Below are 68715 nucleotides of genomic sequence, written 5' to 3'. Positions count from 1 at the left end.
TCAGTCGTTTCTTCTTGAAGACCAGAGGTATGGACATCCTGACAGATTTCAGGTGCATGCTTATCAAATGCTTCTCCCTCTTCCATTTGGATTTTTGCTTCGTGTAGTGCAGTTTGCTAGGACATAAGAGCAGAGAAAATTTTGACATAAGATTAGTTATTACTCATGAAGGGAAAAAAGCTGTTGTCTATATCCCAAGGTAATTAATTTAACTGTAGTTTGACTAAAAGTGTTCTCTTCTGCCCTTTGATAACCAAGAAAATTTACCCATGGGTGATGGTTAAATATCTGATTACCTACAGTGAAGACTTGAAGTGTGAACACTACAAGTCAACCTAGAAATGGTTAGCAAGCAACTTCATCTTGGATATTATTGATTTATAACAAAAGCATAATATGAGTCAGGGAACACAATACCTGAAGGGAGTTGCATTGATACAATACTCAACTCCCTCAATACATCTTCCAGGAAATGCAGAGAAGCTGAATGGCATAATTGTTAGAAAGGTGTTTAGAATCTATTGAGGATTGATGCAATTAGTGAATGTTTATTGCAGTATTTTTTATTAGGAAGACACACCTGCTTTTGATCACCTAAAGTTTCACTCTGCACAGGCTCTGCCTGAGGTTTTATTTCATAAGAAAATTTTTGACCCTTCCTCTTGAAATCAAGAAAATGTAACAGTGCCTCCTCATGAATCACCCTGTGTTTCTTGTCCCAAGAAAAAATAAACCTCTTGGTTCCATCCATGAATTCTTCTTTGCACTGAGAAGAAACCTTTCTTCGAGCCCAGCGAGACAGGAGAGATCCATCTTCCTCAGAGGTATTTCTGTAGTTGTCATCTCCACCAATAACAACAATTACTCTTTCATCTGAGGTCATAACAAGTGTGAATAAACAATAGGATTAGTCTAGTGGTGAGGATTTTCATTATCCTTCATGAGTCTCAGCAAGGAACAAACCACCCATAATTTTGAGTGGCTTAAACCTGTTTCTAAATGGCTGGCCTAACTGCTGTCCTTTCCTATCCATGTCAAAAGAACGGAGTCTTCACGCAAAGCGAATCAAAAAAGGTTATCTGCATGCACATAAAAGAAAAAATAATCACGCCCTCCATCATGAAAGAAGTCTATACCAAGAAATCAAACAAAATTGGTGAGTTAGAAAAGCAAAACAAAACAAACAGAGAGTTTGGTTGACACATACTTCCAAATGCCCCAATAAGACATTAAATCAAGGCTTCACTTTGTCTGAATATTTTCCTCATTTTATATAAAATTTCACACCTTTGGATAAAGGTGTAAAAGAATTATGAGGTTTGAAAGAATGATGAGGTGCTTGGAAAGAATGACTTAGTGACTTGTGACAAACTGATAAATTTTCCTTCTAAATTGTCTTTTATTACTTTGAAAAAAGTGAAGGAGAAAAAGTCAGTTTGTGCTTTATTCCACCTGCCTCTTCAACTTTCCAAAAGACACGAAAGACAAAAACGAAACAAGTAATAACGCAACAAAAACAATAATAAGCCAGCTAATTCACCGACTTCAGCTTAGAGAAGTTTCATCTTGGTATTCATTCCGTTACACCAGATTGAGCTCGCGCTGTCACGCACGGTTTGTTCACGAATTGCTTTGTTAACAGTAGTGAAGTAGGCACAAATCTCACCCTTGCTTATTTGTCCCAAAATCTGTACTAATACTGCAACGTTCTTTTTTCCGTTTCATCTGAGTAAGATGAAACTTGAAAATCGCCTGAAGATTTGAATTTAATTCTAATGAAGCACGATCAAAATTTCAACACTTACCTGTTGCCCTTAGTAATGCTCTGTACAGCTTTGCGTAACCAACTCTAGCGTTCTCCTCGTTAATCGATAGCCTTGATTCGTTTGCATTGACAGCAAAAATTGCATAATCCATCCTTCGTTTGTCACTGGTCTTGTTTTCAATAGTCTTAGTCAACTCAGACATATGGTGGAGGCGAAAATATTCCTTCTTCGACTGTATATCGATCCCCGTCGTTTTCGTTTTAATGACGTCCAATAATTTCACAACAACATCTAAATCGTACGTGTTGTCGCAGTTGAAGAGATGAAAGCATTTTGTACTGTTCATCTTTCTTTGCAATTAGATCTTTTCACTGCTACTTTTGAGACAATGTTTTCCTGCTCAGTCTGTTTCCTAGAAATGCGCAGGCTTGGTGACGGCGAAAATTTCCGATAACAATTTGCATAATGTGAGCGAGTATACTTCAGTCACGCAAGTCACCACTATTTCAATTCGAAGCGCATCGATTCCTCTATAGGGTAATTACTGTCAACAATTATGACTGTAAAGTAAAAATTTAAAAATTCTACACCAGTTTCATGTAGCATCTTCGTTGCATTTCAAGGGACAGCTGTCCAAAGGATTGAATGTAAATTGGGTTTTCTCGGAAATCTTTAGGTGAGGTCACATGATACGTCGGTCAAAGCCGTGTTATGATTGAGTAAAGGTGTAAAGTGTCGTAGCAACGATATCGCTTTCCGAAACAGAATTGTAACGATAGCTGGTTTGGTTAGGATCTGCTTATTCCTTGAAAACAAGTCATGGAGTCGTTAGAAGATGAGATTTCTACGCTGCGTAGCCGAGTACTTGATTACAACATCGGAAAGAACGAGACTTTCCCTGATGCCCTGGAGGGCGAAATGGAAGGATGCTTTATAAACATTGTGTTCTTTGGAATGTTTGGCTCCGGAAAATCCGCTTTGATTAATTCTATTCACAAAGCTTTAGATCTCGATGAAGAGCCAGCCATAATTCAAACTACCGGTAAGGATGGAACGAAGACTTTGGAGAGTTTTGTTCTTCCGGGAATTCCAGTAAAACTTTATGACACGCGTGGATTTTTCGCGATGGATATTAAAGAAGAGGGTAGGTTCTGTTTAACTTTAAACTACCTGTTGAAATACTTCGAATGATAAAGTGCGCAACCTCGTGGGCTTATGAAAAACTCTTGTCGAAATTGGAAAATCGTTCGCAAACGAAAAGTTGTCAAACCGGAAGTGGGTGGACTGACGAAATTTGTTTACATTACCTAGTCGCCGTTGTTTGATTAGCTCTCAAATATGTGCTCGCAATTTTAATGAAATTTCATGCTTTATATTAGAAACTATCTTTTAGGGAAGCCTAACTTTATTGTTGCAACCTGTTAATTAAAAAGGCAGCACCCCATATTCAGCCTGACTAAGTAGCAGGCGCAAACTGGTAGGTGAAGGAAAGTTTGTTCCATTGTCTACACAGGAGAGCTGTTTCGTATTCTGTTTGGCATTCATCGACCTGGAGAAGACTTGAGTCGAGATCACATGAGCGCACAACTGGCGGTAGCCGCTGGTCCTGCAGCCTATAAATTAGAAAAACGCCCCCTGGTCGACCAGATGCATGTTGTCTTCTGGGTCTTAAAAGGTGTCGACATCAGATTCGAGGAAGGAAAGTACAGAGAGATCATAAAATTTGTTCAAGAACAGCTACGAAGTGCAAGTGAGTAGATGATGGTTATAATTATAGCATAATTTTTCAGTATCATTATGAAAGGTAAAGCATAAGCAGATATTCTTATCACCTAATGCCTTTACTTGGTTTTCCTTTGGAGGATATTCCTCGAAAAGTAGCTTCCCATTCCTTCCTTCCTCTTATCAGAATGGTAGGTGATTGTTATGTCAAAGGCTTTTGGCAATGCCCACTTCATTTAATGAATGTGCATTACACAATAGGTACTCTTGGATATACAAATATATATATATATATATATATATATATATATTTATATATTTTTTTTACCACCTTAAGGTGTGGATCTTATTCCACATTAAAATATCCAAGCTAGCCGTTGTTGATCAAATTGAGATTTTTAGGAACATCGTACATAGAGTTGTATGTACACTAATTCTGGAGACTAAAATCAGTCAATATGCAAATTGGACGACTGATCAAGGCATGGTGATGTCATTCACTCAACCCAGTTTTATTTCAAGTCTTCTTACCTATCTGGCCTCGACAACGTGTTTAAAAACAACAAAATTTTCCCTCAAAAGCGAGAAAAAGAAGGCTAACTTGTATGCGCATAAAAAGTGATAATCGTGTCCGTCTTTATGACAGAGGTCTGTTCAGATTGTTAAAAGAAAGGTAAGACCCACACTGATTAAGTGGAATGCTCAGCGATGTTCGTAATACGACCAATTCGCCCTCCTTTGCAGTCATAACAGTGTTTACTGTCATAACATTTGACGACGAGATCCAAAAGAGGCCCAACGCTGACGAGGAGAGAGAGAGGTTGACCAGTGAAGCTATTGAAGTCACCGAAGGTGAAAAGAGAAACGTGTTTTTCATCGCCAACCCAGCACGAGGACAAGACCTAGATCCCTTTTACAAGAAACGTGTCATGAAAATGTTGGAACGGGCATTAAAATGCGGTGAGCGGTCAATCAGGATGCGGCAAACTAAAAGAGAGAGCCCTAAGAAGCAGGCACGGAATCCAACGTCGGCAGTTGATGGCCTCAGGTTTCCAGTTCCAGTGGAGAATGACGACGAACCTCCACTCACGGCTTTGACGGATAAGCATAGCTATGATCATTAAGAGTTCGCCAATACAGTGAAAAATGTGTATACATTGTATATTTTGTTGTATGTGTATACATTGTATATTTTTGTTTTCATAGCCATCGGATTCATTTTATCTTTCTCAGTATGTCATTGCATGAAATCTTTGGATCAATATCAGTATCCACCTACCCCTCCCCTAACCCAACATTAACCCAAACTTGTTATCAATTAATTGTTGTTGGGTTAGGGGGGGGGGGGGTAGGTGGGCAGTTTCCCACATAGTGGTATTGATCCAAATCTTTTTGATTATCCAAACGGGACATGCGTATCCCATTTTATAAAACTGTAATCGTGACAAGTAGGTTGAGTAAAGGCAACCAATAAACATAGCAGTAAACATTGGATATTTGACTAACAAATGAAAAAAGCTTCGACTTTGCTCTGTTCTCTTGTAAAGCATTCAGGAAGTGTTTAGAGCACTCAAGAAGAAGGCAAAAGACTCGACTACGTTTCGTGTTTCCCCCAACACCTTTTCCGTGTTCATGCAGGGACGAGATTCATATGGACGTTTCGCGAATGTTGCACAGACAGGTCTGACAACTAATTTTTAAAAGCTGAAAGTGCCACTTTGTTACTAGACTTCCACTTTACGATGCTTTAATTTCCTTTTTTTATTATTACACCTGAGAATATTTCACTGCCATTAATGCTGCAGCTTATGTAGAATAGGTAAATTCGTCAACTCAGAACAAAACATCGAGGCTTAAACTTATCACTACAGCATCATAAATGCCTGCTTGTATGTTGGACTGCGCGCTCATTTTCAAAATGTTTTCATTTTTACGGGGCTGATTACTAACTTTTTCAAACACTAAGCTAGTGTTGTTCAACACATTCAATGTGTATATGAGAGTACTTCTCTCTAAAATTTAGCTCTAATCCAGCGGTAGCAAGAACTAAGGTGATTGTACACAAACATACCCACTGCGCATATGCATGTTTTCATGCAATTACAGATACTCCACATATAATACTTAAATTTTTGCCAACAATTCATTTTAATGACACAGTTGACTAGACCATCACCATCGGCAGTGAACTGCACTTCAGTATCAGGGACCAGCTTCCATTTTTCTTCTAGGTCCAGCACGACCATTTCAGATGGCTGCCATCCTTGTTCCCATTCCACAACGTCGTTCTCTTCGTAAGAGATTTTTCCGTATCTCAGGCGCGTCTTAAGCAACAATGTTCCTTTTGGGTGGTTTACTAAAGCAGGTGTTGTGTCAGCGTCTAAAGAGAGTACAAGATATTAATATAACAGCTAATTATAAATATGAGTGCAGTCAACGCCGCCCGTTAATAGTGGTTCAGTCGTAATCAAACTGTACTTTTAAGAGGTAGTTTAGTGTTAACAACAAAGTTGAAAACGTAATTGACCACCGTAAAGAGTAAAAAAGCTGACGTTTCGAGCGTTAGCCTTTCGTCAGAGCGATTGTACTTTTAAGATTCGTCAGTAGCTCATCCGAGTCAAAACATACAATGTTTTGTTATCCATGTAAAAGTGTTTGAGCTGTCCAATTTATTTATACATTGGTTCTCAGCAAACGTTAAACAGTATCTCGAGAAAGAGAGAGGTAAAGGGATTACTCGAATACAAAAAGAGAAAGAAATTAGTGTGTTTTATTTTGTTGAAATTTGTGATGCATGCTGACCCGATTTGCCCTTCTTCGCGCAGAAAGACGTTTATAATTACATTTCTTAGGCAATATAATTGGTTAATAAAAAAAAAAAACAAACAAAAAAAAAAAACAAGAACCATTAACGGCAGGTCTTACACAATTTGGCTTGTTCAAAAAGAATCAAGTTATAATTAAAGTTTGTAGAGTATAAAATGATTAGTTACCTCCACATTCTTTTGAGCTCTCTTCCCGGTTTGATTCTTCACCTTCATGACTCAGTACATCATTTTTTACAAGCGGAGCAGAGGAGTCTTCCTGCAGAACCTATCCAGAGAAATTATGTAGCATTGACTCGTAAAGAGATATTCTCCCTATTTCTTACAAATGATGAACAAAGGGAAAGGGAGGGATGGGAGCATACTTCAATCAGCCATCCAAAAAACGTGAAAAAGAAAGGCGTTTTGCACCACCATACCTCATGATCCTCTCTTGGGAGGGCTAATGACGGGATTGGCTTTGGTTTTGGTTGATATCGAAACTTCTGTCCTTCCTTTTTTGGATCAAAGAAGTGCAGAAGTGCCTCCTCGTGGATCGTTCGGTGCTTTGAGTTCCAAGACAAAATAAAACTTTTTCTTCCATCAAGGTACTCGTCATCAAACTGCGAGGTCACTTTTCTTCGTGCCCAGCGTGAGATCACACACTGTTCCTGTTCAGTTTCATCTTTGTAATACGTGTCCCCAGCGATGATTATCAACACTTTGTCACCTTTATAATCAAAAAGCAATTATTACTAAATACTACTACTACTACTACTACTAATAATAATAATAATAATAATAACAATGGTGTTATAAAAATACTGTGATAGTGAATGATTTTGACGACGACCATAATGATGACAATGACAATGGTAACGGCATAGGGAAGGGCAGTCGAAAGCGACAGGGACGGAGACAGGTACAGTAACAGCGACAGACTGTGATAGAGACAATAAAAGTGATAGAAACTGTGACAGAGAGAAAGACATTGACAGAGATTGTGAAAGAGACAATGACAGTCAAAATAGCATGGAAGGTGACTGAGACAGTGACATTAATCAAGACAGTGATATCGACAATAGCAATAACAGTGACAGAGTCTTTGACCGTGATGATAACAGTGATGGTGCAAGTGACAGCGGCAGACAGTGACAGGGGGAGTACAAAGACAAAAACAGTAACAGTGACAGTGAAAACTATGGTGACAGAGTGAGTAGAAGTGACAATACCTGTAGCAGTAACAGCGAGAGAAACGTTAAATTTTGGTGACATTAACGGTGACAATGGAAGTGACAGTAAACATAATAGTGACCGTGACCGCGATCTTAATGATGAAAAGGAAAAATATAATTATGTGAGTGTCTTGACTTTTGCAGGTTTGGGCTTGAAAATACCTCTATTAAAATTGGTAAGGACACCGTCCATTTGATTTTGCGCTTGAAATTCAAAACGTTGTCATCGGTTATGTTATTCCTAATTTTCTCGAGACTCTAAATGCCTCATTTACTCAGTTCACCAGAATAACCCTTAAATACAAGATTAAAACTCACACTTTGCGGCAAACCAAGCATCGCCCGACTTGTTAGTCTAAGCTGCGGGACTCTGTTGGAGCCCCTTATCGAAAGTGAAAGTAGCTGAATAATGGTAAAACAATGCGGTAAATCCGACTGGTAAAAGCTTCCATCGATGCTTCATAACAAAGTGCTAATTCAGACTCAACTTACTCTTCTAGGCTTGTTTTATGACACCGAAACAGGTTTATTTACGAAAATACGACTTTTCAAACGCTTCCGCCCTTGAAATACTCACCCGTGGCTGTTGACAATGCTCTATACAACTTGGCGTAACCAATTCCAGCGTTTTCTTCGTTGATCGAAAGCCGAGATTCATTTGCATGGACAGCGAAAACGGCAAAATCAATTTTTAACTGAGGAATCTTGGTGTCGCAAATTTCAGACATGCTTTTCAATCCAAAATATAGCTTTTCAACATCGATCTTCAAGTTGTGCTTCTCTTCCATTTCAAACAGAAGTGCTTCGACTTCTTTTAGCTCACATGTGTTGTCGCAGTTGAACAGGTAACCTCTCATCGATTCTCTTTCCATTTTTTCCAGAGGCTTTTAGAACTCAGAAGCGCTTTAGGAAGGAGTACAGTGTTTCAGAAATTATTGTTAACCGCCGTTCCGTGAACTGCGGAATCGATTGTTGCAGATCGTTTCTTAGAAACGAGATCAATCTTCGCCAATCATGAGCAATAGCTAGTGTTGTTGACGTCGTCACGTAGCTAAAAAAATTCACTTGCCCTTGAAAATGAACTTTGATAACGTGTACTAAAATAAGAAGAGCTGATGATATCTAGCAAAGCTAAGTAAAGTTCAAAATCATCCAAGTCACACTATTATTACAATATCGGGAAAAAAATTTGTATTGATTCATCGTGGTGATCAATACGAAACAAATGTGAAGTACAATCGTCTGTCTCTCAATGTAGTAATTAACATAAGTCACTTCGGAAGTGAAAACAACGACTTTACATAATTTCTGGTCTTTTACAGTCGTATTTCATTATAATTTGCGTGGGAGGAAATAGCTCTTAACATTCCTAGATGTTGCTTGAAGATTTCAGCACGAACCCAAAGCTTTCGAGGGAAACCAAATAAAAATAAACGACTGTCTTCTCAGAAGCGTATCCTCGCGGAAATAAAGCACAAAAAGTAACAATAGATACCGCAAACAGATTTGCTCTGAGACGCTCCAAGATATCAGTATTGTTATATTCCATTCAGTGACAGAAGTCCCAGTCAGTGTCAAATCTTTTCTCAACCTTACTTGGTTTTCCTAATGAGGGGTACCAAATGGCGAGATATTAAATAAAGAAAAAAACCGGAAGTAGCGAAGAAATGAAGAAATTATTGCGTGACAATTCCGAGAAAGGCAAATGAACTTTGTACTAATGAAATGAAAGCTATCCGTCTGTAAACGAAGCTTTGAGGCCAACGAACGAAGACGCATGCATTAAAAGCTCCCTGATAATAAGAATTGTCAAAAAATGGCGAGCCCAGTAAGGTCGATAAAGTTCCACCTTTTTAACTGTGATAACAAGCTGGACTCAATAGAAACCTTGTTGCTCAAAATGGCAGACGATCTTAACCTTAGAATATTGGTGGATAAGCGAAATTTTCACGTTCGTGAAATTTCGGATGTGTGTGAAAACATCATTCCTCAGCTACAAATGGATTATGCCGTCCTTGTTGTCCATGCACTTGAATCTCGTCTCTCTATCAACGAGGACAACGCTGGTATTGGCTACGCGAAGATCTACAGAGCTTTGCTGCGAGCGACTGGTAGGTTGACTGTAAACATTGAAATGATCATTTTAATATTTGTGCTCTTGTAACCTATCGCTGCTTTCTTGAGATGACTTATTTTCACGATGTAAGAAGTTTTCTTTCAAAGGTGATAAATCGTCGTACTTCGAGAAGAAATTCAGATAACAATGGCATAGATGCTTAATGCATATTTACATACTCTCATCTAATTTGGCTTCGAAGGAAAAGGAGGAAAGAACATAACTGGATCCGTTTGTTAATGCCGTTACTAGTGGTAATAATACCAAATGATCCAAGCACAAGATCTGACAATGTCTCATCAATGTGGTCGACTTTTGAAACTTTCCTGATATATATCTACACACAAACGTTAAGGGACTCGTTAAGCCGAATTAAACATCTTAGAGTGCTCTGAATAACAACAATTTTAATTTTGTACAACAAGGCAAAAACATTTTTGGAGAGAATTTTATTCAGCGTAGGTCGAGATGCCTTACTTTCAGATCAGAGTCCATCATGATGGCATGAGAACTTTTGTCTTCTAGAACGCTACGTGCCATTAATACCGTGCAAGCCTCTGACCTGTCTTGTCGTATGATTCGCGAGGGGAACTGTTACGTTACTCCTGTTAGTTGTAAAAAAATATTTTGATTATAATACTTTTCTTTGACCAAAATCAGCTCAACTGAAGCCAGTAATGATAAACTTTCCATTGTCATTCGTATTTTGTCCAGATTTCACTCTTTATTGTCACGAGGATGATATTATTTACGACTTATTCACATACACCGGACTTTGTACTTTTTGGAAAAAGATATCTTTTCAGAAAATCGGTGGTAAAGTACAGCGATTGCTTTCGTTCGTGAATTATCTCTACCGAAATAGACATCACTTAAACAAAATACGTAGTTTTCCAAGCTTTGATTCACTGAGATGTTTGGCACGAAGAAAGATTGAAGCTGAGATGTCAGACATTTTCCAACATGTATGAGTGACGTAATGATATTATTATATCCCTTCTGCGGGGTTTTGGTCTGTTAATGAGCATGATTGACTTACAGTAGACAGAAGCCCTCCTGGAAAAAGCATGAAAAATTCTCCCCGTCAAACTCCCTTTTAAAGAATCGTTTACTTATTCTATATAATAGTTTACTTGTAGTGGAAGTAACCTTGGACTCCAGGCAGCTTCCAAACCCTCTTGCAATTGGTCGAAAATAATAACCATAAATCAAAACGAACATTTTTGAGCGCCTTCATCCCCCCCCCCCCACACACAACGAAGGCCCTTCCTCTTCATTCTGTGGGATAGAAAGGGGCAAGTAAGAAATATGAGGGACACTGAGGACTTTAAAACGAGGAACTTTTTAACTAAGAAGTAAAGCCAATCTCAGTTAAAATATCAGCTATGTAAAGGTGTAATATAATACATTTTGTCTTGTACTTTAAGGAAACAAAGTATTGATCATCATTGGTGGCGATAATGAATACAGGGATCAAAGCGAAGAAGAACAGGTTGTTATCTCACGCTGGGCACGAAGGAAAGTGGCGTCACAGTTTGATGAAGAGTATCTCGATGGAAGAAAAAGCTTCATTTTTTCTTGGAATAAAGCGCATAGAGAAATCCACGAGGAGGCACTAAAGCACTACCTCGACCCTAGTAAGAAAGAACAGAAGTTCCAGTATGTGCCAAAAGCAAAACCAAAAGCAAAACCAAAACTAGAACCAAAAGCAAAACCAAAAGCAAAACCAACACCAACACCAGACGAGGTATGGCTTATTTTTTATTTCCTCTTAATTGAAATCTGCTATTTTTGTCAATGGGGATGAAGTCATTAATGAATTACGCGAACAAATATTTGGACTTTTTGTAAAGGAACAAAGCCATATGCCTGTATCTAGAAATTTGGCAGTGAATGTTATTTTATATTTGTGAACTCGAGCAGACAACTCCTTTCAACTACTCTTAACCTGCTTGATTTATATCGGTTACGCTTCATGTTGACAAGTCCCTCAAAATGGCGGCCAAACTTGGAGATTGCCGAAAATTAGGTAAGTTCACTGAGTTATAAAGTTCTCGTAAAGGTCGGGCCGCAAAGTTTTTTTCTGTAGTTATCTTTTCTATGGCACCTACTTCCTAGCTATGTTAGTTGGATCAGTTAAGAACGCCTCACTTTTTCAAAAATTTACCTTGAATTTGATCGGTTTTGGCGTGTTTGATTTAGGCGAACCGATAAGGTGTCATTCAAGTCTTCCTGTTTCCTTGATTGACACGTGATGTTTACGAAAGTCGCCTCGATAGATTAGATAGAGTTAATATACATGGCTGTGGTATTTGTTTTTTGCTGAGTTCCGTAGTTTTTTGTAAATTGTCCTCTAAAGTTGTATGAAATTAAAGTCTTGAAAAGTGTCACAACAAGCCTTCGCTCGAGTGAAATTTAATTTCCATAAAACTCTGAAAAATAAAGAGATCCGATCAAACTGATTGTGGTTTTAGTATAGGTACATGAATGTCTTACAACACACGAGAAACGAGCGAAATCCGTGTCTCAAGCAAAATCGACCGGACCGCTCTTACAGAGACACTCTCTTAAGCCCCCTCTGGCATTTGCTCCGGTCAGATTCTTTCCCACTAGCTCAAAATTTTTATAAAAGCAGCTGAGCAGGAAACATGCTGCTGAAGTTGGGCTGTTTTTACTCTTGGCTGTGTTTATGTGATCCTCGTATAAGTAGACACCTCTACCTTTTGACAACTCAACCATCTAAAAAGGACACACAAATTTAACCATAAGGTTTTCATAACAATCATGTCCTTTACACTTCTGTCATGTTTTTAATGTTAAAATTGAAGGAAGGCTATGGTGAACATTTGAATTTTGAAAGTGCATGACCACTAAGGCAGTGAAAGCACTTTCAACTGATTCCCTGCACAGAAGTTTTCAGGTAGTCCCTCCTACAATAGCCATGTAAGAAATTATTTAAAACTCTAAACAAACTCAGTCTACATTGCATTTGATGGTCAGATATGCCTCTTAAGCTCAAATTATAAAAAATATATAAATTCAATAACTTAAGCTTTACAGTCTAATTGCCAGGTATTAAGCCTTAAAGCATTTACCTTGAAGCGTGCTGCCACAATCTCAGGGACTTTCCCAGGTCTGGGGAGCTCTTCATAACAACCATTCACTACAACAGATAAATGGATTACATCATAGCTTTAATTACCTAGCTAACATGGGAAGATTAAATATAGCAATCAATCAGTGAGTCAATCTGCTTGACTGTCACCAGTATTTTAATCCATAAGTATGTAAATGTGGAAAAATAATCTTCCCTTCAAAATAATATTCATATCTTAATACAAGCATCACTATTTGAAACACAATAAAATACAATTTGCAAGAGTTGCAGCCTTATTAAAGTGATTTAAAATGGTTTATTCCCTACTTTCAGAGTTATTGTAAAATTATACAAGATAGACTATGATCAACTGGTGTCCGTCTTTCCCCTCACAATTAGTCAATCCAATGAGAAGCAAAAGGAAAAGCAGACAGGAAAATGCCCTGAACTCTCTATCTTATCATTAAATATATGAGTGCTAGTTATGTAAAAAGTGAGATATAATTACCTTGAGCCTTGAGTTGAGAAATTTCTTGATTTTGTGCAGCTATGATTTCCTTATACTCCTCACATTTTTGGCAGCTGTGGTTGAATGTGGACCTTGGCTTTTTTCCACCCACAGTTGGTCTTGGAGGAAGTTTTGGTTGACTCTGGGAGAAACCCCTGGGTCTTTTTCCACCAACTGTTGCTCTTGGGGTTTGTGAAGCTGGTTTGGCAGAGTTGGAAGGGGGAGGAAGAGAGAGGGGGGGATGAAGGTAAGATGAACATTCAGATATAATATCTCTTCCACCAAAATATTCTTCATCATCCATGGGTTCAGCCCTGTCAACATCATACTCCTCTAAATCAGATAAATTGGTAAATGGCTGCTTGCTTTCGACATCCAGATTTCTTGCTAAAGAGTTCATCTCTGCAAGTATGCGGTTATCCCTTTCCATCAAAGCAGCTCTTTCCTTTTCTTTTACAGCCTTTTCCCTTTCCTTGTTTTCCTTAGCCTTTTGTTGTTCTACTCGTTTCTTCTGTCGTTCTGCTTTCTTTCTTGCAATTTCTTCCCTATCCACCATTTCTTTTTGTGTGGATTCTTCACCCTCCTTCTCCTCACCGACATTCTTTCTGTTTTCCTTTGTTTTCTTTCCTATCTTTTTCATTTTCCTTTGTTCTGTTTGTTTGGGGTTTTTCAATTTCTGCATGGCAACTTTTCTTTTCATCACTTCCTCTTTATCATCTGCAAGTTAAAACATCTCCAGCTATCAAAAAGACCAAAAACCCCAGCTATCCATTAACAGTAAAAATAAACTTCAGTTGCAGCAACCAATCACAGCACAAGTTTGCAACAAAGGATTCTACATCTATTTGTGATTTTGTTGCCTCCTCTTTCATCTATTTGAAGCTTGTTTTAAATTATTTTTATAAAATTAAATTATTTTATTAAATCCTATCAACAAAATATACAACTTGCAAGAGGCACACCATGTACCAGTAGTTTGTCACCATGCCTTTTCCATTGATTTGGGATTACAATATCCATTTCTATCCTTAATTACCTCCAGGGCTCGACACTAGCCACACATTGGTAGAAACACACATGGTTTTCAATCTCCACCAGCCAGTCTAGCTAGTAAGCAAACTGAAATTGTTGCAACATCTAAGTTGACACTAACCACTTGGCTAGTAAGTTGAAAAGTTAGGGTCGAGCCCTGACCTTAATCATGACTTTTTCAAAAAGATTTTAAGAAAATGGATTGTATTTAAAGTAGGTAGCACCATTTTCATCAATGTCATGCTTCCATGATGAAAAACCGAGCCATTTCGTAACATTTCAGAGCTAATTCTTTCAGATTTGTATAGAAAAGCAAAATCAAACAACTTAGCTTCCTATCACAAGATGATCAAAACAAAACAAGTGCTTAGACTCACCACTTTCAAAAATTATTGTGCACAAGTAAAAGGTATCCCCATACTGTGCCTCTTTAAGGCCATCTTCCCTTGTTCTAAAGTTGTCGTCAGTTTTGATGTCCAAAATACCGTCATCTACAAACTGAACCAAGTAGTACACTGTACGAGCAGGAAAGAAACATAAATTAAAAGGAAGTTTTACATATTAAAAGGAGAGTTAAATAGTAGGAACTGAAAGTATTATTTCAAATATGTGCTCCTAAATTGTAAAAATATAATGCCCTAATTTTGACATGAAGTCATGTACAAACAAATAGAGAGTTACTGTTTTGTGGTCTCTGGGGTCTCTCAATTTAAATCACCCACGGTGTGCACACGTGGCCTGAATTCGAAAATGAGCGCGAAAGTTATGAATAGACATTTCAAATTGCAAATCAACCACAAGAAAGCTAAATATATTTCATTTTCGCATTCCTAAAACTTATTGTCACCCAGGAGCATTCTCGGAAAAGTTGTAACGGGCCGTTGCCATTTCATTTCCCGGAATTACCACAGTACCCTTGCGAACTGAATTCCCAGTTTTCTGGGAATTCCTAGGAATTCCTAGGAATTCCTAGGAATTCTCAAAAATTCCCAATTATGCAAATGACCCTTGCAAACCGAATTCCCAGTTTTCTGGGAATTTCTGGGAATTCTTAGGAATTCCTAAAAATTCCTGGGAATTCCTAGGAATTCCTAGGAATTCTCAAAAATTCCCAACTATGAAAATTAACTCTGATTTAAAAAGCTTGGAATTACTGGGAATTTCTGGGAAAGGAAGACTCCAGTTTTGTGAGGACTTGGAATCCCTAGGAATTCCTAGGAATTCTCAGCTTTACAAACTACCTATAATTTAAGAAGTGTGGAACTCTTGATAATTTCTGGGAATTGAATTTGAGGCAATTTTGATACCCTGAGGTCCACATAAATTCTAAGAAATTCTCAATACCTTGAATGTGAAGGTTTTAAGAAAAAGAGTAATTTCAGAGGCTTAAAACTTTGGTTCAATAAAAGGTATGCTATACAAAACTTACCAAGAGATATACATACATGTACATGTTTATAACTTAAAGATCATGAAATTTATTACTCAAACTAAGTTTTAGTAAATCTTTACATTAATCTGGATTTTCTCATGAACCAGCTGTCAGTTATGTTAAATGGAAATTGCCAACTTCCACAATAATTAACAATAATTACATTGTTATCTTACTTCCCTAACCTACATTACTGGTTGCCTTTGTTAGAAAACCTTGGAACAGTCAAGCTCAGTTGCCTCAAACGCTGCCAGAGACTTTTTGTTGACAATACTTTTAGTAGAAATTTCATGCCTTAGACAAACAAATTCAACACCTAATTAATCTTTCTTTTTTCATGATTGTTGTTGCTGCTTTTTTTTTTCAGTTTTTTGCTCTATTTTCATGACTAATTGCTGTAATTTGTTTTGCTGTTTTTATTCTTACAAAACATTTTTGTAAGAAAAGGGGAACATTGACTACCTCTGTCTTGTCTGCATGCCAAATGTTTGCAAAGTGTGTGGATGATCCACAAGTATTGGAACTCTTACAAAAATGTTTTGTAAGAGTTCCAATACTTGTGGATCATCCACACACTTTGCAAACATTTGGCATGCAGACAAGACAGAGGTAGTCAATGTTCCCTTAGAGGAAAAACACCTTTTATATGATGTCTTCAATTTACTTTATTTGAAACTCTGATCTGAAAATATTTGTCAACAAGACTTGTTAGTAGTGAGAAGTACCAACCAAATTTCCTTTCATAACTTAATTTCTTAAATGTCCCAATCACTGGATCTCCCAAAAAAATATTACATCTTTTTATTTTTGGTGCAAATTACAAGTCCTTCTTTATATAAAAATGAAAAGTGATAGTCACACTTCGATAATAACAGCTCTTAAGTTTACTTGTTGTTCTTCTCTGTCTGTCAGCTATCAACAAGATTGTTTTATACTTCGGGCAGTGCATAACTATTTGTGGACCAGAGTTCCAACGCAGCTCTGTAATCGCATATAGCTACTCCTGTCTCTTGTACAAATGTTTCTCCTTTGTAAGACGCACTCTACTCTGTTGTCAATACTGCTTTAAGTTCATTGGAAACGACTGACTGAGGAATCGAGATGGCGGTGTTGGAACGTGTTGCTGAACGCTTGCTACGGTCAAGCTTTGTAGATTTAGGTACTGGTACACTGGGATCATCTATGTATCTCTTATACTTCCGAATGTGGTATCCTTCTTTTATAAATATGAGGGTAAAAGACGATTTGTAGTCGCATTCAAAACTGTGATTGGCTTGTGTTATTTCTCACCTTGGCCATTAACACAACTCAAGTGAGTTTCGAGTCTTTGTTTCCTCGACAACTTTCGGCCACAAATCGTGAATTTGTAACACGATCGATTCTTTTCGATTATTTCTACATAGAGTGAGCTCACATCTTTATTTATATCACCAAGCTATCCATCTCCTAGAAGCAGAAAACCGGTCGGAGAAGTCAGAATAAAGTTAGGCGCTTTTCTTAACACTGCAATCGGCAAGCCAGCGGATTCACTTTGCTAGCCAATTACAAGTCCTAAAAGATCCACGTGATCATGCCCGTGATCGGAAACAAAGAAGACTCCATTTGGCGCTCATCTTTGAATGTACTTTGGATCGGTTGATCGCTTTTCTCAACTGTTTTGCTTAATATAACATTTCTAAAGATAGCTTTTATTGTGGTTCAATGGGAAAACGAGAATAGCGTGAGTGTTGTAAAAGAAAAGAAAGTCGTTGGCGCCGTGGAGTTAAAAGAAGGGACAACAGTTAGACATATTGACTGGTACAAACAAGGGTCGAGTGGCCATCTGTAAAGCTACGATTTTGAAAGTTTGTGGTGAGTAAAAATTGCGATATTCGTTACGTGATCAAAATCTTATAAAAGAATAGATGTAGCGGGTTGAATTAAGCTTACATAACGCTCGGCGCAACTGAAACTAGAATAATTCTGAGAATCGAATCGGTCACTTGCATGCCGCAGTTTCTTAAGCTTATGCTTTACAATGAAATAAACCTATCAGTAAGGTTTCAAGATTCCTCTAGTCACGTTTGGGAACATTCAAGATTCATAATAGGAACTGTTATTAAACAAACCTTAGTACATAAAGAAGCCCTCCTTGGTAAAAACAAAATAATGTATTCAGCCCTTTTTTAGTAAAATCCATGAGAGAGATGTACTAACTCCAATATAAAAGTCACTCAATATAACAGAGATTTCTCAATTTGAGAATCCAATGAATGCCCTTTTCCTCATAGCCATCTTAAAAGCCTGGTCTGAGCTTTAAATATACATATTTTAATATATTATTTTTTTTCAAATTCAGATGTCAAGGAATCCAGATACAAAATGGTCAAGGTTCTTGTTGACAACCTCATTCAAGGCCAACTCATTGTGAGCCCAGGAAAAAAATACAAACAGTACAAACAGCAGCTAAGTTTGCAGTTTAGGATAACTTCATTCTAATTTATTGTTACAGTTACAACAAGATTTTAATCAAAAAATCAATTTTATTTGTCTGTAATTAGCCCCTTCACTCCCAAGAGTGCTTGGTTTTCAAATATAACTTAAGATATTGTATTTTATGGAAAAGAATCAACAGATTTTATTCACAATTTGTGTCAAACCAAATTTAATGATTGATTAGAACTATTTTATATGAATAGTTGTAATTGAGGATTAATCCGTATGAAGTTTTCAAGAAAGGAAACATAAATCAAATTCCATCCTAATATTACCACACATTGATGTTAATTAATCAAAAATATTTTACATGTAAGCCTTAACTAAGCTTCTAAATAAATTTCATTGAATACTTGAATTTTAGCTGGGTTTTTTTTAATTTAAAGTATTTATTTTATATTATTAGCCTCAAATTTTTGCTTAAAATTCCCAGTAATTCTTAAACATTCCTAAAAATTCCCAAAAATTCCCAGAAATTCCCAGAAATTCCCAGAAATTCCTAGGAATTTTTTAGATTTACAGCTTTTCAGGGAAAGTCATTGGCTCTCTGAGTTGGAATTCCAAGTCCTGTTGGCTATAAACTTGGAATTTCTGGGAATTTCTGGGAATTTCTGGGAATTTCTAGGAATTTCTAGGTTTTTAGAACCAGAGTTGTTATGGTTGGGAATTCCTAGGAATTCCTAGGAATTCCCAGTCCGAATTTACCGTGAAAATTCACACCTTTATTCCTAGGAATTCCTAGGAATTCCAAAAGCCATTTCGCAAGGGTAAGAGCAAATCGCGAGCATAGGAATACGTGTACACAGTGATCTAAAAGGACGTGTTTGATTAGAAAAAACTTACTGAATCATTCCATGGCGAAAAGCAGGACTCAAACCGTTTATCTTTTTAACTGTGATAAAACGTTTTAACTCGATTCAGTGGAAACGCTTTTACTCGTAATGAACGGTGAATGCAATCTCAATATTGAAAAGTTTCATTTTCGTCTGAATCAAATGGGGGAAATTTGCAAAACCACTATTCCTCGATTGCAAATGGATTTTGCGGTTTTTGTGGTTATGTACATGAATCTCGACTGTCGATCAACGAGGACAACGCCGGAATTGGTTACTCGAAGTTCTACAGAGCTTTGTTAGGCGCCACTGGTGAGTACAACAAGAAATCAGTTTCTTTAGAGAAGAAGATTTATTTGACACTAAAAAATTAATAATTTATTATAGATATGTTTTCGAAAGTTACAAAGAGATGGATTTGATTCGGGTCAGACGACAGCTAGATTTTTAAACATTGCTGAAAGACAATAGCAAACCAACTTTCGCTTTAGGCAATCGGCCGTTGGTCACATGATATTTGCATTCCGTGCACATGTCACGCAAGAGCAAACGGAAGTTTGTCACACTAGAGAGTGTTATCCCCTGGAGTCACTTTTAAGACAAGTAACTAAAGGACATTTGCTATCTTTTTAAAACGATGGTATAAAAAATGCGTTACGCTTGCCTATGGGCGACCGTACCGTAAAAAATCTAACGGTGTTATGGATGCGATTATATTCCATCGGCTCTTGATGAATAATTACGGTATATTATTTACACGAGTGGAGGTCAATCATATTAAGTTGGCAACTTTCTATTGCATAACAGTCAATTTTAAAATTAAACTTTGTCCAAATGTGGTAAGTACTCTGTACTTGTAATTATCAGTTGTCGGAAAAAATTCTTGAATTCATAATTAGGGGATAAAGTGTTAATAGTCATTGGTGGCGATGACGACTAAGAAGATGAAGAGAAAAAGCCAAGTGTGTGATCTCACGTTGGGCGCGTAGAAAAGTAGCTTCGCAGCTCCGTGAGGAGTATCTTGATGGCAGAAAAAGCTTTAAATTCTCATGAAGCGATAGACACCGAGCGATCCACATGGAGGCACTGTTGCATTTTTTGGATACCACCAAGAGTGGGCAGAAGTTTGAATATTTAACAACATCAGAACCTGTTACTTCGGCTCCAGTGATAAATACTGAGAGAGAAGTATAGCATATGTATTTTTCTTGAGAGTAAAGCTGTGAATGTTTCTCTTTTTTCCTTGATTTTCCTTTTTCCTTTTTGCTTTTCCTCCTCTCCAAAACCATTTTCAGTTATAGTTTTAGGGAAAACAGGTTATATGAATCATTGATTCAGGGAAGCAGATCATATTTTTTTTGTCTCACGATTAAACCTCTTTATCCCTTTCCTTTGAATAATCTTTAGAGGATAAAGGGAAATTATAGAATAATGTGTTTATTCACACCCCAGAGAGAAGATTCTTCGAAAAAGACTGAGAATGATGATGGAATTGAATCGTGCGGACGAAATGATCATAAAGGGACAAGTCAAGATGAAGTATCTAGTTGGGAAGGTAAGAATCGAAAACAGGATTCTCATCCTCAACTCAAGAATTCTTTTCCAGAGTGTTTTGGTCTTTGGGGTCGCTGTTATCGCAAAGGCACAGCTCTTCTGTCTCTCTAAAACGCAACAGAGCTTTGAAAAACAAAATCAATATCTATTGTTTTCTTTGTTTTTCTTCTTAATGTTTATCACAGAACCAGATACAGCTACCTCTGACTACCCAGCTGGAAAGGTGCTCTTGGAAACTTACATGCGTTATGGACAGATATCTGATCAGCGTCTGGAAGTTGTGCAGTCGGAGGAAGGTTGGCGGCCCTCCACCCAAAACGAATCAGACCTTATGGAACGCCATAAGCAGACACCGGAGGCTAGAGTTAGGTTTATTAGTGATGGAAATGCAGACGTTACATGCGTTGTTAAGGACGTGACGCCTGTTTGGAGCAGGTTTTGGAATTATCTCAGGCCGTATCTTTATTGTATATTTTTCATCTGTGGTTTCTGGGGGATAAGTCGTCGCATCAGAGCATTGTGGCCACGAGTTTGCTTTTTTTATGGCTAAACAACCAAACAAATAGTAGAAAGTGACTTGAGCATAAAAGTACAATATAGTGATGCCCCAAGAAATGCATAAATGTTTTGGGACTGGTCAGTGGAATCTGACTTTTTCTTAAAAAATACTGTTGTCATTGTCACCTCTGTTTCATCAATAAAGTCCCACCAAATTAACGTCAATTGCAGGCCTAGGCTATGCATATGGCGATAAGGGGATAATTATTTCTCAAGGGACTAGACTGACACATGAGACCTAATACAATAAGAGGTTTGAAGCTAGAAGTTGATCTTGTATCTGAGATTAGTACTGTCAAAAGACTTTCGTTGATACTACAGCCAACGTGAACAGCAGTAATGATCAGATTCCGGATGATATATTTTCAAAAATAAAAGGAAACAGAAAGGTGCTACATCATCAGAGTGTAGTGACTTCCGTTATTATCGGAACCTTTCCATTTCCCATCTCGCTTTCCTGATGTTTATCTACATTTGATTCCCTCAAGCTGACATGATTCTTTGTATAAAATGCTCTTTTAGGCAGTTTCATTGACGAACTAGTTATAACTTCAAGGAGTTACGTTATGCACAATAAATTCACCCGTTTTGTGTGACATGAAAAATAATCATTGACGTTTGGAAAGAAAAACACCAAAACAGGAGAAACTGAATTAGCCAAAAAAAGGAAGGCTCATCTAGTGTTCAAAAGAGCAAAATGGGCATCTGAATTCGTCCTTGGCCAAACACAAACGACTCCACAGGATCACTTTCTCCAGACATCGACATACATACAAGATCGTCCATAGTTAATTTTAATCGGACATTCATCTAGAGTTAGCACCGAGCAAACCAATCCAGAAAAATGTAATCGGTACACTCAACAAATCATGAATCTTGCAACACAGCTTGCCGTTAAAGAACTGCTCAAATCGAAATGTTTGGTGCAATTCATCAACACCTCAAGGAATATTTGATTCAAAATCTTTCCACTCACTCTTGTCGTGAAGTATCAATAACCATGATTGCGCTACAGTGCACAGAACTCCATTTTCTCTCGAACAACTATCGGCCATTTTCACAGCATGAGTATCACGTCTACTATAGGTAGTCTGATATCTTTCATCTGTTCAGTAGTATCGCATTTCTCATAGAGCGCGGTGAAATACACGTTAAAAACTAATAAAAGCCAACATGTCTCATTCTAAAAGATGATTCCATTTTACGAACCGCTCTCTCCGAAACCACCATTACTTCGATGAAATTTGAACACCTCTCAAACCAAAGAACAAAAACGACGCTCTGATTGGTGCGAGATACATACTCTAATGCGGCGATCTGATTGGTGCGAGATACATACCCTAAACGATCTGATTGGTGCGAGCAACATACCTCTTTCTGTACGTTAACATAGATGTTATTATTTTTTTTAATAAAAAAAAATGATGACTCAAAAAAGGTTGTCATCAGGCGATAGGTGATAGTTCATTCCAAGACAGAAAGGAATCATGGGTTTACAACTCAGTAAATAGTTCTTGCTGAGTGTTGTACATTTGTTTTTTTTAACTGGATAACAGTTTTTCTGTATAGTATTGTTACAAACAGAGCAAATATAATATGAACATTCTCTAATCTTACTTTGAAAAGCTGTGATCTTATGATCTAAATCATGTTGAACTGAGTTTCCATGGGCTTCCTTAGTAGCTTGGACTTGTGGTATAATCTTAACTTTATCTGCAGGATCCAGTGTTTTATACCATTCTGCTCTGCCAGACAAAAGTTTTTTTTTTTCTCCAGGATTCAATGACTTATACCATTTTGCTCTTTTATGTTTTTGTGCAGAATTGATTGAGTTGAACCATTCTGCTCTCTTTTGTTTTTGTGCAGTATCCATTGATTTATACCAAATTGCTCTGCTAGACAAAATATTTTGTTTTTCTGCAGAACCAAGTGATTTATACCAAACTGCTGATTTGGACAAAAGCTTTTCTTTTTCTTTGGGATTCAGCGATTTATACCATTCAGCTTTGTGAGGTAAAAGCTTTTCTTTTTCTGCAGGATTCAGTGACTTCTACCGTTAATTGCTTTATTAGACAAAACTTTTTTTTTTCATGGCAGGTTCCATTTGTGCATAGCTTTCTTTTTTCCTTTTTGCATGTAGTTCTTTCTGACTGCGAGACTTATGTTTCGCCATTACCTTTTGTCTTCCAGCAGTTCAAAAATTAGTTGAACAACATATAAATTTAATACAATATTTTACATCTTTACTCTGGAATTGTTTTTTAACAATATCCGCTAATGACTGAGTAAGAAAATCTATGTCATTCATTTTTTCAAATATATCAAGTGTGCCATTGGGACTGAATCCTATTATATAGTACTTAACACTTTTTGCTTTTGTTTTCATATTATTGTGCTGAAAAATACAGCTGAAGCAGTAATTTGAAATCCACGAGATGTACAGCATAGTATTCCTTGTTTCTCCAAATCAAAGGCAATATTAATATCTGTATCATATATTTGAAGTGTCCTTGGGAAATTGTTGATAGTCAGTGGATGGTTATCGCCATTGATTTTTTCTTTGTAAAACTTGTTTGCTTGGTCAGTGATTCTATCTAGAGTCTGGGAATTCCAATAACCACAATATTTGATAATGGAAAACTAAATACTATAAAAGAGCACAACAGCATAACAAGGGAATATGAATGGTTGTAATTTCAGCATCTGCATGATTTGCTTCGAGGGGGACGGCTGACAATTTTTGATCAGAAATATCTGTCATATAAAATTGTTTTTCATTAATATGTACACCTTTGAGTGCAAATAAAACATTTGGATTTTGATAAAGACCTTTAAAATAGTTTATCAGCTCATTTAAGGTGCCAACTTCTGACAAGTTCCTTGAGGATGGGGTATACCATGTTACAATATTTAATCACGTACATATTGTCATGGTCCGTTATCTACCCATATCTGACCAACGTTTAGAAGAAATAAGTGCAGAGACCCGGAAGGACCAGTGTCTGCGAGAGTTGTCAGATACTATTCTCGTAGGATGGCCTGAGAAGGAGCATGCTCCAGCACTGACACATCCTTACTTCAGTATGAGCGACGAACTGACCGTACAAGATGGGCTGGTTTTCAAAGGGAATTCCGTTGTGATACCAAAGAGCCTTCGCGCAGATATGAAGCTGAAGATTCACTCATCCCATCTTGGAATAGAGGCGTGTCTGAGGCGTGCACGTGAATGTATCTACTGGCCAGGCATGTCTGCGGAAATGAAGCACCACATCTCCGCCTGTGAAATATGTAGAGAACTCGACAGTACCACACATCCAAAGGAGACACTAATGTCCCACGAGGTCCCATCCCGTCCTTGGGAGAAGATCGCCACAGACATCTTTACTCTTGATGGCAAAGACTACCTGGTCAGACTACTATAGCAATTTCTGGGAGGTGGACAGGTTGCCGAACACTAAAGCCAGCACCACCATTCTGAAGCTAAAGAGTCACTTTGCTCGCTACGGTATACCTGATCAAGTGATCAGTGACAATGGGCCACAGTTTACAAGTGACGAATTCGCTGAATTCTCCAGAAAATGGGATTTTGAGCACCTTACCAGTAGCCCTGGAAATAGCAAAGCCAATGGCAAGGCTGAGTCTGGGGTGAAGACAGTCAAGCGCATTCTGAAGAAATCAATCAGGGCTGGAACCGACCCATACCTCGCCGTACTCGACTATAGAAACACGCCGACACAAGGGATGACGACCAGCCCAGCACAACGTCTGATGAGCCGAAGGACCAAAACACTCCTTCCTACCACTCAAAGCCTACTACTACCCAAGACCATAAACCTGGAAGTGGAAAAGCAAGAGCTGCGGCAGCGCCAGCAGGCCCAAGCCAAGTACTACAATCGGTCCGCAAAGGATTCACCCAGTTTGTCTGAAGGCGATGTTGTTAGAATGAAGCCATTCAAACTTGGAGATAAGTCTTGGCGCAAGGCCAAAGTCACTGCAAGACTCGACGAGCGATCATACACCGTTGAGACGGACAACGGAGCAGTCTACCGCAGAAACCGACAGCACCTGAGGAAAACGTCTGAACCACCAGTTGAACCCACCATCACAGCGCCAGAACCGGATATGGCCAGCGCAGATGAACACGCGACCACAACCGCGGCGTCTACCCCTGACCAGAGCAATGCTCCTCACGAGCCACACCCTGAAGAGGTGACTGTTCCAGAACAATGTCCGAGGTCAGAGCGAGTCAGGAGGAGCCCAGCATACCTCGAGGACTATATCCGTGACTAGACTCGTCACTTTAAATCCTTCTTCGCGGTTATCATAGGGTTCAGTGTTCTCGTTTACCGATCCTCTCATGTCGAACTCACCAGCTGATAGATTTTGTACTATGGCATTGATTCTGAACTGATTCTGATTCTGAACATTGACACTTTTATTGGTTAATTTTCTTTTTTTTTCTTTCTTTCTTTTTCTCTTTTTTCAAGCTTTTATTCACACACAAAAAGGGAGGATGTTACAATATGTACGTGATTACATGCGCCATCAATGTTTAACTAGACTGAGATCGAGTTACATCTGTATTGTCTTACAACGCTGTATGCTACTGAATGGTTGATAAAAACGGATCTTGAAACATACCATATGAATCTCTACCATGAGAACTAAATATCTTAAACTTACCATCACCATTACAATAAAAACCTACTGTAGTACTAAGGATTGTCAAAAGAAAGGAATTGACGTACAATAATTGAACTCTTGTACTTCACAAGTACCATGTACAGTGCCAGTAGAACTTGGACTATATTGAAGCTGATAATTGATGTTGAACGCTATTATCATTTCAGGTACTTATGTTAACAGTAAATAGGATTGCCCAAATAGACTAGATAGACCAGAATACAATTCATTACCAATGTTCATGATATTAACCAAGTCCATTGAGGATACAATACCCTTCCTCTTGTTATATATGAGGGATGCAAGTGATATGGTTACACACTGTGTACCAGCATTTAACCCAAACATTGCCACATTGTCTTGACTGTAAGGAGCTTGAATTGTTTTAGTAGAATTAATAATGTTTCTATATCCCCAGACAGATTGGACTTAAAATGATTTACCCTGTGATCCGGGATTTATAAACATTTAGTACTGAATTAGACCTCCATGCATTCGACTGCTTTGGCTTTGGACTTTTTATTACATGTGGATATTGGTTTAGCATTTTCAGTATCCTGTATATGTTCGACTTTCGATATTTTCTCCTGACTGCAGAAGAGGGATATTTCGTGTTCCTTTATTCTCATATCTGATTCCATGTGCAAATATTTTTTCACGAGCTTTATTTGTAAAAAGATGCATTCGGGAAGACTTCGGTATGCTTTTTCTGATGTAGGTTCGAAGTAAACGTCTTACTTTCCTGGATTTCTTCAAAATACGTGTTATTCTTTTATTTGGTATTCTGCTGGGCTCACGATCACGAACACGAATACCATGCGTACGAGGGCGATTAAAATAAACAAATTTGTCCTATCGAGATCTACAGTTACAGACTGTATTTATTGAAAATGCTTCATCATTGCTAATATAGATTTAGCCAAGCCTAAAAGCGGAGCTAGCAGATAATTGAGCAGCTTTCTCAAATACGTCACATATTCATCGAAGCTATTCACGGCAGCTTTTGCTGAAGACATCAACAGCTTTACTTAGTAATTAGCCGAAAAGACAATTGCGTAAACAATAGATAACATAATAAAATTATACACAAAAAACACAGGATTTTGGATCATGTATTTATTAAAAAAGAATATCCATGCAACTACAATGAAAACAAACATAAGATTCACCCTTTTGATCGTGAAATTAATACAATTCGGACTGTTATCGTAGCTACTTTCCCTGGCATTAAGTGAATCCAACATGGCGTCTTTTTTCACAAGACTAGCGACTAAATACAGGAATGACTCCGACCTGTAATTGGATGATAAAAATAGTAAAAGTTAATAAGTTATTTCTTAACTATTTGCTCGTTAGTACTGTTAACCGTGTGTCCCGAAGCGGAACAATGAAATATCAATACGAATGAAAACACTGATCTGTCAATCAAGAAATGCTTACTTACGTAGCGAAGGGAAGGCAGCCTTTCTAGGTCGTTCAGCGATATTCCGGCGATGAAAAAGTCGTCGGCTGACAAGTTCCGCTGACAAAACTCATTTAGTCAGTTCAGGCGGACGACCAGAGATCGGAGCCATTCCCGTATTTCACCGCTGACGGGAATAGCTCCGACTCAAACGTTTATTAATTTTTTTTCAATAATTTTCTAATAATTTTTTAATCAATTTTTTTTAAATTTAAAACTAAACTGGTGAGCAGTGCTGTGCGAACAGTTGTTGGCAGTAAAACTTCCTTTTCCTATGACGTGTTTCGTCCAACTTTCGTAACTTCTTCAGGGAGTTTTACAAGTTAACACTAAACGCCTATATTTATAAGCCATTGTTATCGGCAATTGCGAGGGCCAATGGCCATAAAGGCTCGGCTGGACCTACGATCAAGAACAGGCAAAGTTGTGAAAACTTGAAAATTTCTTTTGAAAATTTTTTGGGCAAGGTGAGAAATATTTTTTAGAAGCCACGGTTCTAGCTGAAAATTTTCAAATTTGAAAAATTGCAGAGGTTTCTTACAGATGATGCCTGGAAAGCAGTTGGCAAACGAGGTAAGGATGGCTCGTGTACTTTGCAGAAAATGTGGTTTATAATCTACTCATTCTTTCTTAAATTTAAGTGGTATAAATACCTTGTCTAAAACAGTAGTGTGATACAATAGCAGACGAGATATACTCGTTCCAATACAGCGTCATGTGATGAACAGCCTTCATTAATTTTAGAAAAAGTTTTATAAAATCATTTTACTATTTCTTGTTATAGCCGAAAACTGTTCGAAGATTGGTTGTACCATCACTGCAAACAGTCAAGGTACTTCGATATGATTTAGTGCGAGAGCTACAGCCACTGGTTTGACTGGTAAGACGTTTTGTTTGTTTGTTTTGTTTTTTTCCTTTTTTAGGTCTAGTGTAGTTGTTAAAAATTACCAAGCGAAATTAATCCGCGACTTTCTTCCTTTAGGTGTCGTGCAAAAACAGATGAAGAGCCCGATGAATGGATTTGTCCTTCATGTGAACAATTACCTAGAAAATCAGTTTTCCACGAAAAAAACTCTCTCGATTGCGGCCAAGCCATATTTCTCCAGCAGAGCATACTGTAAATTAAAAACATCGGTCGCAGCGTCACGCAACATTGCGTGATTTTCCGAACGTGACATGCAGTTGCTGCATTATTTTAAAACTTAGAAACCAAATGGCCCTGTTGAAATAAAAGAGGGCTTCATTTGCAAGCACTGTAGACTTCAACATAAGAAAAACCTAATAAATCACTCTCTCACTTTTAATCTCAGTGTATAAATTATTCAGCCAGAAAAAAAATTAATATACGCATGAGTTGGAGCCATTCCTGTCAGCGGTGAAATACAGGAATGGCTCCAGTCTCTGGTCTTCCGCCTGAACTTTTAACTTTCTTCAGCGGAGCTTGGCAGCGGATGGCTTTTTCATCGCTGGAATATCGCTGAACGACCTCGTTGAACAAGATAGACTCTGCCTTCTCTTCGTTATGTAAGTAGCCATTTCTTGTTTGACACATCGGTGTTTTCACATTGATATTTCATTGTTCCGCTTCGAGACACATGGTTATGCTCACGAGCAAGGAGTTAAAATATAACTTATTAACTTTCACTATTTTTATCATCCAATCACAGATCGGAGCCATTCCTGTATTTAGCCGCCAGTTTCACAACCAGTTTGCATCAATTAGAGTTTTGTTCTTCAGTTTCACGGTAGTGGTGTTGTTCAATAGACTGCATAGAGAATATGCAGTTTGGTTTCAGATTTAAGATTGTGCTTTTTTCAGTGAGTGTACGTTTTTCAACTAAGACATTGGCATACTTGGCATACAAGGCACACAAGGCTTTCATGGCTTTCAAGCGTTCGCGACTCAGTCCGTTCCAAAAATACCGCTCAACAACATCTAATGTGGATTGGCCGCGATCAATACGACTTGTGTATGCGTCTGTAAGTATTTAAAGCCCCAGGTAATCGTAAACCAAAAACGCAGAACCTCCATCGCCAAAACAACAACCCCAGAACAAATACAAAATGATTGACAAAAGAGAATCTCGTGGTTCGTCATGTGATCCGGCCCTGTCCGTGCATGACAACGTCCATAATCATCATCAAGATAACACACGTGAACACACGTGATCAGCATGTGAACACCTTCACCCTCATTGGATCACAGTTACTTGTCATGGTGTTGAGGGCCCAATCACCACTGGGCACTATTGCACAATTTGTCCATTTTGTGGTGGAGGAAGAAAAAAAAGATGACAAAAAAAACAAAGGCGTTTTATGGCTGGGCTACCACTGCTATCCCAGTAAAAGCCAACATTTCTCACTCTAAAAGATGATTACATTTTACGAACCGCTCTCTTCGAATACCCCTTTACTTCGTTGAAATTTGAACACCTCTCAAACCAAAGAACATAAACGACGCTCTGATTGGTGCGAGATACATACCCTAATGCGGCGATCTGATTGCAATTGGTGCGAGATACATACCCTAAACAATCTGATTGGTGCGAGCAACATACCACTCTCTATACGCTAACATAGAGTTATTATTACCGGGGCCAGCCAAAGGCTGGAACCGGTTATAAAATGCTGTCTGTTCCTTTCGTTTTTTCAGTGTCTCGTTTCCAGGGCCCCGCTTTCTACTGTACTATTCCTTGAGTCTGCGAACAGAAGCTGGCAAGCGTTTCTCAGTATTTTGGTGTTCGGCGTTTTCCACGTTGCCTTCGTCACACTCTGATTCTCCGCTACTTTTGCTTGCTTTTTCTCGATCTAGAACGATTTTGTCGCTGCGCTTTTCTTCTTCGTGTATTGAATATTAACAAATCTCTTTTTGTTTAGTTTAACACTACGAAAGTTACCAAAACAAGGTTGTGTATGTATCCTTAAAGTGTCTCCTGTATTCCGAAAACTAGTCACCAGTCTTCTAAAACAGAAAACGAAGTGTAAACAATACAGTTTCCATGGCAACCGATTAAATCGCTTTCAAAAACTTTGAAAATCCACCAAAATTGCCCGTAAATACGGAAAAAACAAAGTGATATTGATTATACTACGTCTAAAGTTTTTAAAAACGTGGGCACCGTGTGCTATTGGAACAAGTCTTCCGGAATTACAATTTTTTTCTCAAAAGAATATTTGTGATAAAATAGACTTTCATATCGCGCGACAAACTTGGTGATGTAAACAACCCTTATGCATGCTAGTCTAAACGTGGGTTACCAAGGCAAAAGCGGCCCCGGTAAATTCACGAAGTGATTCTCGTTATTTTTTTAATAACCCAAAAATGTTTCAAGTCTTTCATTCCCTTTTCAGTTTTGTCGGTCTCTCCACCCCGAATTATTCCAGAGTCATTGTCAGTAGCTGGGATCAGAATATAAATTCTATCCTTGTTTCTTTGGCAGAGAAGAGAAATTGCGTTGTTTTTCATACCAAATGTCTCGTTGCGTGACAAAGAGGCCATTTCTAAGAAACAGCTCTTCTTGGAAACCGAAAACAATCTAACCACCAACGCTAAATATGGCGCCCACGAAGGAGACATACGTTTATCTTTGTCACTGCGACAAATTATGTGATTTGAACGAGGTGGAAGAGCTTTTGAAAGCTGTCGAAAAGAAGCTTGCAGCGAAAACTTCCTTTAAGATCGAAAAAGGGTACTTCAGCGGCGGACAAATCTCGGATATGGTCGACAAAACTATCCCTAAATTGAAGATGGATTACGCGGTGTTTGTTGTGCATGCTCGTGAATGCTGCCTCTCTTTCAGCGAAGACAGTAATCTTGGAAAGATTTATGAGGCTCTTAAGAAGCGAACAGGCTCTGGTAGGTTACAAATTTACCTTTTACAAAAGTTATGGTGTGCAGGATTCTTGATTCGTCAAGTTATTCATTGTGTGTTGTTTCTAGGAACCTTTGCCGGGTAATTCTTCCTGTACAAGATAGTCAGTTGGTTTTCCTACACAACCAACGAAGAACAATCAGTACTGATTATTTAAAACAAAATTTAATAATAATAAAGTGACACGATATAAGACGAAAAACGAGAGAGTGAGTCTCGCGACCTGCACGAAATGTTGTCGGCAAAACAAGTGCGATATAACATATGATAAGAAAGACCTCCTATAGAGATCGAGTTCCTAAAGACTCAAATTTTATTTCAAATGTTACCATTTAACCCAATTCTCATATGGAATTATGACTACAATGTGACGGAACTCCCAATACATCTACAGCTGTAGCTAGCTTTATTGCTGTCAGATTCTTCGTATTTGTTTCACGCGGACTCGCATGAACTGTCACGTTTTTTTGTGTTTTGTTATGCAATGTTTTTTCTGTACAGTGTTAACGAATTTGAAACTATTTAATGTATGTACACATGATCTGGGTAGTTTTCGACATTATACAAAAGGAACATCCATTGCGATCAGGCCTTGGTAAAGTTGTAAAACGGGCACGAATTTCAATTTACATATTCACGAATTTCAATCACGATTTGAAGTTTATGAAAATTGCATCATGTATCATGCATATTATATCCCTCTTTTTTTTTATTTCAAGATGAAAAAGTATTGATTGTCATAGGAGGGGATGAAAATTACAGAGACGATGACGAAGAAAACCGTTCCACGCTTTCACGTCAGGCCAGGGACACAGCATTATCCCGCCAACTTCGTCCACAATTAATTGATGGTAGAAAAAGCTTTATATTTTCGTGGAACAAGAAACACGGAGCGATTCACGAAGAAGCACTAATACATTACTTTGACTGCGCCAAAAAGGGGCAGAAGTTTACGAGTCAACCGGTGGCAGAGCCCGTTAGAATTGGACCCGAACCTGAAAAGACCAGGATAACATCCCCAGTAGCTACACAGAGCCAGGTGATTATGACATGTTCAATTAGCGATCTACGTATTCCCAGGTCTAATGCAGTCCAGTGAGCTTAGAGACTATGTAGCTGATCATCATATGGTAGATCTGAAGATTTTCTACCGCTTACGGGCTAACTGAACAAGTTTCCTATGGTTCTGTGGTAGAGCACCAGGGCGGGAAGTCTGACGGTTTGAGGCTCGTTTCCTTTTACATCCGTCACAGAGCGTAATGTCGTCCCCAAGTTGATAAGCAAGCTGTAAATTTATCATCTTTCTCTAAGGTGAAAACTTGAAATGTTACAGTGCCTCCTTTGATTAAATGTATGATCCAACCCCTCCCTTTTAAAGATAACGCTGAAGGGGAGGGAGGATTTTATATAGAGATATTCACGGTAGGAACTGAAGAACGACATCTTTATTTGGTATTTCTGCCATACATAGTGTCATGATTATAAACTTTGAGAAAAGCTCAAGCGAGACCTATGGTTTGTTTTGTTTACTAAAATGTTCGATGACCTTTGCTGTTGCATCAAACTTGCTTGAATCAATTTTTTATTTCACGGCAAAACTGTTCATTGGAAGGTTTTTTGTTGCTAGATTCTCTCGAGGGGACTTCTAACTCCATTTAGCAACTCAAAATAATAAATTTTTTAGCAATCTTTGAATTCATGGCAAAGTGAAATTGGTTAGACAGTTATAGCTACTGTTGATGTTTTTGTTGGTTTTTTGACCTGGACATGCATGATAATACTGTCTAATACTAGTCACTCTAAGGGTTTAAAGGGTTAACACGTCCTCATATCAAACCAATGTTAATCCTTGGATGAACAAATAAGCTTCATTTTACGATAAAGTTGAAGACAGAGCCACAAATATTGATTCAGGCCCTGTGTCAATGTTCGTTTTAATTTTTGCTTTTTTATATAAACCACTCAGTCGCCTGAGATCTCTCAACAAGTACCTTCTGACACTGAAAACCCTGTTGATGAACAACAGACAGAGGAGGAAATTGGAGATGAGAATGAATCATCTGCTCTTCGAGGTATAAAAAACAGTAGTTATACTATGATATGGGTATTGACCCCAGGAAACAGAAGCCAGATGTCCCTTGCGCGTTTAACCTTTTAACTCCCAGAGGTGATCAACAAGTAACTTCTCCCTACAATATCCATGCACTAACTAGCAAACAGGTAATGAGAATACTCAAATGTATCAGGTAGAGGTTGTTATCTTGATCAAACACAAAATTCTCGTAACTTATTTACAAGGATATGTCTAGCAGCTAGAGGGGAGAATAAACAATCAGGTCTTGGGAGTTGAAGGGTTAATCTTGGCTGAGCTGTGTCCTCTCTCAAAACCCTTGTTTCGGTCATTTTTTATTTTTGTCTCGAGGAACTATAATTGCAGCTTTGTTGTACATTTCATATAACCCAGTTATGAAAACAAGATGCCATTAAAACGTCCCTTAACTCATGATCGTAACAAATCAAAAGTAAACTGGAGGGTGATGAATGCGGTGCACACCATGAAGGAGGCAATCATCCAATGAGAAGCACAAGTTTTGGAAACTAGTAAAAATTTGTACGCATAGCGAAAATAGATGGGACTAATGGCACCATCCCCAAAATACTTCTTCCTTAGCAATTGTTCTCTCCAGTCATCACCTGGATAGTTCAGTCGTTTTGGGCTATTGGGTGACCATGGTTAACATACCTACTATGTAAACATATTTTCAAGATACCGAAACATTACATGTCACTAACCACTAAATGCATTTTCCTGTTTCTACTTTACCAGTTTCCGATTCACACTTCAGCACTGATCACGAACAATCTGAATTTTTACTGCTCGAAACACGCATGCATTACGGAAAAATTTCGTTTGAAAGCAAGGACGTGGTGACCCGGGTCGAAAACTGGCAACCCTCTGAAGAAGACGCAGATGACTTGGAACAAAAGTGGAAGTCAACACCCGTTGCCAAATTGAAGGTGTTTGGTAACAAAAGTGGAGAAATTCAAAATATCGTTGTCACAGCAAAGAAGGCATGGTGTTCAATTTCGTAGGGAGATTAGAAATAAGTAGAAACAGGAGCTCTTATAAAACAAAACTGAGGTGAACACAATTTCTCTTCGTTAATTGTACCCCCTTTGTTCTGAGGATAGGCCAGCGATGTTTCCGACGGTCACCCTTACAAATCCGTGTATCGCTATGTAAATTCAAAAGGAAATTCTAGATGCGGCTCTTTTCCTGTTTTATCATCAACATTAATTGTAACGTTAGCATGTACATCCTCCAAGAATGCTTTGGTCTTAGACCGGGCTATGTTCGACTTGTACTTGTGCTACATAGCATCCCTATTCTTAAAATTATTTGAGTAGTAATAACCACAGACTAGGAAGTGCGGGTGATGATGGTGCCTGGAGTCGTTGGGTAAATAAAAGTTTTATTTCCCTAAGGTATAGTCAGCAGTTCAACCGAAAAACTTGAAAAAAATGCGACTGATTGCCCCTCATCCGGCGTGTAGTCATCAGAGCGTCATAAACCTGTCTTAACCTCTATTAGATGACTAAAAGGATGATAAAAATTATTTAATGAGATACGACGAAATAAAACAAAAGTAAGCAAATTGCAACATTTCGCTGCATATATATTTGTCATAAATTTCATTACTGGACTTTATTATATGTGCACAAGTGGGCAGTAATCACAAAATAGACCAGTTTATTTCGTTTCGCCAATCACCTTGTTGCGTGACAATTTTTTTTTCCCGGAAACAAGGACTTCCGCTTAAAACCGAAAGCAACAAACATGGCGAGTAATACGTCAAGGAGCTTTCACCTCTTCAACTGCGATAACTTGTGTAAGTTATGTGAGGTGGAAGCTTTGCTCAAAGCCGTTAAAGGCAAGGTTCCCTTCAAGATTTTACAAATCAAAAGACATGAGTTTAGGCGAGGACAAATCGAGGAAATCGTTGCCCAAACGATTCCAACCTTAAGGACAGTGGATTACGCGGTGTTTGTTGTTCATGCAGCTGAGGCCTGCCTCTCTTTTAGCGACGATAGTGAGTACGGAAAGATTTATGAGGCTCTGAAGAAGCAAACCGGCTCAGGTAAGATTGAGGCTAACACAATAGGAAAGAAACACCTCGTTAAATGACTTATCATGATGATTAGTGTGTAGATGTCAAACTACATTCTCTACGGGTCTATTACTTAATTCCTCGAATCATGAAGAACAATGGCGCGACTACTTCGAGCTAATATCATAACAGACAACATATGTAGAGAACGTATTATGTTCTGTTGTCCGCATTTGCATTTTACAATCGTAACGACAATGGTCAAAACACAGCCGGCTGAGAACTACGGATTTACATAATGCTCCCCAAAAAGCATTCATTAATAAGCAGGGCTGTGCTGTACTACTTTTTTTCTCCTTTTTTCTTTTTTCAGCGAACATAGTAGAGTTTGGCCGTGTCACTTTACATAGATAAAACGAACTGATGATGAGTCAAATATAGCGTGACTGCCTCTATTCTTCTTATCCTTCAGCTGCGTCTCAAAGCTTAGAAATCACTGCAATTATGGCATAAAAAGCGAGATCAGGAACGTCAACGACATCAAAAAAGCAGCCTGGTATTTAAGAAAGTTGAAATTGAAAACCGTACAAAACGCAACTGGCCGCCATCTTTATTATGGAGAGTTGACCTTCGTGAATTATTAATCCCTTCCAACTTAATGCATCCTACTATTCATTTCTAAATGAAGTCACCCTGAACTCACATATAAATTTGTCCTTGCTTTTTTTTTTCGAGGTGAAAAAGTTTTGATCGTCATTAGTGGAGACAAAAATTACAAAAGTAAGAGTGAAGAAGACCAGTTCTTCCTCTCCCAATGGGCAAAGGATAACATATCTCCTCAATTTCGCACTGATCTCGTGGATGGGAGAAAAAGTTTCATCTTCTCTTGGAACCAGAAACACAGGCCAATCCATGAAAAAGCACTTCTGCATTACTTTGATCCCGACAAGAGTGGTCAGAAGTTTACGGTCTCCCAACCGGATTCAGAGGTAACGTCAGCACCCCCAAGAGGACCTTTTGCGGCTCCTTCACACCACTTAGACTCACAGCAAGAGGTAAAACATAAATGTTCATAGACCCTAGGGGTTTACACTGTTTAAATGACTGTTTTTCTGATAAAGAGGGTCCGAGTATGCTGTAAACGTGTGAACAGAGTCATGTGATAGAAGGGAAGGGTTGAAAGAAAGGGGTACCGTAATGATTCGATTTAGTGCCCTGCGTTACAATAACCGTTCACTCTCTAATAGGCCCCCCCCCTCGAATTTGTTTTTGTTTATAAGCGCCCCTATTCTAATAAGCGCTCCTGTTGAGTAACCAACCCTATTCCAGTAATTATAAGCGCACCTATCACAGTAATGCTCACAACGAGCATCTCTAGTCTGTTTCAAGGATGGCACTGTTAGATACATGTTACATGTACATTGGATCAACCGTGCTTCATTTTCATTTAAATTCACACTTAAAACTTCATTGCAGAGGAAGTGGTCTTTGTCTCAGTCTCTCAGGTATGACATCCACCTGAGTCAGTCAAAGATCCTTCAAAAAAATGATCTCGTCTTACAATTTTTATTGCTTTTTTGATATAAACATAATTATACTGTTTGATATAAGTTTTAGTTAATACGTCCTCAAATCAAACTAATAAAATCCTCGGATGAACTAATACGCTTTAGTTTACGGTTAAAGTTGTAGACGGAGCCACAAATATTGATTCAGACCCTGTGTAAATATCCGTTTTATTTTTTGCTTTTTTTATATAAACCACTCAGTCGCCTGTGATCTCTCAACAAGTACCTTCTGATACTGAAAACCATGCTGACGAACAACAGACGGAAGAACAAAATGAAGATGAGAGTGAACCATCTGCTCTTCAAGGTAAGAAAAACAGTTATAGTACTATGACATGGGTATTGACCCCAGGAAACAGAAGAAGCCGGATGTTCCTTGCGAGTTTAAGCTTGGCTGAGCTGTGTCCTCTCTCAAAACCCTTGCGTCGGTCCTTTTTAATTTGGGTCTCGAGCAACTATGATTACAGCTTTGTTGTGCATTTCATATAACCCAGTTATGTAAACAAGATGCCATTAAAAAGTCCCTTAACTAATAACAAATCAAAAGTAAACTGGAGGGTGATGACTGCGGTGCACACTATGCAGGAGTCAATCATCCATTAAGAACCTCATGTTTTGGAAACTAGTAAAACATTTGTACGCATAATGAATATAGAGAGGACTAATGGCACCATCCCCAAAATACTTCTTCCTTAGCAATTGTTCTCTCCAGTCATCACCTGGATAGTTCAGTCGTTTTGGGCTATTGGGTGACCATGGTAAACATACCTACTATGTAAACATATTTTCAAGATACCGAAACATTACATGTCACTAACCACTAAATGCATTTTCCTGTTTCTACTTTTCCAGTTTCCGATCCGCACATCAGCATTGATAACGAACAATTACTGCTGGAAACACGCATGCGTTATGGAAAGATTTCGTTTGAAAGCAAGGACGTGGTGACGCGGGTCGAAAACTGGCAACCCTCTGAAGAAGACGCAAAATATTTGGAACAAAAATGGAAGTCAACACCCGTTGCCAAATTGAAGGTGTTTGGTAACAAAAGTGGAGAAATTCACAGAGTCGTTGTCACACCAACAAGGGCATTTCCTAGGAATATTATAAATTAGCAGACACAGGAGCTCGCATAAAACACAACTGAGGTGAACACAATTTCCCTTCATTAATTGTCCTATCTTTGTTCTGAGGATAGGCCAGCGATGTTTCTGACGGTTACCCTAACAAATCTGAATTCTAGAAGCAGCTCTTTTTCTAGCCTGGCATTTAAAAAAGTTGAAATTGAAAACCGTACAAAACGCAACTGGCCGCCATCTTTATTATGGAGAGTTGACCTTCGTCAATTAGTAATCCCTTCCAACCTTACACATCCTATGTCAATTTTTAAATGAAGTCACCCTGAACTCACATGTAATGTTGTCCTAGTTTTTTTTTCTTTCGAGGGGAAAAAGTTTTGATCATCATTAGTGGGGACAAAAATTACAAAAGTAAGAGCGAAGAAGACCAGTTGCTCCGCTCCCAATGGACAAAGGATAATATATCCCCTCAATTTCGAACTGATCTCACGGATGGGAGAAAGAGTTTCATCTTCTCTTGGAACCAGAAACACAGGCCAATCCATGAAGAAGCACTTCTGCGTTACTTTGATCCCGGCAAGAATGGTGAGAAGTTTACGGTCTCTTAACCGGATCCAGAGGTAACTTAAGCACCCCAAGGGAACCTTTTGCTGCTCCTTCACACCGCTTAGACGTATAAACATGATTTATTTCCTTTTGTAGATCTAATAGATCCTAATGGCTTACGCTTTATAAATGACTGTTCTTCAGATAAAGTTGGTGTGTTTTCTGTGAACTTGTGAACAGAGTCATGTCATGGAATGCAAGGGCTGAAAGAAAGGGAGTAGCGTAATGATTCGATTTAGTGCCCCTCGTTGTCTCTGGTTCCAATAACCGCTCACTCTCTAATAGCCCCCCTATCCTCGAATTTGTAATTTTTGACAAGCACCCCTATTCTAATAAGTACCCCTGTTGAGCGACCAACCCCATTCCAGTATGCTCACCCGCCACGGTCAGTGCCCTGATATCAATAAGCACCTCTATTCTGTTTCAGGGATAGCACTATTTTTGAACATTTTGTTGTTTCTCGAAAGGAAAATAAGCGTCTTATTTCGAATGAGCGTCGTACTTTGAGGTACCAAAATTAAATGAGTGCTCCGCCCGCCAAATCGAATCACTACAGTGGTTTAATTAGTAAAAGGTCTACTGGTGGATTCTTACAGACGTATTAAGAGTTTTTTTTTATTTTATATCGTTCTTTTTTTATTTACGGTGGAGTCCTCCATTAGAGTTAATCCATGTATGGAACCAGCGCCCAATCCTTTTCATAAATATGCGCCCATTCCTTGACTTTAGCTAATTCTTTGAGTAGCAGTCTGTAGTAATTCATTATGTTTACTGTTGCAACGGGTCTGGGTAGAGTTATTTTGAGAGAGTATACAAGCCCAATGCGTTACAATGCTTGCAGAGCAAATAAAGTGCATGGAACCCTCTCAGAACCATATATAGGTTCACAAAGAGCATTAATTCTTGTTCATATAAGATGAAAATATTATAGGATATATTAGATCACATGACATCAAGGGGTGCTTAATTTGCACTATTATTCAAATTTTCTAAAGACAATGAAAAATTCCTCCTAAATCCACGATGTTGCAACAACTGATCGTTCATAACTGTTACATTTCAAAAGATAACAGGCTGCAAAAGTGTCTTCCTTCTAAATAGCTTGCTCTTTAGTGCTTAAATAAGCTGCATTGTTACATGTGAACAGTAAAAATATGAAAATTGTGACAAAAGAAACAGTTTTAGTAAACCTCAATCAAATCATCAATACCATGTCCTATTTTACGATTTCATTGTGGCACGAAGAAATTTTTTTTGGGATCACTTTCTAAAGGAGCTTAGACACTAGGCTCAGTCAGGTAACCAAGCCTTCTGATGACATGTCAACAATTCTACACTCACCTCCCCAGACTGGTTGAAGTGCGATTGGAGGGGTGACAGGGAAGGAAACATTTTTGTTACTTGCGCGTGAAAAAACAAATGGGAAGTTATTTATTAACCCTTTTTTCGTAATTTTCGCGGGAAAGAATATTAACTTACCTCGCTGCGCTCCGTTCATGTACGAATCTTCTGCCTTTGGCTAAAATAGGCTTTCTTCGTTAATTCTAAACACTACTCACGGTCAAATGGAACCAAAGGAAACTTCAAACCTAGGAAATACTTGCTTTCTGAATAGTGTCTTACAAGCTCTGCTCTCGGTGACATGTTTTCCGAAGGACTCGCTGGATTGTAACACAATCGCAGGAAGTGCACCTCATTGAGAACAGGTCTTGAAAATGTATTCAATATTATTTTAGCACGTCAAAGTAGCGGTGACATAAACATTGGTCTAGAAGACATAAAATTACAGCAGGCAAACAACATTAACCTTTCGTTGAGCCACGTAATTAAACCAAGTACTTTTTTTAATGAACCACAAAATTCGTCATAAGTGTAGTGATCCGCTTATTTAGGCCTACTCTTGGGCCTTAAGTCACCGTAACTTTAGGTGAATTTGGGCGATTTAAGGCAACTTAAGGCGACTTTAGCAAAATTGGCACAAAAAAAATTGCGACTTTAGGCGATTTAAGGCGATTTAAGGCGACTAAGGCGACTTAAAGCGATTTTATTTGACTGAAGTCACCATAGTCTAAAATATCCAGATTTCAAATCAATTTAAAAAAATAACATGCCAGCACAGGGGCTAGACAGGTGTATGACTATTTTCACAAGGGGTTTCCATGTATATGGAAGCCATTGCCATCCTCACAATAATTCATATGCAGAGTTACCTCCCCCCCAACCAGTACCCATATTTACATCCAGAATAGGTGAGACACTCTGAAGCTTACAGTATCTTGCCCAAGAACAAGATGCAATGCTCCAATGCTAGAGACTAAAACTGGACCACTTAATGTCGAATCCAGTGCACAACCATTCAGCCACCATGCCTCCTTCTCTGATCCTTATGATTGGAGTGGGGTGGATAGGTCAATTGGGAAGGGTGGAACCCTTATAACATTGTGTAACCAATAGCAACCTAAGGGAACTTAGGGTGACTTTAGGTGACTTTAGGCGACTTAAGGTCTCAGAGTAGGCCTTTATTTATTCTTGACATTAAGCTTATTTCAACTTTATGAATAAATTGGTATCAATCATATCAAAATACATATTTGACAACTCAATAATCTTTAGAACGTCATAGGAAGTTGTACTTTTAAAGAAGCTACAAGTAAAATCTGTAAGGCCTTTTCACTGTTTATGGGGGTAAATTTATATTATTCCTGGAAGCTTTGCACATCTTAGTCATTTGCTTGATTATTTTTTGACGCTGTTGTGTTGTGCATCCATCTGAAGTGTGCGTGTATGAGTGCTCGGGGTGCAAAGAGTGAAAACAGTACGCAAACCGAATAATTTCTGGACCATATTGACTTAAAATTTTACACTTGGTAATTTCTAAATTGACTGATGCTTCACACAAGAGAAAATTATTTTCATATCAGAACTGTGCACCACTGAGGCCTTGCATTAATAAAAAGGTTATTCTGGTATGTTCCACTAATTACTCTAGGTCAGATGTGTTTGTAGCAAAGAATGGAAAAAATGAATTATTATTATTATTATCATCATTATTATCATTATTATTATTGTGTTACATATTCTTAAAAAAATTTGGAACTTTACCTCTCCTCTTCCCAAAAGCAGCTACATGTATACAATACAGGGCCTTTCCTGTCCTCGCTGTTTAATGCCTCAAGCAAGCGGCTTGCTGGTTTGGCGGTCAGTGGAAAAGTAATAAAAGAAATGCATTCAGTTGGATTTAAATGATTTTAATTAAGATTTAAATATAAATTCTGACTCAGCACTGACTTGGGATACAAAAACAAGACATTGATTGCACTATATTAGGTGGCTTGATGCAAATGAGCCGAGAAAGTTTGTTTTGTTTTGTTTGGTACATAATCATAAAAAAGCCCCATATTCTGTAGTTATAAGTCATGGTTTGAAATTCAGTACTTTAACTATATTCAATAGACCTTACTGCAGTTTTCAACACCACTTTGATAGGTTGGTGGGCAGGTGTGACCTTGCGGTATTTGTATGATAATCCAATGTCAAATAATTTTGTGAAAATGCTCTTATGATAAAAATATCAGTAACATTGCAAACTTAAGCAACAGCTGTACATGTTACAGAAAAAGGATTCTTCTGTAAAAAATTTTTCTTCTTGCAGATTAAAAATTTCCTTTGTGTATTCAGATTAATTGATTATTGCTCAGTGCATTATTTCATGGCAGCGTACGTTAACAAGTTAGATATATGTATAGTTAATATCACAAAAGTAAATGATCTCCGGTGTTATCGCTAATTGCAATATCATGTCAAGGAAGTATAAAGTTTTTAATCAAGAGTTAAATTTTATCTGAAGGCTTTACGAGTTATCAATTTGACAATTTACTGTACGTTGTAAAATTACAAAGCAAAACACTAAATTTAGGTTGTAAAACACTAAAAATACTTACTTACCTTTCGGTCTCGAAACGTTTTTCACTTTACTGCTTTAAAAATTTGAGCTTGTGTTTACTACACGCCGATGTTCCCTGTATTCTCCAGTGTGACGACATGAATTAGTGGCAACAAATGTCACGCAAGAATGGAAAGGCTTGGGGCACAAATTCAGTAGGCTTGGCTACTGAGTTGAGCCTGGTTTCTAAGCTCTTTTAGAAAGTGATCCCAAAAAAAAATTGGATCAATACCCCTCCCCTAACCCAACATTAACCCTAGCTTGTTATCAATTGACTATTGTTGAGTTAGGGGAGGGGTAGGTGGGCAGTTGCCCAGATACTGACATTTTTGCTTGCGGCACATCAACAGAGATTACGTTGCGTGACTAAGCCGGCCCATAATGAATTATGGATGTATTTTGCGAAACCGAAACTGACAAAGCCATTTCATATGATTAACTACTTCTTTATTTGTGGATCTTCCCTATTTTCTGGTTTCATAAAGCATGGAGATTCAAGTTCCAAACTGTAAGACTGTTCACCTTTTTAATTGTGATAACACTTTCAAACTGGATTCAGTAGAAACACTCTTGGCTACAGTGAAAGGCAAAGTTGAATTCGAAATATCGATCAAGCAGCATTGTTTCAAACTTTCGGAGATGTCCTCTCTAAGTGACAGCATAATTCCCACTCTTAGGATGGATTTTGCCGTATTTGTCGTTCATGCCCATGAATCTCGACTCTCTATCAACGAAGACAACGCTGGCATTGGTTACGCGAAGATCTACAAAGCTTTGCTGAGAGCGACCGGTGAGTCTTGCGTTAGATTATTTGGAAGGAAGTGTGAACGTTGTTTTTTGATAGAGAACCAGTATGTACGCAAAGATTATAATCCGTTACCTGATCGATCGGACAATGTTAGAGCTAATCATCATGTGAGTTTCGACCCACATTGCTGGATTGTTCAAAGGTCAAACTTCTTAGCCCCGTTCAAACCGGAATAGTTTGTATCGTCTTGTTATTTTTTAATTTTAAGCTTTTAATTTCACTTCTTTATGTAACCATTATTTACGCATCATTTATTAAGTTCTCTTTACAATAATTGTGAAACTTCGCTAACTCTAACACGGTTAACTCGAATCCCTCCCCACCACAGTATCAAAATGAAATATGGTTGCCCACTTTACATTGTTACAAATGCTAATTCTGTTTCGGTTTCGTCCGCGAATTCATATCAACGAATGCTCAACATTCAATAGTTGAATTTTACTAATTTTTATACTGTTTGTTGCTATTAGGCGAAAACGTTTTAATCATTATAGGTGGTGACGACAACTATGAGGGGAGAGAAGAGGAAAAAAAAACTGTCATATCACGTTGGGCTTGAGAAAAGTTTCGTTACAATTCGAAAAGGAATATCTTGACGGACGCAAAAGTTTCATTTTTTCTTGGCACAAGAACCACCGAGAGATTCACGAGAGGGCTCTTCTACACTTTTTTGAACCAAGCAAGGTGGGAGAAAAGTTTGATTATCATCCACCAGAAATGAATCTACCAGCTGACACTTCTATCGCAATTGCAACAGCTGAGGAAAATGATCAGGAGCTAAATCCTCAACCAGACATGACACAATCGACGCCGTCCAACGGTCCAGAATATATTTCATTGTATCCAACGGATAACGTGAGTGTTAAATTGAAATTCTGTTCTTTCACACATTATACACGGCAGTCTTGGTTAATCGACGCATTTGAACCAACACTGCATTTGTGGTGACGCAGCTTATAAATTATGCTTCCTTATTGTTGCCGATGCTCTCTCTGTTAATGATGGCTTAGTTACCTATGAAAGGCGGTTCGACAAAGCTATCGAGGCTTTTTTCTTTATGATGAATACAGTTGACGTCATTCCATGTTAAACCATCCACAAAAGTATTCCGTTGCTATGGCAACACAGTAAAGTGAAAACTGAAATCACTCAATAGGTTTGTAGGATAGTTTGTGTGGTGTTATTGTTAGGAATATTTCGCTTACTCTATTAATAAAACAAAAAGATGTGTGAGGAGGGTGGGGGGGGGGCATGAAATTAGTGAAGAAACCCTCCATGAAGAATTTCATCAATATTTAACCATAAAGTTGCTAATTATGGTATGCAAACCATATGCCACATCAGCGAGGTTGTGGGTTGTGTCTATTTGCAGGTATAATACTGTAAAGAAAATTAAATTAGCTGAAATTGTATGTGCTTTACAATCTTTTACAAATTTAGGCTCAAAATGCCAACCAGACTGCCCCCTGAACTGCTTGTGTGAATTGGCAATCCAGGGGTCCTTAACCCTTTAACTCCCAGAAGTGATCAACATGAAACTTCTCCCTACAATATCCATACATTATTCAGCAAACAGGTAATGAGAATATTCAAACTTATCAGGTAGAAGCTGCTATCTTGATCTAGCACCATGTTCTTATAACTAATTTACAAGGAAATGTGTAGCATTTAGAGTGGAGAATTAACAAATAAGATCTTGGGAGTTAAAGGGTTAATGCAACCGCAAATAAAACGATTCATAGAGAGAGAGCTGCCATAAAACACTTATTTCATGTTTACCAATAGAGATACTAAATCAATTTTGGTAAAATCAGCTTACATATTAATATGTGGGTGCATATTACACAATTCAAGGAAATGGTATTCATTGCAAAATGGGAAAGAAACATTGTAACGTTGAAATGTTTTATGAATATATGACTTTGAAAATATAGGTCCAATATGTAAATGAATTTGAAGCATCTTACAACAAGGACAAGGAGGAAGTAGTAGTGGTTGTGGGTCATCATGATCAGATTCCGTCAGGTAAGGCTACATTTAATTAATCTTTAAGTTCCTTTAACACTTCCCTATTACCTATGGTGAGATAAATTCAATTCATTTTGACCCAATCATTTTTTCGAGCATAGAATGTTTGAACTGAATAATTTCATTCCCTGATCCAAGACGACTCATTTCCCGACTCATAGTGGATACCTCATGAGATAATATAACTTTAAGGCACATAACTGAGAAGGAGGGATTCCACTGACAAGGTGACCTCGCTCTTTCAGTTTCAAAACATGTAATTACTTATAACAATATTTAATCCTAGAATGCTCCGAAATGCAGATAGGGCGTTGATATAGCTTCCCACCCCCTCCCCACCACTTCCACTAGAGTACATATCAGACCTACTCAAGCTCTTGTGGCTACAGAATTACATGCAAGAGAATTCTGTATGAATGTTTAGTCCGTGAAGCGTATTTGTCCTGTGTTTATATTGTCTGATCTACCATGTGATCCCAATTTTGTCATGTGTTCTTTTTCTTGCTCTACCAGGGTTGCCCCTCAATTACCCAGAAGGTTCAGTGCTTCTAGATACTAGGCTTCGCAATGGGGAAGTCTCAGACGACACGAGAGATGTGGTGTCTAGAGTGGACGGATGGCAGGTACCGGAAGGCTACAGGGACCATCTAAGAAATATTCACGCAAAAGAAACCAACCTTAGAGTAAAGTTTGTAGTTCGCCAGAACCAAATAGCCACGATTATAGTCCGAAACTGGTTCGGACCGTTTTTGGGAGGATGTTGCACAATGCTCTGAGTTGCAAAATTTTTCAACAAATTTTCATTAGCAACCCAAAAGTAATATAGTATACATATTTTTTTTGGAGCAGAATGTCCACCACTTCTCAGAAAATAGATAACCGAAAACTGCGTTTTTGACGCATGGCAAAGTTCACTTTACTCCTGAGTTTGAATACTTGTGGAAATAGTAATCATTGTAATGACATTATTGATGTAACACTGACAGGAAACTTTTCAAGATTTCCAGTTGGGATTTAAGTGGGAAATTTTCCCAATGTTGGGGAAAAGCTGGGACAAGAAATTCCTTTTTTGGGATTATTTTGGGAGGTAGCTGTTTCACAACACCTGTTAAATGGGTTTTCATTGGGAAAGACAAAGTGCTTTCTTTTGTACCCCAATTTTGGGAAAAAGCTGTGAATTTTTCCCATGTTATTCCTGAAAGAGTGAAAAATATCTAAAGTTATTTCCAGCCTTCGGGGAAAAAGTGAACATTTCCCCAAGTTATTCCCAGATTTGGAAATAAAATGGGAATATTTGAGAATAAAAGGGGAATACTCTCCAAAGTTATTGCCAATAATATTCAATGTGAATAAAAAGGGAACATTTTTTCAAGTTAGTTCCTGATGTGGGATTTAACCAGGAAAATATATCCAAGTCATAGCCATTCCCAAAATTATGAATAAAGAGCACATTTGCCCAAGTTCTCCAAAAATAAGGATTACAAAGGAAACATTGCCCCCCCCCCCCCCGATTGAGAATAAATTGCAGAAATTTTACCCTATATTATTCTAAAAATTGCAATGGATTTTATAACCCAAGTGAACGATTCCAAGCTTTGCCCGAAAACACTAGTATATTCTAGTCTCGCGTGTCAAGTCTTAGAAATAACACTTAGTTAACATTTACAACATTTCACTTGCTTGTAAAATTTCATGACTTTTAAGTTTGGAGGTGAATTGATTAATCACACATTATGCTAACGACAGAGTATAGGTCCTCATTCATATTTTCACTTCAGGGCGATTCAATTCCATCAGTTTCCTAAGGATACCTTGAGAAAATAGTATTTTGGAACAGTTTCACAGTAACAGGGCCTTTGGTGCATTACTTTAATACGTCTTCTCTCAACCAAGCGTTCATAATTTTTATTTCTTGTACAAACAGTCCTTTAAATGAGTCCGCCGAAAGCCTACCATATTTATAGGGTCAGCATTAGATTCCATCCACCAAAACCACCTCGGTCGAGAGGGACTGAGATGGAATATTTAATGACTTGCAAAACATAACCGAAGATTCTCGGAAATCCGCAAGTGATGTAGCCGAACATCAGAAGCTGTAAATCCCATTATTCTTGAGGAACAAACAGAAACAGCATAGCGAGAATTTTAAGTCGCGAACCATTGATGGTAGACATGCAGATAATTTAGGATACGTAAATTCTGTTGATGAGGCGCATAAACTTATTGCGGAATTTGAAACAGGATTGACGACGAAGTTTTCTTTCTTTAAAGCTGTCAAAGGTTTCGGGAACATATATTTATATATATTGATATAGCTCTTTAGCACTACAAAGCTTTGCTATCGCTATTGTGCATTCTCACTAGTTTATCTAGTTCAAGTCCTCTGGCATGGCTTGGATGATATCACAATTGTGGAATCATTCGGGTTAATTTAATGCTTACACCTCCTTCCTCGGACAGAAGTCACAAAATACTGGGAGAAGATGCATGAGATATTTAAGGAGCAAAAATTCGTTTTTTACTGGTGTGCCTTTCCTAATTTTGGGAAGGAAAGTGTTCAATTGCCAGCACGGCATAGATAGAACAGCTGGAGAGAAAAGGAAACGAAAAGATGCAGAAGAAGTACTGTATATAATAATTTCTTTTTATCCTCAACCTTTGTGTTTCTGTCAACTATGGCTTGCTAATTCGAAAGGTCAAATACATGAATGGGTCATATGACATTGATCTCAGAATACTTTTATGACAAACGTGATAACAGTTCAATCTTGGCCAAATTGAAGATGGTTTAGAAGTTAACAATTATAAGAACTTTTCACTAACATATGCTGCTGACAAAGGAGAAAATATATGCAATTCTGCATTTTTTGCTTTCTATCAATCAATCATATGTTTGCTCTTTATCATGCTATGACACTTCCGTTTTGTCACATTCCAAAAAATAACTTGAGAAATACACTGTCGCTCATCTTACACTGTTATATTTACCTATTACAGAAGGCTGGAAACAAAGATTTTGTTTTCAAGAAAATAAGATTTCTTGTCCAAGACACAAGGAAGTTTGACTGCGAAGCACAGATAAAAATGCGAGAAATTTTATTTTTTTCAGAGAACAAGGTAGTTCTACTCATGTATAAACAGAACAAATGCGATTTAATAAATCAGATATGCGGCATGACTCCTTTTCTTCCATCCCCACTCAAAACAAGCAAACACACCTATATAGGTTCCAGTCTGGTCTGCAAATGAAAAGGAGGAAGGTGATTACTGCAAAATTAAGCATTAGGGTTCTTATTTATAACATATTGATTATTGTATACTGATATCTAGAAATTAAGGTTGCAAGTAGCAGCCAGCTGAGTTATAGTTTGAGTTTTATCAAGTCCACTACTTTGTTAAATTTAGAGTAACCTTGTCTTGAGAGAGGAAAATTGAGGAGCTGTAATATACTTATTATCAATTAGGGACCACAAAGAAAAATTTATTTATAGAGACTTTTGAAGGAGAGGGGTAAGACTTGTGGCAAGCTGGCAGACATATAGATAAACTTTACTGCTAAATGGGTTACAATACAAAGTGCTCAGTATTTGGATCAGCTATGGCTCAACTAAAACTTTGCTTTAGCTTCAAGTTTAATCCTTTGTGGTTTCCTTTCTCTGTGTTTATTTTTCAAGTTATGTACACAGAAGAACACAAAAATGACAAGGAATGCTTTTGAATATTAAGAGGCTGGAATAAGCAAGAAACCAAAACTGAATTTTAAACAGTACAAAGTTAATTTGATCTTCCAATGTTATTCAATTTTAACCATTAATAGAATTTGCTATTTAAATTTATCCCCTCCATTTTTCTGGATATTGTGAGCAAAAACAAACAATTATCACAAAATGCATGGTATGCAATGGTTTGATTCACCAATGTGGCAAAGGCCTTTCACTGTCTATCCATAGAAGGGAAATAGTTTGTAAAATGTAAGACATTCTGCATCTTGAGCATTATTCATCCATGTGAAATTAAAGGTTACTTGAAATAAATGTGAAAGATTTATAGGATTTTCAGACCCCTGATAACAATTACTAATGTGCTGATTTGTTGTACTTAAAGGTTATGATTTTAGTGGAAAAAGTGGAAGAAATTTTCTGGACCTGGAATTTTGTTGCAAATGTCTGTTTAGATCAGTTTAATAAGTCAGTTAAAAACTCTCCTGTTTCAAGATTACATGATTACCACACCAGAACCTTTTGTATTCTATATTGTGCACCATGTTATGATTATGGTTTCAATAATAAAAGGTGCTGACTAAAAAACTTTGCAAAATATCTCTACATACAAAGAAATAGATTGTGGTTATGTACTCCAAATAGCAGGTCACATCATTCTTCTGTAAGGAAGTAGCAGAAATTGCTATGGTGGTTTCGGTGGATGGAGAGAAACATCCACCAAAACCACTTTATACTATGTGTTAAGAGTTATGATAATCATTATGAACGTTTGGTCATACATACATACATACATACATTCTTTATTTGATAAGTAGGTTGTGTGAAAGGCAGCCAAAGGGCTGATGTGGACCTACTATACTAAATATTAAGAATTACATATATATAAAAATTGCAATAATAACTTAGAACTACTATATACAAATAAAATGGTGTTCACTAAGACTAACATATAAATCTAAAAGTAAATGAAATGGTCCTTTCTGTTGGCAACTACTGTTGCCTCTTTCTCAAATGAAAAAAAGTCGGCCAGCAATTGTGCACCATAAAAATAATTAGCCAGGGCACTAACTGCTAATTAGTGGTATAAATCTTTTGTCTCCCTGAACATCTAATAGTGGCTATAGATAAAATTAAAAAAATATATTGTTGATGGTTTTAGTCAAAGTTTTGGTGGATGTTCCCCAATGACATCCACCAAAACTACGTAACATCTGGGCACCTTTTAAATAAGTGAAATATCTGCATAAAATTGCGTAAAATGTTTTATAATACTACAATCGAACAATAAATTAATACTTACCATTTCTTGAGTAAAAAGTTTTGACGCAATTTCCCAAACAAATGATACACTTAGGTCATCGGGATAAGTCGGCATGTTGTCGTAGCTTCGTAATTTTCAATTAGTACAACAAGTCATGAGTTGTCCATCATTCCATCTCAGTCCCTCTCGACCAAGGTGGTTTTGGTGGATGGAATCTAATGCTGACCTATTTATAGCAGAAGCAGACATGGCTACTAAGCACTTGACCCATTCTTCTCTCGCCAAGCATATTTGTGTTATAGACGCATTACTGATGGTTACCAATAGGAGAATCTGCTTTATGAAATTGCAGCGAAACAGTGGGAAACAATTAAAAACGCATTAGTTCACCAAGTCGAGGGAATTGGGAAGTAAGTCAGTCGAGGCTACCCCTTTCTCGTCCTTGCTTTTTGAATTAGTCCGAAATTTAAGGTTGGCTTTTGAGCTGTTGTTTTTAGACTGCAAATTAAATTCAAGGTGTTATCGAGGATGTCAGAATCAGAGACTTCGGAGTCAGCGGAGAAAGACTCTATCATCGACCGCATGACAAAGCTTTCCGGTGATGAAGTCGCCCAGCAGTTCCAAGGTAAGCTTAAAAAGAAACTTGTAGAAACTTTAACGAGTTTCAGCAGTCCCGTTTGAAATTGAGCCCTAAGTTACTTCTGAATGGCCAACGACTTCCGACTTGCTTTCCTCGAACGTACGTTTGTTTACTTCGACCTCTCAAACAAGCGTAGTAACCTGTCTTTTTAAGAATAGATTTTATCGTAAGACACTCTCTTTGTGCTTTGAGGATAATTTAAAATGTCCAAAGAATAGTCATTGAAATATAGCTTGTTTGTTTTGATATTTGAAGTCAAATTTACAAGGAATTCCCAGCTCTAAGCTACACTGAACTGTGTGAAACTCCTCGCACTGCCTAATATTCCCGCATTCCACCAGCTTTTCCTTTTTAAGACATGGGTTATATATGGTGGTCATATTTTTATATATAATAATGACTCTTTTTAAGGAGAAGAGCATAATTTAGGATTTAGTTCAATTTTCCAGGCCCAGTTACAGAATATTACTTGCTCCACAAGTACATTCAGGAGCAATTCTTTTAGGTGGATGGCCAGAGTACAGTATACTCTGAACAGCTGTGAAATTACTACTTTGCACATCAATCATCTGCTGCTAAATGGGTCCTCTTTAATTAGCACCTTTGGTACTGTTTGCAAAACTGTTAGCGATTTATACATACATGAACACCTCATTATTTTAGAAATGTTTGGGTTGCCTATACTGCTATACATTCCCTTTTTTCCTTGCAACCTTGATGTTTGACTCACTGTGTGTTCTCAAAGGAGAAATAAGTGTTGGCCATTTTCACTCCTATGGGTTGAAGAGTTAATATTTCAGTCACACATATTGTAGCACCCTTTGACAGAGTGGTTTTTTAATAAGTTCAATGTCAAGGTCTCATGTACTCAGCTGCAACAACGGTTTAGAAAAAAATATAGGTAGCAGACCCTACTAATAGCCCTGATCACCTTTCTTCAGTATCAGTTGTTAAGTTTCAAAAGTGGTTGAGCCAGATCAGTTGCCATGGTGATTGAAACCATAAATGTCATTGGTTGACAGTCACTGTTTTTAACATGATTGAGTACTCTAACAACTCTGTTTTTATTTATTTACCTTTCTTAGGATAGTATTGCAAAAAATTTTTCAGACAGTGGAGAATCATTATCAACTCTCTCTCCTTATGATAGTAGTGACTCCATTGAGTCTCTGAGGACCCATATATTTTGTAGTGCGGGAAGTCCTGCATCAGAAGTTAAAGTCCCTTCCTCTATAGCATCCTCACAAGTTGTGATTAAAGCAGGTTTTAGAAAAGTTTTCACAAGGGAGGAAGCTGTTGGGATTTTGAAATCAAAGTTTTCTGTCAAAAAAAATAACTTGACAAATCTTACCCCTAGCCAAGTGATGTCAGTTTTAGTTAAGAAACTTGTTAAGCACAAATATGTGACTCTTAAGGAAAATGTGAGCTCTCTGTCTGATGTTACTGTTCATAAAGAAATAGCCGTTTAAAAAACTGTTTATTTTCTGTTGACAAGACAGGAAAGCATTATTGACATGCTAAAGTTAAAGTTCATGCTGAATTAAAGCAATTCGTTCATCATCTGGTAAATCTGATTCCAACTTAGTTCAAATGTTGCTTTTGATTATCAAAAAAAAAATGGTTGTAGCTCTGAATTTGGTATTTGTTTGGTACTTGGAAAAAGTTTTGTAGTAAATCTCTGATCATTTTTCTTCTTTTGTTCATTGTAATATGTAGCTGCTTGGACTTCTTAACTGCTTGTAACTTGCTGGTAGCAGTTCTAAAGAAACTGCCCAGTATTTTATCTTATAATAGAAATCAGTACACAGTGCTCCTCATGCAGCTCTACAATAAAGTAATGTCAACCCTACTAACTAAAATGAGGAGAGGTTTGTAATGAAGTACATTGATTTAGCTAAAAATATGAAAGCTACTACTTCTCAGAGTTGCATTTAAATAGATAAGGCAAAAACATTACAATATTTAGTGCCTTATTTAGTTACTAATTCTGTTTCTTTGTGTAACTTGTTTACAGGATTCTATAATGCATTTTGAAATTATTTATTGTTTCATTTTGGCAAGAATTTAAAGTTTGTAGACTGTACTGCATGTTGCCTTAAATTTAAGTGTAATAATTATCACTCTGGTAATTAAATATTGCTCCTTACTGTTTGCAATATTCTATTTTATTCTAATCTTTGGGGTTATGTTGGGTCAGTTTAATCCCATTCTTTGGGGTCACATTGGGTCAGTCTAATCCCATTCTTGGGGTTAAAATGTTGGGTCAGTATAACCCCATTCTTAGGGTTATATTGGGTTAATCTGATCGCATTCTTGAAGTCACACTGGGTCAGTATAACCCCATTCTTGGGGTTATATTGGGTCAGTCTAATCCCATTCTTGGAGTCATATTGGGTCAGTATAATCCCATTCCTGGGGTTATGTTGGGTCAGTCAAATACCATTGTTGGGGTTATATTGGGTTAGTATAATCCCATTCTTGGAGTCACATTGGGTCAGTGCAAAACCATTCCTGGGGCTTTGTTGGGTCATTCTAATCCCATTGTTAGGGTTGTATTGGGTTAGTATAATCCCATTCTTGGGGTCACATTGGGCCAGTATAATCCCATTCCTGGGGTTATGCTGGGTCAGTCTAATCCCCTTCTTGGGGTCTTGTTGGGTCTATATAATCCCATTCTTGGGGTTATATTGGGTTTTATGAAACCCAAGATTGGCTTTGGTAGAACTTTCCCATTTTGGGGAATTCCCACCAAAATCACAAATATAACCCATAAATTTACCATTTTTAACCCAGTTTGGGAATTAAAGAAATTTCCCTGCGACTATCATTAAGTTCGAGTTAGGCCGTGAGAAAAGCATGCAACAGTTGGAAAAGGTGATATGGCTTCCGAAATAGCTTGCCGCAATGTCTGTACCAGAAATTTCCTCAAAAACCTATGTTTCGATGTTCAACTTACTACGCCTGAAAAGGTCACTCTTTCCTAGAGATCTAGCGACTGCTCACCATTCTTATTGAATTCACATTGTCTCTTAATTAATAGCTTTTAATGCTACTGATTCTGACAAACATTGAATGTCATCGCACAAAAATTCTCAGAAATCTATTGTGTCATATTTGATTTTCAAAGTGTTTCAGATCGCTGATCAAGGATGCAAGGTCTCAAATAAAGAAAATTAGAACCTTGCCATCATATGGAAAATTGTCACAAGTCGAAGAAAACTGATTGAATAAAAACTGCTAGCATCTAGCAAGGATCATTTTATGTTTTAAATCCCCAGTTTAAGGTCCCTGAACGCCAACGAAGTTATTTAAGTCTAGAGATTCAAGGTAATAGTATAATAAAAGTTGTATCTGAATAACTCTGTTTAAAAGACGATTAGACATATTAATGAGTTTTATAGAGTCATACAGTCATTTTAAGATCTCGGACGGAACTCGTTATAACAAGCTTACTCGAATGTTCTAGCTCACGGAGGTTGCAATGCACCGTGATTATGACAAGCAAACAGGGACCTTCGCCTAATTCACTTCATTTCATATATAACATGTATATCTGAAATAATAATCACACCTTTTTCGATGGTTTAACGCGGACATTGCGCAGGTTAAATCGTATTTTTTTTCCGTGAAATGTGCGCAAGGTCGAGGAAAAATACGAGCGAAGAGAAAAATGTCCGCTCGTATCATAAGTTAACCCATCGAATTAGGAATTTATCATTCCGCTATTGTTTAATTTTCTAGCATTTTGGCTTCTAGGTTCGTATTATCAAGCTTAAAAAATGTAAGATAGTAAGGATTTGAATCATTAGGTGCGGCAATTTATTGATCCGCTTTGCTTTCCGTCCGTGTCTCAACATAACCTTGTTCTATTCTACCATATAAAATATCAAGTTTAAATTTCCGCATGTTGCATGAAATAAAAGACTGATCAGAAAAGGCCTCTATCATATTCACTTTGTTTAAATCTGACGAAGAGGCTGTGTTGATCTGTCAATTAAATAATCAAACACATGACCGCTCTATCAGTTTGTACGGTGGCTCGTAATTCGCCTTTAGTGTTAGAATAAATGCTTAGCACTCCGTTAGCTGTCGTTGAATAATTCCACCTCAAGTCTTCCTCTATCTTTTCCGGAATTACCCAATCAGGATAACGAAACACAAGATCTTCGGTAGCATATGATATTCTCCCATGACGGATTCGTGTTTTGAGCATAAGAAAATCGCTGGAATCCATGCCTTCTTCTCCGTAGTCATTAACTTCTGCTGAATATGCATCTGGTCGTACTGTGTGGTACATTCCTCCCGAATAAGAAGTAGGATTATGACGCAATTCCTGTGATGGAAACCCCCCCATGTGCTTTGGTGTCTCATGAACCAGTCTCCTGTCAGATGAAAAACCTGAGGCAGCATTGGTTGGTCTGAGGGATTCTCCAGAGTGGCTTATCTGTCCTTGTCTGTTCTTCACCGCTATTGGGGCTCCAAGCATTAATTGTATCATGACATCGGGTTCTACGTTCAGTTTTCCATCCTCCAACCAAACGACAAGGCCCTTTCTTTTCGCTTTAAGCATACACTCAACGTTTTGTACAAATTTCTCTGCCACTCCAGTAGGAGCATGGCATCGATTGCAGATTGTAAAGATAACCTTTTCAACTGCAAATTGAAGCAAATAGTTATATTGTATTAGTAATTCTTGTTAATTGCGCCGGCGAAAAAATATTATCTAAGACTAGGTTTAGTACATGGCCAAATGTGGATGCGGTGATTTATGTTATCTTCGTTTTCGTATCAGATATGGGGACAAATTTTAAAGTAGGGATCATAGTGAGCTACAATATTTAAAAATAACTTTTCAATAGCAGATAAGGTGTCTATTGGCCTTTTTTAATCATTGGATGATGTTCTCAAGTAGTTTATTTCATTTACACCTTGCATTAAACTGAGTATTTGCTACACTAAAATATTTCAACTACAAAGAAATGATTCTTCTGACTTTTATGAACAGGCTACTGCAACAGAGGATTGTGCAAAATATACGTATTTTCACTTTCTTGTGCTATTATCAAATCCTCTTACCAACAACTTCAGCTGCTGTCCTGAGAAGTTCTTCCAACTCAGGCTGCTGGATTTTATGAGACGCATCGGCATCCACCACTAGAATACAGAACCTAAGAGTGTATCTCGTTAAGTACGATTTGATGTCAGCTAATGAATAACTTTCCACTTGGGGATATTCTGGCAGCCTTATCCTACGATGAAGGTCATCGATTACTGATTTCACAACCTGCATTGTTGCCGGTGACACATCACAGCCAAGGACTACTAAGTCTAGAGAATTAAAGAAAAATGTAATTAAAACTTCGTTTTGCAAAACCAAAAACCATTTGACAACACTTATTTTTAAAACCAATCGCTTTTAGTCAAATAAATACTAAACTTTAAATACTTCCCAAATAGCTTCAATTCGTCGTTTGCACTTCCACTAGTCTAATAAATGTTAACTTGAACGTTAAATCAGTACTTGCCTAAAAGCTTCACTTTGTTGTTCGCACTTCCACCACCCTAATAAATGCTAAACTTTCAATACTGGCCTAAAGGCTTCATTTCGTTGTTCGCACTTCCACCACAAAGTGCGTTATCAATCCCAGCATTTCGGGTTTCTGGCACTTGCCGTAACCATGAATGTACAACTCGAAGGAACCTATAGTACCATTTTATATGTAGAAAAGCGCTGAAGTTCACAGAAAAAGCTGCTATTGAGTCAGGATTAAAAAGTGATTTATAAGGTTAAAAATCGTGATATAATGACTACGAGACACCAATGAAACAGCGTCTTTAGGACTTATTGTTGCTTTCGTTGAAGTCGTTGCAATGGTACATATTGCTCTCGTAGCGGTCGTTCATTGTTGTCCATTGTTGTCCAGTGTCGTCTTTTTTCAGAGAGTCACCCGTTGTTCTTACCTTTCACTTTACGTTCCCCTTCTATGACCCTATCTGTTCGCACTGACAGCTGTTGTGGTTTGTTGTCCAGTTCAGAATATGCAGCCACATCTATTTGTGTTGATGAGCAGAAAACGTTATTTTTAGGGTCAAGAATGAAAAGGAAGAAAGTTTATGAACCTCTTAAAGGTATCTAAGAAATTGCCAGCACCATCTAACAAAGCTTAACTGATGTTCATGTTATAATGCATTTAAATAATTCAAATTATTTTCGCAATTGTTTCGTTTCTCTAGCCATTTCTGACATATCTCCATCTTCATAATCGGTCATTTTGGCTTGTTTGTTTAATATTGTATATGTCTCGTGGTGCTGGGGTTGTTTTTCTCATTGTTGTTCTTTTTGACAAACGTTATTATCGTTATCTTTGTTCCGGTATCTAATATTTATTTTTCTGGCTGTTGTTATTGTCTTGATCATGATTCTCGTTCCTGTTTTTTGAAAAATGTAATCTGTCGTAGTAGTTCTCACCTTCTACCAGACGAGTTTCCTTCATGGTAGTATCCCTTTGCACTCTGTTCTGTTCAGATCGGTTCTCTAGTGATGAGCGTCCGTAATCCGAAGTCGAAAAAGCGGTTGCCGCAAGGGGATCGGGGTGTACGTTCAGTTTAGGTTGCTGACAAGCGCGAATATCCTCACTTCTTTGCCTTGTCACTGTGTAATCTTTTTGCAAGGAACTTGGCTGATCCCACCTGTCTATTATTTCTTGTTTACTTCTCCCTTCGATTAGGGTGGCGGAGCGTTGAAGCCTGGGCTGGTGTGCAGGTTCTGTATCTCGTGCTACCGGAGCCGTTGGATCTCTTAAAGAAGGCTCGAGACGCCCTGGTGGCTCATACTCAAACTTTTGTCCTTTCTTGTTTGGATCAAAGTAATGTTTCAGTGCTTGTTCGTGAATTGCTCTGTGTTTCCTGTCCCATGAAAAGATGAAACTTCTTCGTCCGTCGAGGAATTCTTCCTTTAACTGGGAACGTACCTTCATTCTTGCCCAACGCGAGACGAAGGCTCTTTCCTCTTCCTCTTCGTTCCTGTAATTGTCATCACCACCGATAACAACAATCACGTTTCCGTCTACTTGACAAGAAAAGAATTGAACAAGTCACATAATTATATTAGAATGGCATCGAAATAAATTAAGTCTTGCTCGCTCGTCAAAGGCCAAGCTACTTTTCCAATCCGGCCATGTTGTTAAAATCTGCGGGTTTGTAAGCGGAATCATAAGTCAACGCGGTCAAATTAAACAGAATGGTGAATTTTTTAGTGTTTAAACTTGGAATCGTAAATGGCGAGATGTAGTGCAACATGAATCATGAATATTGAAAAGAGTTGCATATCGATCACGAACATTAGGCTAACTGAAATAGAGGTAGGAATCACAAATATCGAAGGTAAGGTCAAATGATTCTGTATTTGTTGAACAACTTTCATAATATCTGATACGACAAAACTTTTATTTGTATCTTTTATTTGTCAATATTTTAATCGAGGAAACTCATTTACGGTAACTTGCGAAAACAGCCGTCACAGCCAATTTTTTAATCAAAGCTTTCACAATCTAAATTTATAATACAATATGTCTTCCGCAGTGTTTGAATTGAAACACAAGCGAATCCTGTCAAGTGCGGACAATATCGTCGTTAAAGAGCATGTGGGTAAAACAATTTAGGAAAGGTTGAAGATAACGCTATGTTCTCTTTGTCAGTAACATAAATTTCGTGAGGTGGACCGTCTGAATTTCAAAATAATGAACATTGAAATTCAAATCAATGTGTCACATTACAAAGGTAAAGAACGAAATGGAACCTGAAAAAATCTGGTAAATAAAAATTTAGAAAAAGCTAGTGTGTGTATTTTGCAGAAACTACACCAATATGACTTGCAGAAGACTTTTTTAAATAATGATTCTAATAATTAAACTCTTGTCGTTTTCAACTTCCGGTTTCGCTATACCTGTCGCTTGAAGCAAAGCTCTGTAAACCTTTGTGTAGCCTCCCTCTGTGTTTTCGTTGATGGAGAGTCGAGATTCGTTTGCATTGACAGCTAAAATGGCAGCATCCATCTCCAGTGTGGGAATCTTTTGATGGCTGTACTCAGTTATCTCGGAATCCGTAAAATAGTGTTGCTCCACAGATATATCAATGCCAAGATTGCTTGTCGTTGTCAACAACAAATCTTCGATGGAGTCGAGCTTATAAACACTGTCGCAGTTGAAGAGATGGAATTTTCTAGGCGATGCCATGATATTTCTTTTATCTAGGAGATACTTTTGAAAACTGAGATGTCCCTTTACCTAAAGCTAAATTGAAATAACATCAAGATGTCATTGAAGCGTATGAAACTTGTTAATGGCGATCAGTTATACGTCAGGAATAACATTCCATACCTTTCAAATGAAGTGAATTATTCCTTTTGCAGCGATCACCCTGAGCTTTTAACAATAACGTACCTTGGAAGAAGTTATCGCGTATACGAAGACGATTTTGTTGTAACGATTTCCTGGAAAAATAGGAACTCGGGCAGCAAATGCATGATGGGTAAAGCTGTGTAGCTGTCAGGAGAATTCGTGACGAGGGGTATGTAACGCAACGCGGGTTAGGAGTATTTGAAGCGAATTTCAAGTAAATTCTTCCCTTCCCAGAACGAGATGCTGATTGGATTTCTTCGCTTTAACTCATGTAATTGTTATACCCTCCTACCACATCGATAACTCTCTCTCCTGGTGCAGATACGAATAAATTATTAATTCAACGAGTGATAATAACCCAACGAAATTTTTGTGTGGCTTACACAAATTGTGTAGCCACATTATGGCACGATCGCATTTATTTAATTATTTGCCCACATAAGTCGAGCGCCTGTCACTTGGTCTAGTGCCATGCGGCGTACTAGTTTGAGTCAGCCATCTTAGTTGTAAGCGTGGTCTCGAGTAACTTTTTTTTTAAGGTCATCGTGTCACGAGTTAGTTCTCCTCACACAAGTCAACATACCCAGACTAGGCTTATAATTGTGTTATAAGTGCAGCTTGTGCAAGAGCTTTTACGCTCTTAAAAGACAATATTCGGCTTGATCCATCGGTGTGGGTTGTACCACTGAGTGTCTGAAAGAGTTTGAATGCGTCTGATACCACCTGAAAGTGCCATAAAGTGAAATCGGTTGTGTTGTAGTTGCACTCTCTTTGCACTGTTGAGAAGTACGGAGGCATATATTTCAAAACGACAAAAGTAAGTACCCTTGCGAACTGAATTCCCACTTTTCTGGGAATTCCTAGGAATTCCTAGGAATTCTCAAAAATTCCCAATTATGCAAATGACCCTTGCAAACTGAATTCCTTGTTTTAGGAATTCCTAGGAATTCTCAAAAATTCCTAACTATGCAAATTGACTCTGATTTAAAAAGCTTGGAATTACTGGGAATTTCTGGGAAAGGAAGACTCCAGTTTTGTGAGGACTTGGAATCCCTAGGAATTCTTAGGAATTCTCAGCTTTACAAACTACCTATAATTTAAGAAGTGTGGAACTCTTGGGAATTTCTGGCAATTGAATTTGAGGAAATTTTAATACCCTGAGGTCCACATAAATTCTAAGAAATTCTCAGTACCTTGAATGTGAAGGTTTTAAGAAAAAGAGTAATTTCAGAGGCTTAAAACTTTGGCTCAATAAAAGGTATGCTATACAAAACTTACCAAGAGATATACATACATGTACATGTTTATAACTTAAAGATCATGAAATTTATTATTCAAACTAAGTTTTAGTAAATCTTTACATTAATATGGATTTTCTCATGAACCAGCTATCAGTTGTGTTAAATGGAAATTGCCAACTCCCACAGTAATTAACAATAATTACATTGTTATCTTACTTCCCTAACCTACATTACTGGTTGCCTTTGTTAGAATACCTTGGAACAGTCAAGCTCAGTTGCCTCAAACGCTGTCAGAGACTTTTTGTTGACAATACTTTTAGTAGAAATTTCATGCCATAGACAAACAAATTCAACATCTAATTAATCTTTCTTTTTTCATGATTGTTGTTGCTGCTTTTTTTTTTCAGTTTTTTTGCTCTATTTTCATGACTAATTGCTGTAATTTGTTTTGCTGTTTTTATTCTTACAAAACATTTTTGTAAGAGTTCCAATACTTGTGGATCATCCACACACTTTGCAAACATTTGGCATGCAGACAAGACAGAGGTAGTCAATGTTCCCTTTGAGAAAAAACACCTTTTAAATGACGTCTTCAATTTACTTTATTTGAAACTCTGATCTGAAAATATTTGTCAACAAGACTTGTTAGTAGTGAGAAGTACCAACCAAGTTTCCTTTCATAACTTAATTTCTTAAATGTCCCAATCACTGGATCTCCCAAAAAATATTACATCTTTTTATTTTTGGTGCAAATTACAAGTCCTTCTTTATATAAAAATGAAAAGTGCTAGTCACACTTCAATAATAACAGCTCTTAAGTTTACTTGTTGTTCTTCTCTGTCTGTCAGCTATCAACAAAATTGTTTTATACTTCGGGCAGTGCATAACTATTTGTGGACTAGAGTTCCAACGCACCTCTGTAATCGCATATAGCTACTTCTGTATCTTGTACAAATATTTCTCCTTTGTAAGACGCACTCTACTCTGTTGTCAATACTGCTTTGAGTTCAGTGAAAACGACTGACTGAGGAATCGAGATGGCGGTGTTGGAACGTGTTGCTGAACGCTTGCTACGGTCAAGCTTTGTAGATTTAGGTACTGGTACACTGGGATCAGTGTATCTCTTATACTTCCGAATGTGGTATCCTTCTTTTATAAATATGAGGGTAAAAGACGATTTGTAGTCGCATTCAAAACTGTGATTGGCTTGTGTTATTTCTCACCTTTGCCATTAACACAACTCAAGTGAAAAATTGTTTTTGCTTATTTTCACTACTGCCTAAGTAGTGCACATTACTGCGAAGTTCACTTTCATTCACGTCTTTATCCGCAGTTCAAATATATGACTTTCATATATTCTTAACCATTTATTCATCACCTCACGGGTTTATTTAGAACCAACTTCATGACCAGCTCCCAGTTGGCTTGTTAGCTCAGTTGGTAGAGCGCTGCACCGGTATCGCAGAGGTCATGGGTTCAAATCCCGTACGTACTGAATGTTTTTCAGGCCTTATTTTCACTACTGCCTAAGTAGTGCACATTACTGCGAAGTTCACTTTCATTCACAACTCAAGTGAGTTTCGAGTATTTGTTTCCTCGACAACTTTCGGCCACAAATCGTGCATTTGTAATACGATCGGTTCTTGTCGATTATTTCTACATAGAGTGAGCTCACATCTTTATTTATATCACCAAGGTATCCATCTTCTAGAAGCAGAGAACCGGTCGGAGAAGTCAGAATAAAGTTGTGCGCTTCTCTTGACACTGCAATCTGCAAGCCAGCGGATTCCCTTTGCTAGCCAATGACAAGTCCTAAAAGATCCACGTGATCATGCCCGTGATCGGAAACAAAGAAGATTCCATTTGGCACTCATCTTTGAATATACTTTTCATCGGTTGATCGCTTTTCTCAACTGTTTTGCTTAATATAACATTTCTAAAGATAGCTTTTATTGTGGTTCAATGGGAAAACGAGAATAGCGTGAGTGTTGTAAAAGAAAAGAAAGTCGTTGGCGCCGTGGAGTTAAAAGAAGGGACAACAGTTGACATATTGACTGGTACAAACAAGGGTCGAGTGGCCATCTGTAAAGCAACGATTTTGAAAGTTTGTGGTGAGTAAAAATTGCGATATTCGTTACGTGATCAAAATCTTATAAAAGAATAGATGTAGCGGGTTGAATTAAGCTTACATAACGTTCGGCGCAACTGAAACTAGAATAATTCTGAGAATCGAATCGGTCACTTGCATGCCGCAGTTTCTTAAGCTTATGCTTTACAATGAAATAAACCTATCAGTAAGGTTTCAAGATTCCTCTAGTCACGTTTGGGAAGATTCAAGATTCATAATAGGAACTGTTATTAAACAAACCTTATTACATAAAGAAGCCTTCCTTGGTAAAAACAAAATAATGTATTCAGCCCTTTTTTAGTAAAATCCATGAGAGAGATGTACTAACTCCAATATAAAAGTCACTCAATATAACAGGGATTTCTCAATTTGAGAATCCAATGAATGCCCTTTTCCTCATAGCCATCTTAAAAGCCTGGTCTGAGCTTTAAATGTACATATTTTAATATATTATTTTTTTCAAATTCAGATGTCAAGGAATCCAGATACAAAATGGTCAAGGTTCTTGTAGACAACCTCATTAAAGGCCAACTCATTGTGAGCCCAGGAAAAAAAATACAAACAGTACAAACAGCAGCTAAGTTTGCAGTTTAGGATAACTTCATTCTAATTTATTGTTACAGTTACAACAAGATTTTAATCAAAAAATCAATTTTATTTGTCTGTAATTAGCCCCTTAACTCCCAAGAGTGCTTGGTTTTCAAATATAATTTAAGATATTGTATTTTATGGAAAAGAATCAACAGATTTTATTCACAATTTGTGTCAAACCAAATTTAATGATTGATTAGAACTATTTTATATGAATAGCTGTAATTGAGGATTAATCCGTATGAAGTTTTCAAGAAAAGAAAAATAAATCCAATTCCATCCTAATATTACCACACATTGATGTTAATAATTAATCAAAAATATTTTACATGTAAGCCTTAATTACTCGGTAAGCTTCTAAATAAATTTCATTGAATACTTGAATTTTAGCTGGGTTTTTTTAATTTAAAGTATTTATTTTATATCATTAGCCTCAAATTTTTGCTGAAAATTCCCAGTAATTCTTAAACATTCCTAAAAATTCCCAAAAATTCCCAGAAATTCCGAGGAATTTTTTAGATTTACAGCTTTTCAGGGAAAGTCATTGGTTCTCTGAGTTGGAATTCCTAGGAATTCCAAGTCCTGTTGGCTATAAACTTGGAATTTCTGGGAATTTCAAGGAATTTCTAGGTTTTAGAACCAGAGTTGTTATGGTTGGGAATTCCTTGGAATTCTCAGTCTGAATTTACCGTGAAAATTCACACCTTCATTCCTAGGAATTCCTAGGAATTCCAAAAGCCATTTCGCAAGGGTATGGGAATCTCGATTGAACAATACTGGTCAAGGATTGGCTCTCATAACCATTTCGTGAAAACAAAGGAAATCTTATCACGTTTTAAAGATCATTTTGGAGTTTAATGCTTATGATGTTCTCTTTAAATGTATTTTACCTGCCTGTTATAGTTGAAACAATTTGTTGGACAACACAAAGTATACTGGAATGATGTGATTTTTTGGTTTTCACAAATGATTTTCTACAATGCCTACATTCCATTGCTTATATTATAGGCAGGCAAATGATTTAGAGAAAAATTCAGGCCCTACAATATTTGATGTCAGCGATCCAACAAGAACAATATGTGCTGACTACAGTCAAGGAAATGAAGCACTCTTTGGTGAAAATGCTGGTAAGCAATGTGTAGCAATGTCACTGCTATTATTTATCATCATATTGAAGATATCAATTTGTGGACTTCTTCCACTTGAATAATGTTCTTACCATTGAAACAATCTGTATACTTCTGTGAGATGTTCTGTCCAGACAAATGATTATTTGTTCCATGCATTGTTTCAATCTACAAATAAGTGTACACATAAGAAAATAGTGAGCCATTAACAGGAAGTTTGTCCATTACATCAAATAATGAGCCATACATGTCTCTTCAAAATTCTTTGACAGGAGTGTTTTCAAATTGTCGACTTAACTACAATTGTTGTTTGTGAACGATTGGAATTAACACAGTTGCAGTGATTCAGAATTCAGAAGAAAGCTTTGAAATGTTTGATGCCTATTCCTGGGATTTGCATGGGATGCCCCACTCATTTGAGAAATGTACTCTGCTTACCACTGAAGGAATTGAAAACCTTGTATCATATTTGCAAATTTCCTGCTTACAAATAGGGGTTGTTCCTTTTGAAATTAAAGGTGTCTTTAATTGTCAGAGATACTGAACTTGATTTGCAAAATGTCCACGAGAGTCCAAAAATTGAACATTTGCTGTTCAGAAACAAAAGAAACCTGCAAACACAATCTATAAAAAGGAAGTGAAAGTCTTTTACTGAAACACCAGAAGGAAAAGAAAAATGATTGATTGCTAGACATGAATATGAGAAAAAAAGAACAGTAAATGAAAGTGAGGAATCTAAGGAAAAGAGGTTGGTCCAGCAGCATCTGAACAGGAGAAAGAAACATGCAAATGAATCTTCTGAATCAAGAAAGAAGAGACTGGCAACCCAATCTCAGTGTCAAAGACAAAAAATTGCAAATGAATCAGCAGAATGTAGAGAAGAGAGAATGTTAATAAAACAAATGTCAATATCAGAATGAAAAAATTGTGAATGGATCCACGGAATGTAGAGAAGAGAGACTGTTAACCCAACATCAATATCAGAACGAAAAAATTGCAAATGAATTTGCAGACAAGAGAGACCAGCAAACCAGCATCAATATCAGAATGAGAAAAATGTATGTAACTCAAACATTACTGATGAAATCAGAAAATTTCATGCTAATGTCTCTAGAGGTCCAGAGTACATTTGCTCTTGTTGTAACCATGCAGTTGTGGTATAAACACAGTGTTATCACTGCTGAAAAACTTAGACATTCCAACCCTACTGCAGGAAAATATTTACTAACTAAAACAAGTGTTGATGGTATTGAGTGGATCTGTCAGTCTTGTTCTAAACATTTGAAGAAAGACAAAATACCAACCCTGTGCAGCTAAGAATGGAATATATTCTTTCTAGCAAAACCAGACTTTCTGATTTCAATGAGTTAAAAGTGCAGAATGTTGGCACCTAGGTTGGCTTTTCAAAAGCTTCTGCAAGCTCCTAGAGGAAATCAGTTCAAAACAAAAGGAAATGTGGTAAATGTCCCAGCAGATGTGAACAATACTGTTAACAAGTTACTGCGGTTGCCACAAGAAAGTGGAACAATCAAAGTTCAATTAAAAAGAATATGAGTGTTCTGCTTGTGTTTGAATGTTAGACCCAATAAAATATTTTAGGCAGCAAACTGGTCAGCTACAAACAGTATCCTTTATAGAGAACAGCAAATTTCCTTTAGTGTAGAAATGGCAACAAGCTATAGCTCAAACTTGTCACAAAATGAAAGTAAAACTGGTGATGTTCACAACCTAATGAGCAAATAAGTGGTGGTGGTGCTACTGACTTTCTTCCCTTGCGAACTGAATTCCCAGTTTTCTGGGAATTCCTAGGAATTCCTAGGAATTCTCAAAAATTCCCAACTATGCAAATTAACTCTGATTTAAAAAGCTTGGAATTACTGGGAATTTCTGGGAAAAGAAGACTCCAGTTTTGTGAGGACTTGGAATGCCTAGGAATTCCTTGGAATTCTCAGCTTTACAAACTACCTATAATTTAAGAAGTGTGGAACTCTTGGGAATTTCTGGGAATTGAATTTGAGGCAATTTTAATACCCTGAGGTCCACATAAATTCTAAGAAATTCTCAATACCTTGAATGTGAAGGTTTTAAGAAAAAGAGTAATTTCAGAGGCTTAAAACTTTGGCTCAATAAAAGGTATGCTATACAAAACTTACCCAGAGATATACATACATGTACATGTTAATAACTTAAAAATCATGAAATTTATTATTCAAACTAAGTTTTAGTAAATCTTTACATTAATATGGATTTTCTCATGAACCAGCTGTCAGTTATGTTAAATGGAAATTGCCAACTTCCACAATAATTAACAATAATTACATTGTTATCTGCCTTTGTTAGAAAACCTTGGAACAGTCAAGCTCAGTTGCCTCAAACGCTGTCAGAGACTTTTTGTTGACAGTAGAAATTTCATGCCTTAGACAAACAAATTCAACACCTAATTAATCTTTCTTTTTTTCATGATTATTGTTGCTGCTTTTTTTTCAGTTTTTTGCTCTATTTTCATGACTAAATGCTGTAATTTGTTTTGCTGTTTTTATTCTTACAAAACATTTTTGTAAGAGTTCCAATACTTGTGGATCATCCACACACTTTGCAAACATTTGGCATGCAGACAAGACAGAGGTAGTCAATGTTCCCTTTGAGAAAAAACACCTTTTAAATGACGTCTTCAATTTACTTTATTTGAAACTCTGATCTGAAAATATTTGTCAACAAGACTTTTTAGTAGTGAGAAGTACCAACCAAGTTTCCTCTTTCATAACTTAATTTCTTAAATGTCCCAATCACTGGATCTCCCAAAAAATATTACATCTTTTATTTTTGGTGCATATTACAAGTCCTTCTTTATATAAAAATGAAAAGTGCTAGTCACACTTCAACAATAACAGCTCTTAAGTTTACTTATTGTTCTTCTCTGTCTGTCAGCTATCAACAAAATTGTTTTATACTTCGGGCAGTGCATATTTATTTGTGGACCAGAGTTCCAATGCACCTCTGTAATCGCATATAGCTACTTCTGTCTCTTGTACAAATGTTTCTCCTTTGTAAGACGCACTCTACTCTGTTGTCAATACTGCTTTAAGTTCAGTGGAAACGACTGACTGAGGAATCGAGATGGCGGTGTTGGAACTTGTTGCTGAACGCTTGCTACGGTCAAGCTTTGTAGATTTAGGTACTGGTACACTGGGATCATCTATGTATCTCTTATACTTCGGAATGTGGTATCCTTCTGTTATAAATATGAGGGTAAAAGACGATTTGTAGTCGCATTCAAAACTGTGATTGGCTTGTGTTATTTCTCACCTTTGCCATTAACACAACTCAAGTGAGTTTCGAGTCTTTGTTTCTTCGACAACTTTCGGCCACAAATCGTGCATTTGTAATACGATCGATTATCGTCGATTATTTCTACATAGAGTGAGCTCACATCATTATCTATATCACCAAGGTACCATCTTCTAGAAGCAGAGAACCGGTTGAAGAAGTCAGAATAAAGTTGTGCGCTTCTCTTAACACTGCAATCGGCAAGCCAGCGGATTCACTTTGCTAGCCAATGACAAGTCCTAAAAGATCCACGTGATCATACCCGTGATCAGAAACAAAGAAGACTCCATTTGGCGCTCATCTTTGAATGTACTTTTCATCGGTTGATCGCTTTTCTCAACTGTTTTGCTTTATATAACATTTCTAAAGATAGCTTTTATTGTGGTTCAATGGGAAAACGAGAATAGCGTGAGTGTTGTAAAAGAAAAGAAAGTCGTTGGCGCCGTGGAGTTAAAAGAAGGGACAACAGTTGACATATTGACTGGTACAAACAAGGACCGAGTGGCCATCTGTAAAGCTACGATTTTGAAAGTTTGTGGTGAGTAAAAATTGCGATATTCATTACGTGATTAAAATCTTATAAAAGAGTAGATGTAGCGGGTTGAATTAAGCTTACATAACGCTCGGCGCAACTGAAACTAGAATAATTCTGAAAATCGAATCGGTCGCTTGCATATGCCGCAGTTTCTTAAGCTTGTGCTTTACAATGAAATAAACCTATCAGTAAGGTTTCAAGATTCCTTTAGTCACGTTTGGGAACATTCAAGATTCATAATAGGAACTTTTATTAAACAAACCTTAGTACATAAAGAAGCCCTCCTTGGTAAAAACAAAATAATGTATTCAGCCCTTTTTTAGTAAAATCCATGAGAGAGATGTACTAACTCCAATATAAAAGTCACTCAATATAACAGATTTCTCAATTTGAGAATCCAATGAATGCCCTTTTCCTCATAGCCATCTTAAAAGCCTGGTCTGAGCTTTAAATA

At 37.5% G+C, this 68715-nt stretch overlaps 8 protein-coding genes, 2 long non-coding RNA genes and 1 pseudogene across 12 annotated transcripts in view; 6 read left to right on the top strand and 5 right to left on the bottom strand.

Moving 5' to 3' along the window:
- Positions 1–2199, bottom strand: part of LOC131779843 (uncharacterized) — a 4718-nt gene extending 2519 nt beyond the window's left edge. Inside the window, exons 1-3 of the mRNA XM_066167908.1 lie at positions 1806–2199; positions 581–873; positions 1–116 (exon numbers count right to left, since the gene is read on the bottom strand). The exon at positions 1–116 is cut by the window's left edge and continues 38 nt beyond it. Of these exons, the coding sequence (XP_066024005.1) occupies positions 1–116; positions 581–873; positions 1806–2112 (716 nt within the window). The 5' untranslated portion in view covers positions 2113–2199. The remainder of the gene's footprint in view (positions 117–580; positions 874–1805) is intronic.
- Positions 2200–2309: 110 nt separating this feature from the next.
- LOC131779850 (uncharacterized) lies at positions 2310–4982 on the top strand. The gene is made up of 3 exons (XM_059096432.2): positions 2310–2910; positions 3280–3516; positions 4233–4982. The coding sequence occupies exons 1-3, from the start codon at positions 2586–2588 to the stop codon at positions 4610–4612; spliced, it is 942 nt and encodes a 313-aa protein (XP_058952415.2). The 5' UTR covers positions 2310–2585; the 3' UTR covers positions 4613–4982.
- A 236-nt stretch (positions 4983–5218) lies between these two features.
- Positions 5219–9104, bottom strand: LOC131779848 (uncharacterized). Its single transcript, XM_059096431.2, has 4 exons — positions 8105–9104; positions 6733–7022; positions 6482–6581; positions 5219–5868 (listed from the first exon to the last, which is right to left on the bottom strand). Exons 1-4 carry the CDS (start codon positions 8397–8399, stop codon positions 5501–5503), a joined length of 1053 nt encoding a protein of 350 aa, XP_058952414.2. The 5' UTR covers positions 8400–9104; the 3' UTR covers positions 5219–5500.
- A 169-nt stretch (positions 9105–9273) lies between these two features.
- On the top strand, positions 9274–12028 carry LOC136281503 (uncharacterized). The gene is made up of 2 exons (XM_066167912.1): positions 9274–9638; positions 11071–12028. The coding sequence occupies exons 1-2, from the start codon at positions 9344–9346 to the stop codon at positions 11448–11450; spliced, it is 675 nt and encodes a 224-aa protein (XP_066024009.1). The 5' UTR covers positions 9274–9343; the 3' UTR covers positions 11451–12028.
- Positions 12029–12077: 49 nt separating this feature from the next.
- Positions 12078–15319, bottom strand: LOC131790526 (DNA ligase 1-like). Of its 2 annotated transcripts, none has more exons than XM_066167909.1 (4): positions 14658–15319; positions 13249–13987; positions 12739–12806; positions 12078–12382 (listed from the first exon to the last, which is right to left on the bottom strand). In XM_066167909.1, the coding sequence occupies exons 2-4, from the start codon at positions 13946–13948 to the stop codon at positions 12170–12172; spliced, it is 981 nt and encodes a 326-aa protein (XP_066024006.1). In that variant the 5' UTR covers positions 13949–13987; positions 14658–15319; the 3' UTR covers positions 12078–12169. The 2 variants fall into 2 exon arrangements, with proteins under 2 accessions (XP_066024006.1, XP_066024007.1); XM_066167910.1 differs by having other exon boundaries at positions 13249–13965.
- A 15483-nt stretch (positions 15320–30802) lies between these two features.
- On the top strand, positions 30803–34781 carry LOC131774164 (uncharacterized). Its single transcript, XM_059090185.2, has 4 exons — positions 30803–31133; positions 31869–32188; positions 33116–33221; positions 33977–34781. The coding sequence occupies exons 1-4, from the start codon at positions 30833–30835 to the stop codon at positions 34240–34242; spliced, it is 993 nt and encodes a 330-aa protein (XP_058946168.2). The 5' UTR covers positions 30803–30832; the 3' UTR covers positions 34243–34781.
- Positions 34782–34978: 197 nt separating this feature from the next.
- Positions 34979–38660, top strand: LOC131774155 (uncharacterized). The gene is made up of 4 exons (XM_059090178.2): positions 34979–35288; positions 35994–36313; positions 37028–37133; positions 37679–38660. Exons 1-4 carry the CDS (start codon positions 34988–34990, stop codon positions 37939–37941), a joined length of 990 nt encoding a protein of 329 aa, XP_058946161.2. The 5' UTR covers positions 34979–34987; the 3' UTR covers positions 37942–38660.
- A 4207-nt stretch (positions 38661–42867) lies between these two features.
- LOC131774165 (uncharacterized) lies at positions 42868–46781 on the top strand (annotated as a pseudogene).
- A 1588-nt stretch (positions 46782–48369) lies between these two features.
- Positions 48370–50494, bottom strand: LOC136281522 (uncharacterized). Its single transcript, XR_010717809.1, has 2 exons — positions 50313–50494; positions 48370–48529 (listed from the first exon to the last, which is right to left on the bottom strand). It is a non-coding gene; the product is annotated as an uncharacterized lncRNA (long non-coding RNA).
- A 105-nt stretch (positions 50495–50599) lies between these two features.
- On the top strand, positions 50600–52782 carry LOC136281523 (uncharacterized). Its single transcript, XR_010717810.1, has 2 exons — positions 50600–50683; positions 50790–52782. It is a non-coding gene; the product is annotated as an uncharacterized lncRNA (long non-coding RNA).
- Positions 52645–59414, bottom strand: LOC131774162 (uncharacterized). Of its 2 annotated transcripts, none has more exons than XM_066167942.1 (6): positions 59292–59414; positions 58859–59204; positions 57383–57982; positions 56875–56964; positions 55990–56241; positions 52645–55566 (listed from the first exon to the last, which is right to left on the bottom strand). In XM_066167942.1, exons 2-6 carry the CDS (start codon positions 59145–59147, stop codon positions 54908–54910), a joined length of 1890 nt encoding a protein of 629 aa, XP_066024039.1. In that variant the 5' UTR covers positions 59148–59204; positions 59292–59414; the 3' UTR covers positions 52645–54907. The 2 variants fall into 2 exon arrangements, with proteins under 2 accessions (XP_066024039.1, XP_058946167.2); XM_059090184.2 differs by having other exon boundaries at positions 52647–55566; positions 57383–57979.
- Between the last annotated feature and the right edge of the window lie 9301 nt (positions 59415–68715).

This window comes from Pocillopora verrucosa, chromosome 6, assembly GCF_036669915.1.
Source record: "Pocillopora verrucosa isolate sample1 chromosome 6, ASM3666991v2, whole genome shotgun sequence".
NCBI lineage: Eukaryota > Metazoa > Cnidaria > Anthozoa > Scleractinia > Pocilloporidae > Pocillopora > Pocillopora verrucosa.
This window is presented reverse-complemented; position numbering and strand designations above follow the sequence as displayed.

What these genes read in the sequence shown, in the direction of transcription:
- LOC136281503 (XM_066167912.1), top strand. Translation starts at nt 9,344, where the DNA reads ATGGCGAGCCCAGTAAGGTCGATAAAGTTCCACCTTTTTAACTGTGAT. An exon ending in AGCTTTGCTGCGAGCGACTG is followed by an intron (nt 9,639 to 11,070) that starts GTAGGTTGACTG and finishes TTGTACTTTAAG; the next exon opens with GAAACAAAGTATTGATCATC.
- LOC131790526 (XM_066167909.1), bottom strand. Translation starts at nt 13,948, where the DNA reads ATGAAAAGAAAAGTTGCCATGCAGAAATTGAAAAACCCCAAACAAACA. An exon ending in TTCTCAACTCAAGGCTCAAG is followed by an intron (nt 12,807 to 13,248) that starts GTAATTATATCT and finishes TATCTGTTGTAG; the next exon opens with TGAATGGTTGTTATGAAGAG. An exon ending in TTGTGGCAGCACGCTTCAAG is followed by an intron (nt 12,383 to 12,738) that starts GTAAATGCTTTA and finishes TGTCCTTTTTAG; the next exon opens with ATGGTTGAGTTGTCAAAAGG.
- LOC131774162 (XM_066167942.1), bottom strand. Translation starts at nt 59,147, where the DNA reads ATGGCATCGCCTAGAAAATTCCATCTCTTCAACTGCGACAGTGTTTAT. An exon ending in AGCTTTGCTTCAAGCGACAG is followed by an intron (nt 57,983 to 58,858) that starts GTATAGCGAAAC and finishes TTTCTTGTCAAG; the next exon opens with TAGACGGAAACGTGATTGTT. An exon ending in GGAAACTCGTCTGGTAGAAG is followed by an intron (nt 56,965 to 57,382) that starts GTGAGAACTACT and finishes CAACACAAATAG; the next exon opens with ATGTGGCTGCATATTCTGAA.
- LOC131779848 (XM_059096431.2), bottom strand. Translation starts at nt 8,399, where the DNA reads ATGGAAAGAGAATCGATGAGAGGTTACCTGTTCAACTGCGACAACACA. An exon ending in TCCCAAGAGAGGATCATGAG is followed by an intron (nt 6,582 to 6,732) that starts GTATGGTGGTGC and finishes TTCTCTGGATAG; the next exon opens with GTTCTGCAGGAAGACTCCTC. An exon ending in GAGCTCAAAAGAATGTGGAG is followed by an intron (nt 5,869 to 6,481) that starts GTAACTAATCAT and finishes TACTCTCTTTAG; the next exon opens with ACGCTGACACAACACCTGCT.
- LOC131774155 (XM_059090178.2), top strand. Translation starts at nt 34,988, where the DNA reads ATGGCGAGTAATACGTCAAGGAGCTTTCACCTCTTCAACTGCGATAAC. An exon ending in GAAGAAGCAAACCGGCTCAG is followed by an intron (nt 35,289 to 35,993) that starts GTAAGATTGAGG and finishes TTTTTTTTCGAG; the next exon opens with GTGAAAAAGTTTTGATCGTC. An exon ending in ACTTAGACTCACAGCAAGAG is followed by an intron (nt 36,314 to 37,027) that starts GTAAAACATAAA and finishes TAAACCACTCAG; the next exon opens with TCGCCTGTGATCTCTCAACA.
- LOC131779850 (XM_059096432.2), top strand. Translation starts at nt 2,586, where the DNA reads ATGGAGTCGTTAGAAGATGAGATTTCTACGCTGCGTAGCCGAGTACTT. An exon ending in GATGGATATTAAAGAAGAGG is followed by an intron (nt 2,911 to 3,279) that starts GTAGGTTCTGTT and finishes TTGTCTACACAG; the next exon opens with GAGAGCTGTTTCGTATTCTG. An exon ending in AGAACAGCTACGAAGTGCAA is followed by an intron (nt 3,517 to 4,232) that starts GTGAGTAGATGA and finishes CCTCCTTTGCAG; the next exon opens with TCATAACAGTGTTTACTGTC.
- LOC131774164 (XM_059090185.2), top strand. Translation starts at nt 30,833, where the DNA reads ATGGCGCCCACGAAGGAGACATACGTTTATCTTTGTCACTGCGACAAA. An exon ending in TAAGAAGCGAACAGGCTCTG is followed by an intron (nt 31,134 to 31,868) that starts GTAGGTTACAAA and finishes TTTTATTTCAAG; the next exon opens with ATGAAAAAGTATTGATTGTC. An exon ending in CAGTAGCTACACAGAGCCAG is followed by an intron (nt 32,189 to 33,115) that starts GTGATTATGACA and finishes TAAACCACTCAG; the next exon opens with TCGCCTGAGATCTCTCAACA.